Below are 71816 nucleotides of genomic sequence, written 5' to 3'. Positions count from 1 at the left end.
TGGATGAGAGTAGCTGTGAGAAGCTTCAAAATGAAAAACTGGTTTCTTTGGGGGTGTGGGGTTTTATTTATCACACTGATCATAATTACCTTTATTCTTGCCCTGGTGGCTCCATGAAAATGTAGACACGACTGATGCATTGATGAGTCCCCAGCTGACAGCCTTACATAAAGAAGATGTTCCATGAGTAGTTGTTAAGTAAATGGATGACTGGTTGGATGGATAGATGAATGGATGGATGGAGATGTAGGCAAGATCTCCTCAAACTCTGGCATCAGAAGGCTTCATAGAGGACCTGGAAACTGTCATTTTAAGGATGGGTAGGAATTGATGAAAAAGAAGGACATCTTTATCTTTCATCTTTCTCCTCACCCTCACTTTAAGTGTCCAGAAGTGAAGTGAAGTGAGTGAAAGTCACTTTTCTTCCAAGGAAAAGGAAAGTGAAAGTTGCTCGCTCAGTTGTGTCTTGACTCTTTGCAGCTGCAGGAACTGTACAGTCCATGGAATTCTCCAGGCCAGAATACTGGAGTGGGAAGCCTTTCCCTTCTCCAGGGGATCTTCCCAACCCAGGGATCGAGCCCAGGTCTCCCTCATTGCAGGAGGATTCTTTACCAACTGAGCTATCAGGGAAGCCCCTAAGTGTCCAGATATTCCCACTAAAAAGAAGACCAATTGGTGTCAGTTGACAATGGCAAGGCAGAGTCAAGATAATAGGTTCATCTTGGGTCTAGATCTGTTCTAAGTTCCGTCATCATACTGCACTACAGAGAAGAAAGTATAGGTTGAGAATTATGAAGTCTGAATTTCAGTCCCTGCTGTGCCACTAACTCACTGTGTGAACTTGTACAAGCCATATCTCTTCTCTGAGCATCCGATTGCTAATATGTAAGATGAAAGCATTGGGTTAGAAGGGCTTAAAGATACATTCCTACTCTAAACTTCTATGAAACATCAGACTTTAGCCAACTAGGCCCCTAGTCACAGAAGCATATCAAAGCATCGCTATTCACTCTAGGGATGGAAAAGGACCATCTAGTGCTCTAGTCCATTTTCCCACAAGAACTTGAAGTCCTGCAATAACCTCCAGAAGCAGCTCTTTCAATTCAGTTCTTACATATCTTTTTTCCTAACAGCCCCCAAAAGAAAAACTACCTGCTTGCTCATTCACAAATTCAATCAGAGCAGCATAGACCGCCAGACCTGAAAGTACTCATTATCTCCCTCATTTGGGGAAAATGAGGCCCAGAGAGTGACAAGGTCTTAACCCAAGTTCACTCAGCTAACTATAAGAACATAATAAATTCTCTAGTGATACTGTCAAAAGAGAGATTAATCCTGGTCAAATGGTTGAATTTCACAGACGAAGAAACAATTTCTTCTTCAAGAAGTAAAAGCAAGTTACCTATAAGGAGGAATAAAATCAGACTTGTCCACAGCAAAAGTTTGTCATTCTGAGGGAAAGTGTAACCCCATGAATATTTTACCCAACTATGTTGTCAGAGAAATAAAAAAATTACAGGTGCTTTAACAATTTAAAGTTGTTAAAACTATTATTAAAATTGAAAGAATTTAAAGAATCCAGCATCCTTCTTGAAAAAAAAAAAATAAAAACTTGATGCTGAAATCCAGCAAATCAAAACATGAATGTAAATTAAAGAAGTTATTATGAAACATTGGTGATGAAGATTGCATCTATTTAAATCTAGAACTTATCCTAAACAATTAGAGGAATTATAGTTGTAAATTAAAATGTGAATATTATAAATATTGGTAAAGTAAAAATTATTGCTCTTTAGTTGCTAAGCTATGTCCAACTCTTTTCAAAACATGTGGACTGTAGCCCGCCAGGCTCCTCTGTCCATGGGATTCTCCAGGCAAGAATACTGGAGTGGGTTGCCATTTCTTCCTCCAGAGGATTTTCCTGACCTAGGAACTGAACCTGCATCTCCTACATCGGCAGGCAGATTCTTTACCACTGAGTCACCAGAGAAGCCCATAGTAAAAATAATGAATAACAAAAATTAGGTGTAGGAGAAGAGATGGGAGAAGTATAGACTACTGATCATCTTTATGACAGACAATAGTCAATATTGTTTAACATTAAAATGTGTAGTTTTAAAAAATAACTGCAATTATTTTCATAATCTTTTATAACATATTCATAAATCCATTAGTCATTTTACTTGTTAAATTAACTTCCATAAGGCTTTTTAATTAAATATTTTATTTAAAACATCTTGCTCAGTATGAGCCCTTTAAAATGGTTTCTTTATGCCAATTATCCTGTATAAATACATATAGAGATGTTCAGAATGATTTTCACCATAAGTTAAAGATGTTATTTTGAGTGTTAGAATTAAGAGTGATCTGTTACTTTCTTCCTGGTGTTTTTTCTGTACTGCTTGAATTTTTTATAAGCATATATTACTATTTTTAAATCATGACAAAATTACTGTTCTAAAAAACTGGAGAGGGAGTTTGGTTCTGAGGAAATACTCCCTAACTCTTAAAAAACAGATTCTGTCAATAATATCAATATTAAGAGTTATTTTCATTGAGTGCCTACATCATGCCAAGGATTTTTCATACAGTGTCTTTATTGCTCACCACAACTCTAAAGGCTAGGTTACAGATGAAGCTCACAACGATAAAGCCTTTTGCCCAAAGTGACATACCCCCAAAAGATCAAAACCTCTCTTGATTCTTTCCATTGAGCGAACACTTTGTGCATAATAATCAGAGTTAATTCATTGTACTTCAACTTTCTCTTTGAATTTCCACAGCCTTAGATTATTCTCTGGATACTTGATGACAAACAATGAGGCATCCTCAAAAAGACAGAGAATAAAGTTGCCCCTGAAATAAAATCCACTCTCCATAAATGAAATTAAACATCTGTAGGAAACTAACAGCCTGTGTGTAAAACTGTCAGAGAAGCTTGGAAACACTCAAAGCTCTCAGACCAAGATGCCAAGGTGATCTGGAAGTGTTCCCTAGAAACTGGCTACAATTTAATGAGTGGAAATCATATCAACTGTAATATATCCTGTTTGGAGAACATCTATGTGAATAGAAAAACAAGAATGGTCAACTACGGAAACCTGAAAAGGTAAAGTCACAGGTGTCTCTCCAGGTACTACCCGGGGATAAGAAATTTTAGCTAAGCAATGTTAACAATATGATTTTCTTGACAAGACCTAGAAAACAGTCCTTTGCTGCATGTTAGACTTGCCTCAGCCACTTTTAAAGTAAGATTCCTATTTGGGCTTTGCCATAACCAACTGAAAGAGCTTCCCTGGTGGCTCAGTGGTAAAGAATCCATCTGCAACTGCAGGAGACATAGGAGACACAGGTTCGATTTCTCAGTCAGGAAGATCCCTCGGAAGAGGAAATTACAAGCCACTCCAGTATACTTTCCCGGGAAATCCCATGGACAGAGGAGCCTGGCGGGTTACAGTCCAGGGGGTTGCAAAGAGTTGAACACAACCAAGCACAGCACAGCGCACAACCAACTGAATCAGAATCTCAAAGAGAGGGCCCAGGCACGAGCGCTTAAGAAATCTCCCCAGATGCTTCTAAAGTGCAATCAGGGTTGAGAAACAGCTGAAATGAGTAGAGTGTCTAAGCTTACTGATGGAGAGCTCTCTCTTGAGATTGACTCACACCCTTTCCTCTGATTCCAGACCTACCACCAGGCTACCCTCTGATGCTTGGCTTCCCATTAGAAAATGCATGGATCTTCTGATGTGAGTATTCTGGTCTGTTTTGCGAATTAAATTGGCTTTGAAAATAGCACTTTCTTTTTGTGAATTAATAAATGGACTCCTGGTTTATGTATCAGTTATAGTGATCTTTGTTAATGTGGGTCTGAGATATGTCTCTAATCTGAAAGATGTAGCCCCTGTCAAGTGCCATAAACATCAAGGTTCTGAGCCTATCAGGATGCTGGACCCTGGTAATGTACCAGTCCATGAAAATGAATCCAGGTGACCAGCAGACCTTTCCTGGGACCAAATCGTTAGCTCCACTGCAGGCCTTTTTTTCTCCAGAGCCAGGTTATAAGCTTCTTAAGAACACAGACCCACTGGTCAGGATTCTGGTCTTTCACTGCTGTGGCCTGGGTTTTCACAGCAGAAAAAAAAAAAAAAAAGAGCACAGACATGGCTTCTCTTTTTTCATCTCCCACCTCTGCCTAGCACAGGACTGGGCAGTTTAAGAAACTTCCCAAAGAGATTGAGAATATCAATGAAGGAACGAATGAGTTCAGTGCATGTGGGGGTATGTCTCTCTATTGTGGAACCTTGTGTCCAATCTCTGTCCTTAGGTCAGGAGGCCATTTCTCACCTCTGATTCTCTTCTTTATATTGGGAGACTTCTTGAGTCTTGGTGGAAGGTAGAGCCTTATAGAGAGTCAGAAAACACAAGATGATTGTTTCCCCAGCCTCATTTGCAACTAAGTAAGGGCTTGTGTCCTCCAATCAGACATAGTCACCTCAAACTTTGAATCCGGGGCTGGTGACCCAGAGGAGGAGGGGCCACAGAAAATCTATTCTAGTGGCAAAGTGGGAGCAGCAGCGGGCATGCTGAGTTTCTGGGGGGTGGGGACCGTGGCAGCATACAGGATCCAGAGACAGCAGTTCCACTGGTCACGGCAGCAGTGCTCTCACCAGACTGGCTTGGTGATGTGGTTTGAGTTGTGGGCTACTTACTCACCACCTCACCTTTTATGCTGCTGTGTATTTTCCGTGCCTTTGCTGTGATTCTGTGAAATCCTCAATGCCCCTCCCACCTCCACCTTTTTAATGTGCTTTTAATAATTTTTTTTCCTGCTGAAATCAATGAGTCATTTTCTCTTGCTTACTGCTTGGAACCCTGTTATGGGCTGAATTCTGTCTGCTGTCAAACTTCCTATGTTGAAGTACCTCAGAATGTGACTATATTAGGATTCAGAGCCTTTAAAGAGGTGATTAAGTTAAAACGAGTCTGTTAAAATGGGCCTAATTCAATCTAACTGGTGTCCTTCTGTGGAGAAGGCAATGGCAACCCACTCCAGTACTCTTGCCTGGAAAACCCCATGGACGGAGGAGCCTGGTAGGCTGCAGTCCATGGGGTCGTGAAGAGTCGGACACGACTGAGCAACTTCACTTTCACTGAGCGACTTCACTTTCACTTTTCACTTTCAGGCTTTGGAGAAGGAAATGGCAACCCACTCCAGTGTTCTTGCCTGGAGAATCCCAGGGACGGCGGAGCCTGGTGGGCTGCCGTCTATGGGGTCGCACAGAGTCGGACACGACTGAAATGACTTAGCAGCAGCAGCAGCAGCAGTGTCCTTCTGAGAGAAGGAAATTTGGACACATGGTCACTGCGGGCATATGTGGACAGAGGGCCGACCGTGTGAGGATACAATGAGAAGGTGGCCACTTGTAAGCCAAGGAGAGAGGCCTCAGGAGAAACCATACCCTACAGATACCTTGATCTTGGACTTCTAGCTTCCAGAAGTGTGAGAAAACAAACTTCTGTTCTTTTTTTTTTTTTTGATGTGGACCATTTTTAAAGTCTTTATTGAGTTTGTTACAGTACCGCTTCTAGTTTTTTTTGTTTTTTTGTTTTTTGATGTGGACCATTTTTAAAGTCTTTATTGAGTTTGTTACAGTACTGCTTCTAGTTTTTTTTTTTTTTTAAATGTTTTGGTTTTTTGACCACAAGGCATGTGAGATCTTAGCTCCCTTACAAGGGATCAAACCTGTACCCTCCTGCATTGGAAAGCAAAGTCTTAACCACTGTACCACCAGGTAAGTCCCTAAATTTCTATTCATGAAGCCATCTAGTCTGTGGTGTTTTGTTAAGCAGCCCTAGCAAACTAATACAAACCCTAAATACATTTAGTGATTGATCAAATATTGTCTGGTCAGTTACAAACCAGACATTGGAACAAGAATACTACATGTAAACAGAGCAAGATGAGAAGGTAGAGTCAAGATGGGAAGCCAAGCAGGACCCCAGGAAAGAATAGACTAGGTGGTGCAAAGCAGAAGGTAGGAAAGGAGGCCTAGAGGAATACTCTAACTCCAGCTGAAGTATTTATATGGAACCCAACTGATCCTTTGGTGTCAAGGTATAGCACTAATAATAGTTATAATTTATTAGTGATTACTTTGTACCAGGATCTTTCACATGCCTGTTTCTCCACCTCATAGCAACTTTGTTATTTCAAAAGCGACTTTTATTTCTGAAAAAGAAATTGAATTTCGGAGATGTTTGGGCAACTTGTCCCAAACCATATTGTCAATAAATGGTGGGGTCAGGAGGATGACAAATTTCAAAGTATGCCTGCTGAAGAAAAGAGGTTTGATTGTTGGCAATGTGAAGAAATTTCTAAGAAAGAATTTTCTACTATTACAACAGATCTTTTAGAAGCACAAATATACCTCCTAGGATCTCAATACACAGCCCAGCTTCAAACCTTTGATACTTCTACCAGAAACTCACATAACAGAGGGCAGCCCTCTGGAATATTTTCCACAGGAAACATCTGCCCAAATATTTCGAAGACTGTGAAGTGTCCCAAGAGGGAAGAGGGAAAGCTGAGGCCAATCATAAGTGTGGTGATAAGTCCAGGTACCAGGTGGACTGAAGCAGAGAGAAAATGCAGGCTTCCTGCTTTCTACTCCCTCTGGAAGCATGCTCTAGTAAAGTAAACTCTTTCCAAGACTCAGGTTCCTAGGTTAGTGATCTGGTTTTCTTCTAATAGGAAGTGAGCCGTCTCTCAATCAGGGAGTGGGGGAGGGGGAAATTATTGCCAATTACACTCAACATGTAGGAGGGAAGGTTCAGACATTTTGTGTCTTTACAATTAAGAGACCTCCAGTTTATTCTTAGAGTCAATCACAGCCCAACCACAGAACACACATTCTTTCTTTGAGTGTTTACAAGAGAATCAATTAAAAAAGATTTTTAAAATCCCTTTTTGTTTAAAGCAACTGACATAATAGAAGGAAAGGATTGAGTCCCTGCCAAGAAAAGGCTTTCTGAACCTTCTTTGGCTCAAGTTGACAGCACTTTAAGGTCTTTCAATAAACCAAGTCACTGGCCCCAAATAGAAAATTGCTACCAGGAAAGAAGAATTTTTTAATGGGATGTCTTTGAGTTAAATTAGAGTCTGTAATCACCCTGAATGTATTATTCAGACTCATTGTTCTTCATATTTGCCCTTCACATGTGATTAAGGAGAAGCACTCCTCATGTACCAGGCATTGTACTAGGACACCAAGGAGCCAGGGTATTAATTCATCCTGATTCATGCTCTCCCAGGACTTCCAGTCTAGGGAGGAGATGGACAGGTACTCACAGATGGTACAAGGGAGTGAACAAAAGAAAGGGGAAAGTGGGAAGGTCTAAGGGAAACTAAGCATGTAACACTGAGCTAGTGAGTTCTAAGTTGTAATTTGGGGTCCCTGAGTGGAAGGGACAGCACTCCAGTCTTCTCTCAGTTTTGAGCAGAAAAAATATCTGCTTTCATTTGGTGATAAAAGGGGATAGTATCAGTATTTACTAGTTGTTGTCACAAAGCAGAATCAGACATAGTTTCCTGCCTTCAAGGAACTTATGGTCTTTAGGAGAAAAGACAAGTACACATAAAATATTACAATCCAGATAAATGACAATATAATGAATCCACTAAGAAGAGACATTGTAAGTCTTCAGGGAACAGGAGAGGATGCAAGTCTCCTTGGAATAATTGGGAACAGCTCCACAAGGAGAGAGGACATATTCGAAGAACATGTAAGAATCTGCTGTGAGACGCTTCTTCCAGTTATCCAAAGGCACCATGCTATCTTGCCTTTGAACTTTTACACATGTTGTTCCTCTATCTAAACCACTTCCCTGTTCCCTGTTCCTGACCCAGTTAACTCTACACATGTTTCTGGTAACAGTTCAGTTAACACTTCCTCCTGGAAGCCTTCCTTCACAAGCCCTTTCTCCATCCCTTACCTAGACTGACTTATTGCCACGGTTTCCCGTAGAACTGTGTATATATATTAAGGTTGGTTGAGCATAGAGCTTTTGTTTATTGTGTTAGGAGCAGTGAGAAGTTCAGTATGATTAAAGCATAGGGAACATGGCTCAACCAAGAAATATTTGTGGAATGGATGAATGAATGAATGCTTGCAAGAACTTTATTTATTTTTGACCACACAGCTTGTGGGATCTTAATTCTCTAACCAGGGATTGAACCCCAGGCCATCAGCAGTCAAAGTGCAGAGTCCTAACCACTGGACAGCCAGGGAATTCCCTTTGTCCCAGAATCCTTCCCCGGCAGCTCTCCCCCGTCCTTCCAGTCTGGGTCAAGTACTTACCACTCTGTTGTGCCTTTCTGGCATCAGGGAGTTTAGGCAGAGAGTTCTGGGGTTCTGATGTTGCTGCTCTCTGGATCAAAGTCCACCAACTGGGACCCCAGATACCAAGTTGGAGGGAACCATCAAGGTCATCTCTCTCCCACATGGAACTGATCTCCCAGCCTTCCAGTTCTTGCTTATTGCTGAAGCACTTACCCCATTGAAACCTTCATGAGGAGGGCATCAGTATGACCCACAAACTCTTGAATCACTCCTCCTGAGGATCTGTGGACACTCCAGATCCAACTTGTCCAAAATCAAAATACTGGAGACGGTTTGGGCTTTAAAATCAGACAAACCTGGGTTTAGCTCTGCACTTTACTTGTTCGGTGGACATTGGGCAAGTTACTTCAAATCTCAGAACCTTAGTTCCCTCAACTGAGACCCCAAAGCTCTTGGATTAGAGGAGTGCTGTGTCCATGCCCATTTTAGAAAGATCTCTCCTGCAGCTGTGTGGGGGATGGGCTGGAGGGGCGAAACCAGAGACAGTTCAGAGGCTGCTGAATAGAAATGTTTCCAATTACTTGGCCTCAGCCTCCTCCGCAGCACACTCTCCACTGTGACCCCGGGGCCAACCTCATGCTGTTGCCTAGCAACTCACCTGCATCACCCAGGGATCTGAAGCTGGGGCCCCACAGAGGATGTGGAAATGACCAGTTTAATTACAAATTCTCAGGGGAATCATGCATCAGTTCATTCCTTAAATATTCACTGAGCTCCCACCAAGTGCCAGGCCCTGTGCTAGGTACTGGGGACTTAGAAATAAATAAAACCTAGTCTCTTTCCTCAAGTAATTCATAATGTAGCAGAATGGACAGATTTCTTCATTTATTCATGAAATATTTATTGAGTGACCATCAACAGCAACAGTAGAATGGATAAAGTTGTAGCATATTCGTACAACTTAATAGTATGCACACAGTAAGAGGATGAACAATCTACAACTATACACAAAGATATGAAATACTGATGACTGAGTAAAACATGACGAGTGAAAAAGCTAGATAGAAAAGAGTACATTCTGTATGATTACACTTAAAGTAGAAAAACAGGAAGAAGTAATCTATACTGCCAAAAGTCAAGATTGAGCACTTGGGAGGTAGTGACTAGAAGGGGGCATGAGCAGGGCTTCCGGAGTGACTGAAGCATGACTTCCTGGAGAAGGGGATTTCTAATCAAGTGGGAGTCTACCACGCAAGGGAGAGGAGGCAAGGCCTTACAGACATCAGAAACCAGAAGGAAGAGGCAGGAAATGAGACCAAGGGGTTACATGGGGCCCAAACTGTCAAGGGCCTGAGAATAACAATCATGATAGCTCAATGTTTGTCGTGTGATAGACGTTGTTTGGCATACTTTACATGTTTACATTTATTTAATCCACCAACCACACAATGAGTAGGTGCTTTTATTTCTATTCTATAGATGAGAAAATTGAGGCACAGTGAGGTTAATTAACTTGCTTAAAATCCCACAGAATGTGACAGAACACACCAACGAAGATAATTCTGGCATGTTTGATCATTTGGTCACAGACTAAGCCACTGAAGGTATTTAAACAGTGGTGAACCAGGATCATTTTGTTGTTGTTGCTTTGGCTGACATGGGTCTTTGTTGTTGCACATGGGCTTTCTGAAGTTGTGATGTGCAGGTTTCTTATTATGGTGACTTCTCTTGCTGCAGACCGTGGTCTCTAGAGCTTGTGGGCTTCAGTAGTTGTGGGTTCACCTGGGTTCAGTTGCTCCAAGCCATGTGGAATCCTCCCAGACCAGGAATTGAACTTGTGTCCCCTACATTGGGAGGTGGACTCCCAATACCTGGACCAACAGGAAAATCCCAGGATTCGATATTTGTGTGACAAGGATTATCCTGGTTGCTCTACAGATTGGCTTGAGTTGGGTTGAATGGGGCAAGAGTGGAGGCAGAGAGACCAAGGAGAAAGCTGCTCCAGAAGTCCCGGTGAGAGAAGCTGAGGCCCACATGAGGGTAGAGGACAGGGAGAGGAGGACAATTTTTAGAAATCAATGACAAAGTCTGAGTTTTACACATACTGCTAGAAATAAAATCCAAGAGAAAGCAGAAGTTATTTTATTTTATGACTGCAAAAGCAGAGGGTTGAGTTAAATATACCACTCGGTTGTCTTTGGTCTTTGTCTTATTTACTTATTTATTCCCTTTTACCCTCTTTCTTCTCCCAAACTCTACAGGTAAACTCTTTCATGTATTTATTGTGTAACTTTATATTGCAAATATGTGTTTTCATATTGTGTTGAACGTATTTTACATTCAGCCAAATGGTGCTGAGTTATGTATCTCATTCTGTAACTTACTTTTTAAAAAAATATTTATTTATTTATTTGGCTGTGGTGGGTCCTCGCTGTGGCACACAGGACCCTTACCGTGTCATGTAGGATATTTCATTGAGGAACATGGATTGTCTAGTTGTGGCACTTGGGCCTAGTTGCTTAGAGGCATGTGGGATCTTATTTCCCTGACAAGGGATGGGACCCACATCTCCCATACGGCAAGGTGAGCTCTCAACCACTGGACCACCAGGGAAGTCCCTGTAACTTACTTCCGTATACCACGTTATATTTTTCAAGATCTATTCCTGTTACATGTTTATTTTTAGTCTGTTGTCCTCCTAGAATTAAAGAATTAGATTGACAATACAATGCCATAGAAAGTGCTTTATCACTGAGTGGAGAGACTACAGCTATAGCGCCTGCCCCTCTGCTAACATGTGGTGTGAACTTGGGCACGTCCTTTTTCCTAGTTGAATCTTAGCTTCCTCACTTATAAAGTCAGAGTTGCCTTCTACATCTAACCTCCTAGGCAACCTTCCTTACCTTATACAGAAAACTCCAGTCCAGAGTGGGAATGACTTGATCAAGGTCACACAATAGTTATCAATAGTTCAGTTCAATTTAGCTCACATTTATTGAGTGCCAGACATGATGCTAAGTGCTTTGGATATTTAAATAAATAAGCCCTGCTGAGTACCTCCTCTCAGGGCCTCTAAACAGAGCTGTGTTAATTTTCCAACAGCAGGTGCAGAGATAGCCTGTGGGAACTGGTCAGATGCAGTAGAGATATTAATAGGACGGAGCCTCAGATAGAATCTAAGGCAGTAATTCCACCACCCCAGTCAGGCCCCACAACATTCCTGGCCTCAAGAAAAGGAAAGAGGTTGGGTACACAGCTTCCTATTTGTAAAAGGTTATTTATTGCTTTAGCATGTACCAACAATAACTGATCTAAAATAGACAGAATGCCCTTATCTATCTCTGTACCTGATTACACAGCAGTAATCGTAGGATAAACAATTTTATATTCTACTTTTTAAAAATGTTTTTGTTGTTGAACAATAAAACAGCTGCTGTTGATTATTTACTCTATCCTAGACACCAAGTACTTTACATATGTTAGTTTATTTAATCTTCATTACAATCCCATGAAGCAGGAGGTACTATTATTATCCCTATATTAAAGATAACAAAACAGAAACCCAGGGAGTTATATTACTTGCCCTAGGTCAGTGGATTTCTAGTATTATGAGTGCAACCCATAGCAGAAAGATAGTTTACATTATATTTTAGATCACACATACCTATTTCACAATATTATACTAATCCTTACTGTGGGGGACACACTCAATATTTTCAATTCTTTTTGTTTGTTTTCATGCTGCTCTGAGCCACTGAATTGATTCTATGACCTACTAATGATTTGAAACACATAGTTTGAAAAACAAGGCACTAGGCAACATATATACCACAACCCTAACAAAACTGCACAAAATGTGAAGTTGTCATACTCTTTAATGCCCTATATCAGGCTCCATGCTGCAGGTTAAAGACAGGTTTGAATCAGACATAGTCCTGTACTCAAAAGCATTCACAGCCTCTTCAAGGAAACAGGTGGGTAGGCAAGGACAGCCAGCAGTGGTTCTCAATCCTGGTTGCATCTTAGAATCACCCAGAAGATTTGTTTTTAAAGCACTAATTAATGTTGAGTCTCTATTCCCAGACTTTCTGATTCAGTTGGTCTGTGATGGGGCCTGGATATTGATAATTTTATTTATTTAGTTTTGCTATTTAGACATGCACATATATTGATAACAGGGAACATTATGAGGGAAAAACACATTGGACACTCTTTTACTTCTTGGGTTCCAGGGTTGAAACAGGAGGGAGGGAGGCAGGGCACAGCCATAGGATATGATGTAAACTAATGAGAATCAACTAGGTAAATCCATGATGGTGGAATAATTGACTTTCAGTGGACCCTGAGGCTCATTATACACTCATTGTTTAATTTTGTTTTGCTTTTAGCTAGTTTGTATTGAAATATAGTTACTTTACAATGTTGTGTTAGGTTCTACTGTATAGCAAAATGAATCAGCCATACATATACATACATCCCCTTCTTTTTGGACTTCCTGTTCAGGTCACACAGCCCATTAAATAACATTCTTTGTGCTATACAGTATGTTCCCATTAGTTATCTATCTTACATGTAATATCAATAGCGTATATGTATCAGTCCCAATCTCCCAATTCCTCCCATTTCCCTGGATCTTGGTATTTCTTAAAAGCTCCACAGGTGATTCTAAGGTGCAACTGGTCTGAGGATCAGTGCAATAAAGTATAAGCACTACATTAAAGGGAAGCATAATATAGAAGCATCTAACTATCTAAAGGTATTGAGAAAAGCCTCAAAGAGAAGTTGTTTTTTGAGTTGAATTTGTGTGCTGAATACCCTCTGTTTGGTCCTTTAAATCCACTGTCTGCCCAACACACTGAAACTGTGCAGAATAAGTCAGTGGGTTCCTCTGCTCACCGGCTTCAGCTTAAGTATGGGCCAACATCCTTGCAGGAGATTGGTGAGAGGGCAGGCACGTGGTAATTCCCTGGCTACCTCCTGGTAAGTTTGCCTTGGGCTGGCTATGACCCTCCTTTGAAGGTAATTCCCCTCTCAGGACGGCTTGATGAATAGGACTCTTCAGATTCCATAATCTCTCCTCTTTTTCCCCACCATTTCAGGTCAAGGGGTATTAACAGCCCAGATAGGTTCCTGAACTATCCCTTGTCTTCCTCTATACCCCACCTACATGTTTGAAATTAGTCCCCTTGTGAATAAACCTTTGTCTAATTATCCTAATCTGAGTGTGTCATCTGTTTCCTTTTGAGACTGTCTGATAGAGCCTAGAAGCAGGATGGGAGCTTGCTCTAAGGATAAGGAAGGGGGAAAAAAATAAACCCAAGCAGAGGGAGCAGCATGAGCAATGAAAAAGAGGCATGAAAATATTGTAATTTTGTTTAATTCCCTTTATTGGTGAAGGACATATTGCTAAATCCAATGTTCTGTTCTCAGTCCTATTCTTACTAGATTTATCAGCAGCATTTAAGCAATTTATTGCTCTCTCTTTCTTGGGACAAATATGTCACTTGGCCTCCATGATATTGAGCTCTTTTGGTTCTTGTTCTTCCACTGGCTAGGGCTTCCTAGGTGGTGCAGCGGTAAAGAATCTGTGTGTAATGCAGGAAGTGCGGGTTCATGTGGGTTTGACCCCTGGGTGGGGAAGATCCCCTGGAGAAGGAAATGGCACCCCACTCCAGTATTCTTGCCTGGAAAATCCTATGGACAGAGAAACCTGGAGGGCTACAATCCAGGGGGTCTCAAAAGGGTTGGACACTACTGAGCAACTAAACAATAACTTCCTCTGGCTACTCTTTTTCAGTCTTCTCTTCTGCTTCTCTCTTATTTTCCTGATGTCTTCATCTCCCTGAAGGTGAATCTTGGAGTCCCAAGGACTATCTTTGGTTCTTTTGTCAACACTAACTCTCCATCATCATCCAGTAAATTTCTATCTTTGACCTAGATCTCTCCTCCAAGTTCAGACTCATATATCCAACCTAACTAGAGATAGGAGTGGTGTCTGGAGCTGACCCCTCATACCAACTGTTACATTTTCAGTAATTTTTTCAGCCTCTTGTCAAACCCTCTTGAAAAGGGTGAAAGAGTCATACGATCTGAACAGGTATCAGATTATTGAGTATTAAACATAGTCATTACTAAAAATTAAAATTATGTACATTTTAAAAATAAATTATATTAAAAATAAAAAATTAATCACTTTCTAATTATTTCAGTATATTTTATTATTTTTTAATACTCTTGGGGTTATTTCCATCTATTCTCTTTGTATTATGGAAATACTATATAATGGTGTGCTGCTCTTGCATCCCTTCCTAACTCCATGTTCAGTGACATCAAGTTGGTAGCTTGAAATCAACCATGGTGAGAATAATATACAACAGAAATTGACAAATGCTACCAATGAGAGTTTGGTTTATTGTTTTGTTGACTGCCTAGACTTAAGAAAGTGATGGGAAGGGCTCCCCTGGTGGCTCAGTGGGAAAGAATCTGCCTGCCAATGTAGAAGACACAGATTCGATCCATGGTCCAGGAAGATCCAACATGCTGTGTAGCAACTAAGCCCTGCACCCCAACTATTGAGCCTGTGCTCTAGAGCCCAGAAGCTGCAACTACTGAGACCATGTGCTGCAGCTACTGAAGCCCACACAATCTAGAGCCCATGCTCCACAACAAGAGATGCTACAGCAATGAGAAGCCCTTGCACCGCGACTAGAGAGCAGCCCCACTCTCTGCAACTAGAGGAAAGCCCGCACAGCAATGAAAACCCAGCACAGCTAAAAATAAAAAAATAATTTTTTAAGTGATAGGAAAAAATAATGCAAAATAAATTTACAGTGTATTGTGTCTAGCTATTGCATTGTAAATAACTTTAAAACTTGAGGAAATATTCTAGTATTGGAAAACTATTAACCCATTCAGCATAGAAGCCACTTATGTCTCTGTAGTGAATTCCAACATGTCTTTATTGTTTCACTTTCATCTCAACATTAATGCAAATGAAAATATCAGCAAACATTCATCCTAGAACCATACTCATTCAGCAGTTCAGCCATTAGTTGGCTACTAATACAAGTTTGGCAAAAATTGAATAAAACATTCTATAAGTATAAATTGGCCATGTGGAATTTATAATAAGGAGTATTGTATATTTATTATTATTTGTGAATTATTTGCTATGCATCATTTATACCAGAAAACTTTATAACAAACTGATATGGGATACACACACACACACACACACACACACACACACACACACACACACACTTACACAGCTTTTTTCCCCAGAGAGTCAGTTGTTAAACATTTACCAGCATACCACTAATAATAGGCAACTCAAACTTAACGTGTCCAAAACTGAACTTTTGATTTCCCATTCCAAACCAGTTATCCCTGCAGAATGATGATGTCTTCATTTCAATTAATAGCAACTTCACCCTTCCAGTGCCTCTGACCAAAAACTTTTTTTTGACCAAAAACTTTAAAATCATCTGTGATTATTTTGTTTCTCTCAAACCTTACATCCAACCTGTCAAGAAATCCTTTTGCCTATACTTTCAAAATACATTCAGAATCTGGACTACATCCCACTGCTTCCACTGCCATCACTTTGGCCTAAGACTCTATGTTGTCCCCCTCCCCGCAGGGATGACTGCAGCAGCCTTCTGACTAGTCTCCTTATTTCAATACTGCAGTCAGACTGATTCTGTTAAAATAGAAATGTCATTCGTGTGCTTAAAACTCTTCAAGGGCTTCCCACCTCACTCAGATTCCAAGCCTCTTTCTTTATAGTGGCTATTAAGTCTCTGCCCCCACTCCTATCCCATTACCTCTCTAACCTCATGCCCTGTTATTCCTCCCCTCCCTCACTCCACTGCAGCTACACTAGCCTCCTTGCTGTTCTCCAAACACATCATTTCCTGCCTCTAGGCCTTTTACTTGTTTTCTCTACCTGGAATGTTACTTTTCTTAAAGTTCTCTCTCTTGTTTGCTCTCTTTTTTCCAATCTTTGCCCAAACCACTTTTCCAGTGACAATTCCTGATCTTTGAAATAACATTGCAATCCCTACCCACCACCACCACATTCTGTATCCCTCTCTCTTGTTTGTCACCATCTAATGTACTGTATGTTCCATATTATAATTTTTAATTATTATCCTTTCCTGCCCCGATTAGAATGTAAGTTCAAGAATTTTTTTTGTCTATTTTGTTAACTACTATATTCCTGGCCATGAAATTAATGTCTTGTACATAGTAGGTATTCAACAATTTGTTGAACAAACGAAACATTAATAAGTATTCTGGGATGTGCTATGCTGAATCGCTTAGTCATGTCTGACTCTTTGCAACCCCATGGACGGGGCCCACCAGGCTCCTCTGTCCATGGGGATTCTCCAGGTAAGAATATTGGAGTGGGTTTCCATGCCCTCCTCCAGGGGAATCTTCCCAACCCAGGGATCAAACCCAGGACTCCTGCATTGCAGGTAGATTCTTAACCAGCCTGAGCTACCAGAGAAGCCCAGTAAATATTCTAAATATCCATAAAAAGCTTCTTTGAGTTTATTATAGGAAAGAGGAGTATGAGGGATCCAGGATGAGTCCTCTACTCCTCCAGATGCTTAGCTGAGACCATGGGTGCATTTGTCTGAGCCTGGAGGTCTCATGTTTGTGTCAATGGACTACCTAGAAACATCTGTGCTCTTTCAGAAACACCAAAAATGTATACAGTGGACTGAAAGTAAAATGATAAAATATATGCGTGTGTGCTAAGCTGCTTCAGTTGTGTCCGACTCTTTGCAACTCTATGAATTGTAGCCTGCCAGGCTCCTGTCCATGGAATTCTCCAGGCAAGAATACTGGAGTGGGTTGCCTTGCCTTCCTCCAGGGGACCTTCCCAACCCAGGGTGCCATGCCCTCCTCCAGGGGATCTTCCCAACCCAGGGATCAAACCCTCATCTCTTATGTCTCCTGCATGGGCAGGCAGATTCTTTACCACTAGCACCATCTGGGAAACCTGATAAAATATATACTGTTGGCTAAAATCAACATTTCATATTAGATTCCAGTATAGACAAGTAGTAAAAGTCACCAGAACATTTAAGAAAAATGAGTATTTACTGAATAGCTAGCTTGTGCCAGGGGGCACAAAGATGATTTGGGTATGATGGGGTGATAGACCATGGAAACAGACAACTACACAATATTATCATCAGCTCACTAACAGGAAAATGTCCTAAGTATAAAGGCAACAGAGAGGAGAGGATGATTAAGTGCCGGCACAGAGAAGGATGTTATCTGAGCTGGGTTCTGAAGCATGAACAGGAAGGAGGGAAATGCCCTGTGAGAAACTTACAAGCAAAATTTACAAATTCACCACAATCCACCCCCCACCCCCTCCACCCCCCTCCTCCCCGCCGGCCTGCTTACTAGAAATGCCTAGGTATCTGGATTGTAACAGGAAATAGGTTGGCCAAGCTTGCAAAACTCCCAGGTTTTGTGGGGCAGAATTTGAGAACTCCTGGTGATTGGGACTTGCAAGGAAAGGCTGAGTGAAAGGGACAGATGGCAGGAAATGAGACCGAAAGGTTCACAAGGGCAGGGCAGAGAAGAGGGGACCATTTTATTCCACAGGATCCATCACAGCCTCAAGACTCCCATAAGACATGGGAAAGGAGGAGTATGAAGGCAGGATTACTTTATTTTTGCCTTGGCCCTTGCCTAGAGCAGCCGTTTTCCTATTCTCCACACCTCATTAAAATGTTGTCTGCTTCTGAAGAGAGAAGTTGCCCTGGTGTACAGAAAGAGCTCATGTTCTTAATCTGAAGGCCCGGGTTTGAGTCCTGTCACCTGTATAACCTTATGCCCAGCTTCAAAACCTTTGCCTACCATACTCTAGAGCATGAAGTCCAAGCTCCTTGGCTTGGCTCTCCAGACCCTTCTTCTTCTGGCCCCTGATGACCCCTCCAGCCTCATCTATCGTTTACCCCTTCTCACCTAACAGCCAAGTACTTCTTCTGGGTTCTGTGTCTTCGCAGGCAGTTACCTTGGTTGACATCTTTCCCCTCCTCCTTCCCAAGCTGGAGAATTCCCATTCCTCTTTGAAGACATGATCCTGGTGTTAACCACCTCCAGGAGGCTTTCCCTGGTGGCTAGGTTAGCAATGGTCTCAAACCCCCAGAATTTCCTCTATCACAGAGTGTGGAGCACATCTGCTCCTGCCTCTTCCTATCCAGAGGACTCTTTCTGCAACACAGGACTCACTGTCTCTCCCCTGCTTAAAAAAAAGCAGCAGCAGCTTCAGGGAATTCCCTAGCGGTTCAGTTAGGGAACTGAACCGCTAGGTTAGGGCTCTTCAGCTTTCCCAGCTGAGCGCCCAGGTTCAGTCCCTGATCAGGGAACAAAACATACCAAAACCCACAGGGCCTGAAAAAAAGCAGCTTTATTTCTTGGCTTAAGGATCATAATCTTCACACTGTGGCCTGTCAGGACTGTGTGACCTCACACCTACCTGCCTCCCTGTCTTCTCTTCTTATCCTTTTTTTTTTTTTTTTTTTTTGCATGAAAGGCACCTAGAGCACCCAGAGCAGGACCTGGTATAGAACTGGAAGAAGCGTTTGTTGAGTGACTGTAGAAGTGCTTAGTCCATACTGCATTACAAGAAAGCTCTAGTTTTCTCACACCAGCTTCTGAGCCCCTGGAGAGTGTCAGCATTCAGGACCATGCTTGGCACTTAGTGGGGCACCCTAAGGGTTTTCCAAGTTTGGGAGACACTGTGACATGCTTCCCGGAAGAGACATCAGGGAAGACTTGGAACACCAGCTGTTGGGAATGCTGTCAGTGAAGAGCCTTTTACTGTCAGCCACGCACCACAGACACCTTGGTTCCTGTCATACCTCTTCCCAGATGGCCCCACAACCCATGAGAGATGAAGGCAGGGATATAAAGGCCTGGTCTGGTCATCTTAGCTCACCTGGGGACAACTCTAATGGGCCATTCTAGCTCCAGAGCCCCTGCAGGGTCAGCCACGACTGATTGTCGTTGAGCCTGCATGGAGCTCTGGGCTTCTGCCCACTCCACTTCCTTCCCTCCCTCCACAGGTGTTCATTCCAAGGGCACTCCCCCACAAACATCCTGCACTGCAAATCTCCATCTCAGAATCTGCTTCCCAGGAATCCAACTTGAAATTCGCCCTGTCTTGTCTTCTTTGTCCCGTCACTTTCAGGGAATGTTCATTCATTCACCCAAAGTTCATAGGCACCATTCAAAACGTTTCACATCCCTTTTTCTATTGCGATCATTCTGTCCTGTCTAGGTGCGTCAGGAAGGGAACGGATGAGAAACTGGGGCCCAGAAAGGGGAAGCGACCAGCCAAAGGGCACTAATCAGAAGGGGAGCTCCCACATGCAGTTTTTCCACTCCCTTTCCCTGCCTCCTGGAACAAGAGGAAACCTCATTGAAACGAATTCGGGTCTCAGTGGTCAGAATCCTGCAACCATGGCTCTGGGGTCGGGGAAGGGGCGCGAAGCCCAGCACTCCTGCTGTACAGATGGGGAGACCGAGGTCCAGAGGCCGGCGCTCCACCGCCCGCAGGGAAGAAGGGGGCGCGTCCTGCCTGGAGGGCCGCGTGGCGCCGGGGCCGCCCCCTCCTGCCTCCCGCCCCCGCGGCGCCCGTGCCCCCTGCTCTGCCTCTGCCCTCGCCACGCCGCCTGCTCCGGAGCGAGTCATGGTGGCGGCACGGGCGGCGGCGTGGCTGCTCCTGGCTGCGGCGGCCTGCGCGCCGCGGGAGCAGGACTTCTACGACTTCAAGGCCGTCAACATCCGGGGCAAGTTGGTGTCGCTGGAGAAGTACCGAGGCTCGGTGAGTGTCCGCCCGCCGGGCCTCGGCGCCGCCCCGCCGGACCCTGGCCGGGGAGCCGGGCGCCCAGGACCCTGCCGGATGGGGCTCCGTGGGGTTCGGGGGGTTCGATCACCCAGCCCTGGCGCCCCGCCCCCACCCAGGCATCCCCCCCCCGCCGGGCGTGGCGCCCCCAGATCCTCGGCCGGGTCTGTCCCATGACTACGTGGCACAGCCCGGCGTGTGCGGTGAAACCCGAAACTCTCGCTGCTCGCGCCGATTTCCCTCCCAGCGCTTTTGGGCAGCGGGGCGCAGCCTGTCACGCTCCGGTTTAAAAATTAACAGTAGCAGCCTTTGTCTCTCCCATCCCCAGTTTCGGCGACCGGAACAGAGGCAGTTAGCGATATTAAGTGCAGTGAGAACACTATGGAAATGAAAGCTCGGTGCGGAGGAAGTTATCATTTCAGAGGCACCGGCACCTTACACATCGTCTTTTAGAGCAGCGGTCCCCAACCTTTTTAGCACCAGGGACTGGTTTCATTAACGACATTTTTCAGAGGGTGGGGAGGGTGGGGGTAGCTTCAGGATCATTCAAATGCCTTACATTCATTGTGAACTTTATTTCTATTATTATTACATCAGCTCCACCTCAGGTCATCAGGCAATAGAGCCCAGAGGCTGGGGAGCCCAGTTTTAGAGAGTACATTAAGGCCCAGAGATGGAGGGTCACACAGCGCTAGAAAGCAGGAAGCCTGGCGGAGAACTGCCCATCCATCTGTGGTCCCCTCTAGGCAAACTTTTAAGATGGCAGCTCAGGTTGAGATGGAAGAGTCATCCAGCCTAATTGCTACCTCCTTACAGAAGGGGCATCTCAGCTCAGAGAGGCCTTGAGAGAGGAAGTGTGCCTGGGTGAATCTTTGAAATAAGAATGAGTTTTAGCAAAACCAAGAAGAGCATTTCAGGCAAAGAGAACTGTCAGTGCCAAGTGGAACCGACTCTTTGCCACCCCATGGACTGTAGCCTGCTAGGTTTCTTTGCCCATGGAGTTCTCTAGGCCAGAATACTGGCGTGGGTAGCCATTGCCTATTCCAGGGGATCGTCCCAAGCCAGGGATTGAACCCAGGTCTCCTGCATTGCAGGCGGATTCTTTACCATCTAAGCCACCAGGGAAGCAAGGCTCAGAAATGAACAGCAAGAAGGGTGATGAGGGGTAGTGAGGTCCTCAAGCAGTTGTGCTTGAAGGAGTGTAAAGCATGACACTGAAAGATGAGGCCGAAGAGGGTAGGGAGTGATCAAAAGGGGCCTTAAACACTTTATTCAGAGACCTAAATGTTTCACTGTGTGAAACGAAGAGCCCTCCAAGTTCACTTCTCAAGGCAGACCTGGGTCTGTGTGTGGAAAGGGTATGGAGTTGGTCTCTAATGGACAGGTAGGCCCAGCCTCCAGGTTGGGATGAACCACACACGAAAATGTTAGCAATCTTCCAGGAGCAAGGCCATCTTCAATGAAGAAAGTACTCTCTACCCCTTGAAATTCTCAATTATGCTGGGAGTCCTGGGGACAGTGGCCCTTGTCCAGGTTGCCCCCCTCCCCAAGGTATTGTGAGGTTCAAATGACGTGCAGTGTGGAAACCCCTGGTAGAGTGCTCTGTGCTTGTGTTTCTTGGGCCCCAGCAGAAATCTCATCCAGGACTCAGGGAAACAGCCAGTCAGAGCAGGACCCCTTCCCATTCCGGCCTTCCCTTCCCTCTAGTGCAGCTCTTCAGAGAGCCCCAGCTTTAACACTTGACCAGCTCTACTACTCGTTAACTCATTTATCATTGAGCACCTACTATATACTAAGTACCATGCCAGCCCTGAGGGTACAGGGGATGCAACGGTGAACAAAGTGGCTAAGTTTCAATTTTAATAGAGCTTATATGAGGTCGAGGGGAGACATACAGGAAACAAAGAGCAGAGACACGAACAATGTAGTTTCTAAGTAATAGGTAGTAAGGCATAAACAGACAAAGACTGTTTTTAGAAGTAATAAGGCATCCAGGATATGAGGAACAGAAATCCTGGAATAAAATTATCCAGAAAGTGGTCCCAGAATTCTGAATGTTTTCATCCTCTAGGTCATTGGTAAATCCTAAAAAGCACTGGAGTGAGAGGCCTAGAATTCAATCAGAAAGAAATTTAAAAACAAAAACAATCCACAAAGTCACCCAGCTGCTAAGAGGTAGAGTTAGAATTTGAGGCCAGGCAGTCCAGTTCCAGAGCCCATGTCTTAATCTCCAGCTTTAGAGGGAAACCAGGAACAGTCAGGCCAGGAAGCTGTAAATGATACTATGAATTAACCCAAGCTTCGTCTGCCCCTTTGGCAGTATGGTCATTCATTCACCTGCAAACAGCTACTGGCTCATTGTGTGTATTTTACTATCGGTTTTTTTGTTTTTTAATTAGAAGAAAAAAAAACACTGGCTACCTTACAAATACTACGTGCCTGCCACAGGGAGACATGGCCATATGTGCCCTGGAAACATAGCCATGGGCAAAGTTGTATGACTTGTGTCCTCAGGCACAAACTGGGAGACAGTCCTTCAGACCAGTGTGGAGTGTAGATGAATGCGTGACACTCAGGAATTCCTTTGCCTGTGCTGTGAGGTTATGTATATGTAGGTCTGAGTGTAGTGTATGTGTGCTGCTTAGCCGCTCAGTCATGTCTGACTCTTTGCAACCCCATGGACTGTAGCCTGCCAGGCTGTTCTGTCCAGGGGGATTTTCCAGGCAAGAATATACTGGAGTGGGTTGCCATGCCCTCCTCCCGGGTATCTTCCCAATTCAGGGATCACACCCAGGTTTCCCACATTGCAGGTGGATTCTTTACCATCTGAGCCACCAGGGAAATGCCCTCAGTGTCAATGGTTTATTTATTTTGCATATACATGTTGAGCTTGCATCTGTACTTACATATGTATATATATAAATTAACTGTGTGTATTTGGGTGTATCTATATTTTTGAAATTCCCAGGTGGTTCAGTAGTCAAGAACCTGCCTGCCAGTGCTGGAGACAGGTTCAGTCCCTGAGTTGGAAAGATCCCCTGGAAGAGGAAATGGCAACTCACTCCAGTATTCTTGCCTGGGAAAATCCCATGGACAGAGGATACTGGTGGGCTATAGTTTCTGGGGCCACAAAGAGTTAGACGTGACTGAGCACATACACACATCTGTGTTTTAGTCACTTTAAAGATAAGCTTTTTGGATTCAGGCATCGAAATAGAAGTAGGATTTCCCTCTTTCCAAAAATATGAGCAGACACACAAGATGTAGGTTAGAAATAAACAACCTTTAATGCTCTCAGCGCCCAGGGATCCAGCAGAAAAGAAAGAGGAAGACCTCCAACTAGTGAAGGGAGCTAAACGGGTCTCACAATATGGCATATGATGACAAACCAGCCACAGGCTGGGGCCCCAAGAAATGGGTGAGGGAGCTACAGCTCAATGGTTCTCATCATCCAGCCCAGTGGTTCTCAGCTAGTGGTGATCTTTCTCCCCAGGGGACTTTCAGGAATGTCTAGAGGAGACATTTTTGATTAGTAAGACTAGACTTCTAGTGGGTAGAGGCCAAGGATGTGGCTAAACATTCTACAGTGAACAGGGAAGCCACCTCACAACACAGATTTTCTACCCCCAAATGTCAACAGTGCTGAGGTTGAGAAACCCTGCCCAGCCTGAGCATGTCCAGTGCCCTGAGCTGCCCCTGGCTCTCTATGGAGCCAACTGGTATAATCCTGCCACTCGTATTATTAAAAGGTGGCCAGATTGATAGGACTTGGCTGCCCAGATATAGGGTAAGATTTAAATCCTGCAATAATATGTAACCAGAAGCTGAAAAATATATAGCATTGGTGCCAAGATTGTAATTGCAGTCATATAATCGAGTTCCATCAGCCAGCTTTATATTTATTACCTAAAGGCAATGAATAAATGTGTTATAAGGCAATTATAAATTTAAAGGTTAGTCTAGTGAGAGAAGGAAGTGGTATTTGTTTGCTGGAGGGAGAAGGGCAGAAAAGGATTGCCCCGAGGTTCTTGAGATCCTTTTATCAAGAAAACCATGTCTATGTCCCCATTACATAGGTGGTCATTTGTGTGTGCACACTTACTCATTCACTCAGCACATACATTCTAAGACTTTTCCATGTGTCAGCCCCACTGAAGTGAACATAGCTCCTGCTCTCAGCAGGTTCACATTCTAGAAGGGAGACCAACAAGTATATAGGCAACTCCAGTATAGAATGATGACTACTAGTTGACTGAGCCAGAAATTAAACCCAAGTCTGCCTTTTCTGTCTCCTGTATCACCTCCTGATGGGAGTTCACCAGTATGTATGCGTCTCTCTGTAATGGTGTTCTGTGTTTGTGGGCATGTGTGATGTGTGCTAAAGTATCTTTGCGTCCTGGGCCGCAGGCGGACCCATTGATGTCCATTGTGTGCTTATTCTGAGTGTTTATGTGTGTGTGTGCACACGTATCTGTAAGCCCCTGCATGTCTGATTTCATTTGTGCCTGTGTATATGTGTTTGTGTATATGTGAGAGCACTGTTTACATGTGCATACATTGTGTTCTTGCATATATGAGAGAAAGCTTTTACTGTTGAGGGGTCACACTTGTGGGTATGTCAGGACATGTGCCTCTTCTCTGGGTTGTGTACGTGTTTGGGTTTTGTTTTTGCTGCCCAGGTGTCCCTGGTGGTAAATGTGGCTAGCGAGTGCGGCTTCACAGACCAGCACTATCGGGCCCTGCAGCAGCTGCAGCGGGACCTGGGGCCCCACCACTTCAATGTGCTTGCCTTCCCCTGCAACCAGTTTGGCCAGCAGGAGCCCGACAGCAACAAGGAGATCGAGAATTTTGCCCGCCGCACATACAGCGTCTCTTTCCCCATGTTTAGCAAGATTGCAGTCACCGGCACTGGTGCCCACCCTGCCTTCAAGTTCCTGACTGGTGAGTCCTGCCTTTCCTTCAGCACCCCTCAGCTGGCTGGGCAGCAGAAGCTACTGGCTGGCTGGGTGACCTGGGGCCCCTTCTAGATGCCCGCAGCTGGGTTGATGGTCTATTCTAGCACAAATCTTTGAGGATGAACTGAAGAATATTCCTGCCGAAGAATATCTCCACCCTTATTGCCTTGCAGTTTCCCCCAGAGTCACTCTGCAGGCTTCTCTGCGCTCCTGTTACCATCCACAGGGCCTCCTAGAAGGAAACTGGACTCTCAGATTTTAGCTTCAAACAGGGGACACCACATTCCTGGAGAAGGCTGGCAGGTATCTCCTGTCCTGAGTCAGAGGCAGTCAGTCTGTAGACCACGGGAGGGAAACCTTCTAAGCTAAAATACCAGCTCTTGGGAATTCCCTGGCAGTCCAGTGGTTAGGACTCAACACTTCCACTGCCTTCCAGGGCTTGGGTTCAATGCCTTTTCAGGGAACTGAGATTTCTCAAGCTGTCGGGCACAGCAAAAAAAGCCCCAAAATACCAAAAAAAAAAAAAAAAAAAGGAAAAGATCTTAGTATTTGAGAAACAGATCTCTTCCCAGAAGCCTGAGAACCACAAAATGGGGTCATTAGCCAAGCTTGTCATTAAGTCCTGTTTCCTTTCTCAGGCCTTTCCCTTGCTTTGGGGGCTCCATTTTTGCCTCCTCCCACCTCCCACTCCATATCCCTTTTGTGCTTTCATATCCCTCACTGCCCCCCCCCCCCCCCAGCCCATTCACCTGAAGAGTACATGACAAACAGCAGTGTTGCAAACCAAAGGTCCCTTACTCAGGCAATTTGAATTTTGCTCTGTGGGTCAGTCCTAATATTCTTTTCCCCCTGTGTGTTTTTATTAGTTCCTTCCCAGTTCCCATAGTTATAGATCAAACCTGGCCGTGTTTTAGAAGCACCTGGGGAGCTCTTTAAAATACATTAGCCTGAGACCTACTGAAGCAGGACCCAAGAATCTGTTTAATTATAAGCACCCGCTCCACCACCACCACCATGATTCAGATGCAACCAGTCCAAGGACTAACATATGGGAACCATTAAGATTAAATCAGGGACTTCCCTGGTGGTCCAGTGGTTAAGACTTCCCTTTCCAATGCAGGGAGCGCTAGTTCGATCCCTGGTGGGGAGAAGCTAAAAGTCCACATGCCTCATGGCCAAAAAACCAAAACATGAAACAGTGTTATAATAAATTAAATAAATACTCCTTAAAAAAGAATTAAATCAGAGAATAGGTTATAGATTATGCAGTAGTTTGAGGTCATTAAAACTTTTTGTTTTTTGCGGCCACACCATGCAGCATGCAGAATCCAAGTTCCCCAACCAGGGATTGAACCAGTGTCCTCTGTAGTGAAAGCAGAATCTTAACCACTAGACTGCCAGGGAAGTCTCTGAGATCATTAATAAAGGAAGATCAGATATTGTCTTATCAGGCACTTCACAGAATTCTAAAGCAATGGTTCTCAACCTAGGCACCACATTGGAATTTCCTGGAAAACTTTTAGAAAATATTGATGCCTGAGTCTTACCCCCAGAGATTCTTCCTTAAGTGGTCTGTGGGTATGGACTGGACATCGGGATCTTTAAAAGTTCTGCAGTTCATTCTAACTAGTAGAACCAGGGCTTCAGGGGAGGGATGGATACCGCTAATGGAGTTCCAGGAGACGGGACACAGAGAAGAACACTTTGCTCTCCTTCCTTTTCTCTAGAGACTTCTGGAAAGGAGCCTACCTGGAACTTCTGGAAGTACCTAGTGGCCCCAGATGGAAAGGTGGTAGGAGCTTGGGACCCAACTGTGTCGGTGGAGGAAATCAGGCCCCAGGTTACAGCGCTTGTGAGGAAGCTCATCCTGAAGAAGCGAGAAGACTTATAACCACTTTCCCTCCTCTCCCCCATCCCCTCCCCCACCGTGCATGAGTGACCAAAGCAGACTCAAATGGTGCTACAAAGGGAGAGACCACTGACTCTCCTCCACTCTTCTCCCCCCACCCCATCACTCCTATTGGGGAAAAATTCTAGTAGCTTGATTATTTGAATCTTAGGGCAACCTCTAGGAACTCCTGACCAGTGAGAGTTCTTGACCAGTGACTCACCAGCCGATAAGAACCTCTAGCCCATGAAAATAGGCAAATAGAAGCATTTCAAACAATAATCTCCTACCTATAAAGCAGAGCCAATTCCTACCTCACAGGGCTGTTGTGAGGATGAGGATGAAAAACCTGTGAAAGTGCCAAGGGCAGTGCCAGCTAACCAGGAGGCATTCAATAAATGGTTTCTGCATATGTACCAAAAAATCAGTTATGATTAATAAAAACTTGAACTCAACATGAATTTATAGCCATGAGAATCCAAGCCAAACATTTGTAGCTGTTACTGTTTTCCTATGTATTTTTTTAAATTACAAAAGTAATACAATTCATTGTAAAATAATACAAGATGATACAAAATAAAAAATGAAAGTATCTCCCTCATTTTCTGTACTGTTGGTCCCTGGAGGTAAACTTTCAGCAATTTGGTACAAAGTCTTCTCAGACTTATTTTAATCAAACTAATCATTATTGCCCAATAAGAATTTACTGACCAAAATACACTTCAATTACAGGCAAAGGATATGAATAGGTAATTCACTGAAAAATAGAGATGGATAATGAAGATATGAAAAGATTTTCAGCCTCATTTAAGTTGGAAAGATTTTGTTAAATGATAATACCTGTTGTTGGTAAGAATGTGGGGAAATGGGCATTCACATAAGCTTTTGGTGGGATAACAAACTGGTACAGGTTTTTAGAGGATGGCTTGTCAGTATCTTTTAAAACAAAATGTCTACATGCTTTGCTCCATCATTTCTCCTTTTAAAAGACTCCCAAACTGTGCAGATATGTGTGTACAATAATATATATGTACATTGTTCATTATAGTGAAAATTTTATGCAACCTCGTGTCCATCAGTATGGTTTGGTAGCAAATTATGACACAAAACCAAATGATACACTAGTACAGTTATTCAGATGAATTAATTTCTGTGCTGAAAGTTGTCCCAAAGTGAAAAAAGTCCAGTTATAATGAACACGTGCACACACACAAAACAACATCCAGCATAAACAAGAATAATATTTTTATTAAAAATTTCAGTGTTAAGTGAGAGAGAGAGGGAGAGAGGGATGTAGACAAAACTTAATTGTTGCTGTCTGTGAGGGCATGGGGTGGAATAACAGGAGTCATTTGCTTTCTTTGTTAGGTATTTTTGTAATGTTTACATTTTGTATGTAAAATATGTATTTCACTTTTATATAAATCTAAAAAAGAGTTACCTAAAAACTGAGGTGATGATTTATTGGCCAGTGAGGATTTCATGTCCACTTCTCCCAGTCACTCTTCTAGAAGCAGGAGACTCAGATTCAAGTTCTGGTTGTGTCCTTGACTCACAGACTGAGCAAATGGTTCCCTCTCTGCTGTCTTCCGTTTTCCCATTGGACAGTGAAAGGGTTGAACTATGCTCACAGTCCTCAAAGCCTACTTTAATATTCCTTCCCCAAAGCTGCTAGAGTAAATGAAGGCTTTCTGTGGGCTGACCACAAACCACCCTGTGGTGGCCTCCAGCCTGTCCTTGCACATGGTTCAGCATGCCCTGGCTTGGCGCGTGATCATTTCTGTATATACACGGGCACCAACACACACATACACAGGGAAACCCAGCTATCACAGAAATTTTTGTGATGAACGTCTCAGAACCACATTCTCAAGGGACATCTCCCTGACCTCACCCTGCGTGACCTGTCAGCCGCATCTGACATTGCTGACTGTACTGCCCCTCTCCCTGACACGTTCTCTTCCCTCAGCTTTCCCGCCCCTGCCTTCTCTTGGTTCCCCCGTCTCTCCCGGTGCTCCTTCCTTCTGGGTGTTTGTTGGTGACTCTTCCTCCGCTGCCCACTCCTTCCTGTTGGTCTTCCTCGGGCTTCTAGGCCAGTCCCTTTTCTACTTCATATGTTCTGCCACAGCCATCTCTTTTTTCTCAAGATCTTGACAATCATCCACACCCTGATGATACCTAAATCTCTACTTTGTATCTACGCTGGACTCATATCCACTTGCCTGTTGGGCATGACCAGAGACACCTCAATTCAGCGTCTCCAGAACTAAGCTCGTCACCTCTCCCTGACACACCTGCTCTCCCTTCTCCACAGCCTTCACAAACCCCTTAAGCCCTTCCTTTCACACATCACTCACTTGCTCATTTACCACAGTCTCATTCTTTGTGCAACTGCCTTCCCTTCTCTCCTCAGCAGAGTGCTTGGCCCTTAGCAGGTTAAACTTAATTGTATGGGAAGCATTTTGGGCGCTGGCTCCATGCCGTCTCTGCCTGGACCCTACCTGGAAAACCACAGACAAGCCAACAGTTTCCTGCAGAAGTTTAAAGTCCAGCTGAGGATTTTGCAGTCCCGATTAGACCTTCATTCCTAGGTTTTGTCAGTTTTCTGCTGTTCCCAAGCCCCCTCTAATGGGCAAGTGTTCCCCTAGGAAAAATCTCACTTTAAGTTATCAACTGTTACCTCAGTCATTGGTTAAGCAATATCTGCTAACAGCTTAGTTTTAAATTAATTCCTTGGTTATCAGCTAACACTTAAATAGTTAATATTTGACTTTCTACTAATGCCTTCATTATCTTCTAACAGTTTACTTGTAAGCCAAATACTGTATGTATTAGGTTATATCTTAGCACTTCACAGTTTAGTTGGAGAAGGATTCATTTCTGACTGTGGATACAGTAAGGGCCTCTGTCTTTTGCTGAACTCTCTTTTCACCTTCAGATGATTCTCATTCACTATCAACTGGTCCAGGTTTCAGAGAAAGAGTGGGCCCATCCTGACTGCTTTTTACCTCTCCAAGCTGGACTAGAGTGTGGAGGGAGGAAAGCATGTGTCGGGAATTTCTGTAAAGTTACGGTTGGAAGGGACATTTGTTCATCAACAAATACTTCTTGGGTGTTGCCTATGTGTCAAGTTCTGCATTAGGTTTTAGGGGTACATCAGTGAACAAAACACCCATGTCCCAGCTGTCATGGTGCTAAGAGAATAAAAGAAAATCCAAACATTAAACAAATAATTACACGAATTATTATACGATTATAATTATGATAAGCACCAGGAAGAAGTACAAGAAACTGTGACCTTGTATAATACTGGAATGGGTGGTCATTCCCTTCCACAGGGGATCTTCCCAACCCAGGGATAGAATCCAGGTCTCCTGCATTACGGGCAGATTCTTTACCATCTGAGGCAACCCTACCTCTGCAGCTGGGCCTGTAGTAGGTGTTCAAAAGGCATATATTGACTGATTAGACTTCATTGTCATCATCTACATCTTTTTCTGGATGTCCTAGAGACTGTCTCAACCCCTGCCTCAGCTGGGTTCCCCCTAAAATCTCAAATCCTCCCATGAGAGAGGTGACCAATCTCAGTTAGATGGGAAAGCCTGGTCAGAAGGCCTTTCCTCTAATATCTTAGAATACAAGTGCTCCCTCTGAGCACATGACCAATTGCACCCTGCTGTTCATTCTCCAGAGGGGGTCCCAGGGCCACTGTCATCCCTGGTATTAGTAACAGTTGCATGGGACATACTTATATTTTTAAAATTACTAATTTTTCATATGATATTTAAATTTAACTAGTCATCTTGCATTTTATCTGGCAATGCTAATCCAGGATTGAATACCACACAATAGGAAGTTGAACTATATAGCCTTCTGATCTGCCTTGTAACTCCCAATGAAAGCAGACTCAGGATTAAAGTCCAAGAATTGAGAATACAGTTAACTGGCTAGTCAATATAACAAATGACAATATCCCCTTACTAGCTGTGTAACATTGGGACAGTCACTTAATCTCCCTGAACCTCCATTGTTTCATCTAGCCAATAAAAGAAAACCAAGATTTTACCTAATAAGTGCTGGACGCAGTGTTAGACACTTCTGTGTGTGTGCTGTCTCCCCTGGAATATTCAGACAAACTAGTGTGTGAAAAAGCACTTTGTAAGTGGAAGTGGGCTGTAAAATATGAAATAGTATTAGCATTAGTGTAGTAGCTGTCTGCAGCTGATTTTCTTTACTGGAAACTTGAAGGGAAAGAAGTTTCCCTGGCTTGCTCTTATTGTAGAGAAAAAACACTGTCTGGGATCTAATGTCTAGGGCAATGATTCTTAACTAAGGGTGATTTTGCTCACCAGGCGACTTCTGGCAATGTTTGTAGACAGTTTTGGTTGTCAGACTGGGTGATGGGTACTGCTGGCATCTGGTGAGTAGAACCAAGGATGCTGCTAAACATCCTATAGTACACAGGACTGTCCCCTACAGCAAAGAATTACCTGGCTTAAAATGTCATCTGGTTGAGAAATCATGGTCTTGAGTACTGCAAAACAGAATTTATATCCCAGCTTTGCCACTTAGCAGCTGACTGACTCATGGACTTTACTTCTCTGGGCCTCAGCGTCCTCTTCTGAGACCTTGGGGATATTAATAGCCCTGGCCTCATAGGCCTATTATGATGACTAAATGAAAATACACCCATAAAGCACTGGAGTACCTGATACCGAGTAAACATTCAGTAAATCATAGTTCTTCTTACAGTTATTTGGGTACTGCTGTTCCCATTTAAGGGCATCCAAGGTGGCATTAGAGGTAAAGAACCTGCCTGCCAATGCAGGAGATATAAGAGATGCCAGTTCAATCTCTGGGTTGGGAAGATCTCCTGGAGGAGAACATGGCAACTCACTCTAGTATTCTTGCCGGGAGAATCCAGAGAGAGGAGCCTGCGGGCTATGGTCCATAGGGTCACAAAGAGTTGGACACAACTGAAACACCTTAGCATGCATGCACACATATCCCCATTTAAAAGATAAGAAAGTGAGACTCAGAAAGAGGAACAGAGTTGCCTAAGATCAAGAGAAAAAGCAGTTCTACTCATGGGGTTGACAAACATCACCAAGAATCTTCTGTTGACAAAGGCTGTAGTTTTCTTGTGTGTGGACCTAACATGAGACCCCAACCTTGCTCTCAGGAAAGTGGAAGGAAAAGGAGAACCTTTACTGAGTGCTCACATACCTATATCTAATATCTTAAGATAGGTATTATTATTTCCATTTTTACAGATGAGACTATGTAAGAAGTCTAAAGTCTCCCTGCAAGTCAGTTGCCAAGTAGCAATTGAAATCCAGGCTTGGACTTCTCTGGCGGTCCAGCAGTTGACTTTGCCTTTCAATATAGGGGATGTAGGTTTGATCCCTGGTTGGGAAGCTAAGATCCCACATGTCTTGTAGCCAAAAAAAAAAAAAAAAAAACCAACCAGAAGAAATATTGTAGCAAATTCAATAAAGACTTAAAATTGTTTAAAAAACTAAACTCACTGTCCTTATTAATGACCAACTTAAAAAAAAAGAAATTCAGGCTGACATGGTACCAAAGTCCTTGCCCTCTCCCTCTATTCTCTGCTTTCTAGGCTGTGGTAACACTCCAGCAGGGATGGGGAGGGTCTAGGATCGGAGACTTTGATTCTGGGAGAAAGCCAATCACTCCAGGGTACAGCAGTCTTGAAGTAAATTACAGAAGTGGCTAATCTCAGGCTGAAAAATAACTGTGAATATGAAAAATGCTTGAAAACAAATAGAGTGCTGGACTCGTGTCAGAACCAAAGAAGGACATAGACAAAGGCAGGGTTTGTTTCCTTGAACTTTGGGGACTGGAAGGCCCAAGACAAATCCTCAGTCAGTCAGTCAGTTCAGTTGCTCAGTTGTGTCCAACTCTTTGCAACCGCATGGACTGCAGCATGCCAGGCTCCCTGTCCATCACCAACTCCCGGAGTTTACTCAAACTCATGTCCATCGAGTCAGTGATGCCATGCAACCATCTCAACCTCTGTCATCCCTTTCTCCTCCTGCCTTCGATCTTTCCCAGCATCAGGGTCTTTTCCAATGAGTCAGCTCTTCGCATGAGGTCGCCAAAGTATTGGAGTTTCAGCTTCAGCATCAGTCCTTCCAATGAACACCCAGGACTGATCTCCTTTAGGATGGGCTGGTTGGATCTCCTGGCAGTCTAAGGGACTCTCAAGAGTCTCCTCCAACACCACAGTTCAAAAGCATCAATTCTTTGGCACTCAGCTTTCTTTACAGTCCAACTTGACTCACATCCGTACATGACTACTGGAAAAACCATAGCCTTGACTAGACGGACTTTGCTGGCAAAGTAATGTCTCTGCTTTTTCATATGCTGTCTAGGTTGGTCATAACTTTCTTTCCAAAAGAACAAGCATCTTTTAATTTCATGACTGCAATCACTATCTGCAGTGATTTCAGAGCCCAAGAAAATAAAGTCTGCCACTGTTTCCACTGTTTCCCCATCTATTTGCCATGAAGTGATGAGACTGGATGCCATGATCTTAGTTTTCTGAATGTTGAGCTTTAAGCCAACTTTTTCACTCTCCTCTTTCACTCTCAACAAGAGGCTTTTTAGTTCTTCACTTTCTGCCATAAGTGTTGTGTCATCTGCATATCTGAGGTTATTGATATTCCTCCCAGCAATCTTGATTCCAGCTTGTGTTGTATCCAGCCCAGCGTTTCTCATGATGTACTCTGCATATAAGTTAAATAAACAGGGGGAAAATATACAGCCAAATCCTAGTTTCTACCATTCCTGGCTGGGTCCTTGGGTGAGATAAACCTTGCTGAGACTCAATATCTTTATGTATAAAATACCCGTACATAGAATCATTCGTTCACTTATTAAGGGGAATTTATTAATTCTTCCTCTCCCTTTAACCCACATGGCTATGCAGATTTTGAAGGTGGCCAGCAGAAGGAACAAGAAGGAGTTGAAATCTGGCCTGAATTCTTACTTACCTAGCTTTGCCTTTGGCATAGAGCTATATCAGGCCCGAGGAAGGGGTACTTTTTTTTCATTTGCACAAAAGCACATAAAAAACCAGGTGGCACAAAATAGCACCCCTGCCATTGAGAACCAGGCCTTAGACTGAGTGTGGTGAAACCAGACCTGAAGCAGGTACAGTTTCTATCCTAGAGGAGCCTATAGTCTGAAGCTGTGGTTCCTAAGTGATATGATGGCACATGGAAGTGCTCAATGAATGGCAGACAGAACAGCAGATACTGCAAGAAAAAAAAGAATGGTACTCAGAGTGTTGGTCACAGAAGGGCTTTCTGTGGGACAGGGTGGGGGTGATCTTCAAGATGGACCTTGGAGAGTATAGAGGAATAAGATAAGCAGAAGAAGGGAATAACATAGACAAAACGAGAAAGGAGCTTCCTTTCCCAGATCAGATTGGCTAAACACAGGCTTCCTGTAGGCAAGAAGAGGCAGGTATATTTGGAAAGGTATGGACAGTTTCATATTTTAGAGGTCAGACTAGAACCACTGGGGCTGCTTAAACGGCTCAGGTCAAGTCTTCAGAGGATCTCTCTGTTAAAAAGTGTGTGATGGGAGAGAATCAAAATGCAGCAAAAAAAGAATCATATAATTCCGCCTCAAAAGTCAAATGAATTCTCTTTTACATTATTCTCTCCTGCTGGAAATCCTAGAGCGTGTAACAAAACAAGGGGGAAAGAAAAAGCACCAACTGTAAAGGAAAAGTAAAACTGCCTTTAAAATATATTGCTTGTGAGGAAATTTTTTCATGTTAACATAAAAAAATCATAAGCAGCCTATAAAAATCCTGGAACTAACAGGTGAATTTAACAAAATCCCAGAATACAAGGTGAATATATGAAAATAAGTTGTGTTTCTATAAATTAGCAACAAGCAATTGGAAAATCACATTTTCAAAAAATATCATTTACAATAGCATCAAAAATAAGAAAAAGGGAAAAGTATTACAAAATGTGTACAAGACCTGTACATAGAATAGTATAAAACACTGCTGAGAGAAATTAAGAACAAAATAAATGAAGAGATATATACCATGTCCATGGATTGGGAAACTCGATATTAAGATGTTAATTCTCTTCAAATTGATCTATTGATTCAATGTAATCCTAAGCAAAATCCAAGCAGGATTTTGGGGGGTAGAAATCAATGAGTTGATTCTAAAATTGATATGGAAATGCAAAGGACTCTGAAGCACTAAAACAATTTTGAAAAATAAGGACAAAGTTAGAGGACTTATGCTACCTGATTTCAAGACCCACTTAGAAAGCTACAGTAATTAAGACAGAGTGGAACTGGCATAAGGATAGATTCAGATAAGGTCAATGAAATAGAATATAGAATCCAGAAATAAATCTACACATACATGATTAATTGAGTTTTACCAAAGGTGTTAATTCAATAGAGAAAAGATAAGGAAGTTCCCAGGTGGTCTCATGGTTAGGATTTGGTGCTTACAGTGCGGATGCCTGAGTTCTTTTTTTTTTTTTTTTAAATATTATTTTATTAGTTGGAGGCCAATCACTTTACAACATTTCAGTGGGTTTTGTCATACATTGACATGAATCAGCCATATAGTTACATGTATTCCCCATCCCGATCCCCCCTCCCACCTCCCTCCCCACCCGACTCCTCAGGGTCCTCCCAGTGCACCAGGCCCGAGCACCTGACTCATGTATCCCACCTGGGCTGGTGGTCCGTTTCACCATAGATAATATACATGCTGTTCTTTCAAAACATCCCACCCTCACGTTCTCCCCCAGAGTTCAAAAGTCTGTTCTGTACTTCTGTGTCTCTTTTTCTGTTTTGCATATAGGGTTATCGCCACCATCTATCTAAATTCCGTATATATGTGTTAGTATACTGTAATGTTCTTTATCTTTCTGGCTTACTTCACTCTGTATAATGGGCTCCAGTTTCATCCATCTCATTAGAACTGATTCAAATGAATTCTTTTTAACGGCTGAGTAATATTCCATGGTGTATATGTACCACAGCTTCCTTATCCATTCATCTGCTGATGGGATGCCTGAGTTCTGATCAGAGAACTGTAATGTGCCAAGGATGCATGCATGCTAAGTCGCTCCAGTCATGTCCAACTCTTTGCGACGCTATGGACTGTAGCCCGCCAGGCTCCTCTGTCCAAGGGATTCTCCAGGCAAGAATACTGGAGTGGTTGCCATTCCCTTCTCCAGGGTACCATGTCCATGGATTGGGAAACTCAGAGATCTTCCCAACCCAGGGATCAAACCCCTGTCTCCTGCATCTCCTGCATTGGCAGGCAAGTTCTTTAACACTAGCACCACTGGGAAGCCCAAAGTTAAACATACATCTATTCTATTACCTCAAAATTCCACTTTTAGGATTCACCCAAGGTATATGAAAGCATAGGCACCTCAAAAAACCATACATGCAAAAATTTTATAGCAACTTTATTCACAATAGTCCCAAACTGGAAACAACTCAAATGCCTATGAACTGTTGAATGAACAAATTGCAGTTTTTAATATAAAGAGTATATTTCCATGTACTTGGCAATAAAAAGGAAGGAACTACTATTACATGCAACAATTTCTATTTATCACAAAGGCGTTGTGGTGAGCAAAAGAGATCAGACACAAAAGAGAGCATACTATCTGATTTCATTAAGACAAAAATTCAAAAACAGATAGAACTAATCTATAGGGAGGGCAAGCAGATTGTCTCAGGCAAGGCTAGGGTTGGGGAGGTGGGTTGATTGCACCCCAAGGGATAGTGACAGGTGACAGAAATACTCTGTATCGTGACTGCAGTGGTGGCTCCATGAGTATAAACTCAGTAAGCTGCACATTTGAAATGTGTGTATTTTATTGTTTGTAAAATATACCTCAGTAAAATTGATTTTTTTAAAAAATCTCAAGATAAACAGCATTGTATAGTAATAAAAGAAATTGGAAGGACTCTAAATGTTAAAGAAAATGGATAATAAGCTATCATATATTCAGTAACTGGGAAACCATATAGCAGCAAAAATGAATGAACCAGATTGAGCATACACACAAGTATGGACAAAGCTCAAAAACATAAGATTGAGTGAAAAAAAAAGCAGACTCCAGAAGAAAAAATTAATGTGATGTTATTTATTTGAGATATAGTCACATGTAAAGCAATTCTATACATTGTTCAAAGACCCACATGTACATGATAAATGCTTGAATAAGAACATAGAAATGATAAACACCAAATTCAGGAGAATAGTTGTGAGTGGAAGCAATTTCTTACCAGTAGAGAGTGCATGGGTGGTTCTTGTATTATTTTTTATGTTGTTTGTGTGCTTTAAAGATTTCACAGGAAAACAAACAACAAACTAACAAAAACCTAAACCCAAAGACCACCTCCAGTTGGGAGACGGTCTAGCTGGTATCAGGAGATCTGAGCTTTGGTCCAATTTGTCCTTGGACTTCATGTTCCAACCTGGCAAAGTCACTTCTTTCAGGATGAGAGGCAGGAGCCCCACGCTGGCAAAAAAAGGGTAAGAATCCATCGTGGGCATCAGAAGAGTGGTCATGCCTAGAACCAGCACTCAAAGGGAATTAATGCATGTCAGCATCCTTTCTTTGCCTCTCCAATGCAGTGACCTGCAAGCTGAAGGGGAGCCGGGTAGGGGATGGGGGGTCCCTGGGGGAGGGGTGTCGGGCGGGCACAGCTGGAGGCAGTAGGGCTAGAGGAGAGGGGCTGCTCCGCGGCGTCCAGAGACCAGGGACTCTGGGTGGACCACCCAGGGAGCAGAATCGAACTCTCACCGAGGGTTGTGCCCGGGTCTTCAGCCTCCTTGTGGACTTCGGTCACTGAGCTGCGTGACCCTTAACAGCAAGGGCGTGTCTTTCCAGACCCCCGAGGACCCGGCTCCGGAGCAAGGCTGCCAGGTCTAGAGCGCATTGTTTAGAGAAGCACAAGAGACTTCCAGTTACTGCGCGGCTGGCCTGATGCCAGGCTTCGAGCTCTCTCATCAACTACTGCCCTAACGCAGAGAGGGAAAGTGACCAGTCGAAGGTCACACCGCAGGTGATTAAAACTTGATACTTGTATATCCTTGGGCAAGTTACTTCACCTCTCTGGGTCCAGTTTTCCTATGGGTAGAGTGGGTAAAAAGTTGTGTGTCTATGTGTATGTGCCTGGAAGACTCCATACCAAAGCATCAGGGGATATTTCTATGTGGTGAAGTTATGGGTGACTGTTATTTTTAATTTGGTTTATTCTTATTTTCTAATTTGTTGTTTCATAATGAATATGCATTTAGTTATTTTTATTTTTATTAAGAGAGTAACAGCACAGAATTGTAAGAACTGAAGGAGACTGTGAAAAGCACTGAGCACAATTTCTAGTTCACAGTCTGTTCTCCATAAATGCGAATTCTCCCTGCTCACTCTTCCCTCTTACACTTACCTGCCCTTCTGGTTGGAGACTCTGGCCCCCAGACCTCAGGTTGGGAAGAAGGTGTGGTGGTACAGAATTCTATTTACTAGCTGTGTAGCTTTGGATAAATCACTTGACCTCTCTGAGTCTCAGTTACCTTGCCTGCAGAATGGAAGAAAAAACAAAGGAAGTTTTCAAGGACTATATGACATACAAGATGGGAAACTGCCTGGCATACAGTAGGTCTGCAGTAAGTGTCTGTAGGAAGGAACATGATGCACACGATAAAGGAACAAGCATTACAGTAGGTTCTAGACCAGAAGAGGTCAAAGATTCTAGCATAGATTCCAAAGAGCTCAAGGGGTCCACAGGTAGAGCTCAGCATGGGAGAGGTCCATGACCTTGGATTGAAAAAAGTAACATCCTTGTTTTCACTACCGCTAAGTCACATTTAGCATTTCCTTCTATCATGCACATAAGCAACGTCACATCATATTAGCAGAACTTGTGACTTTGTCACCAGTGATGTGTGGGTGCTCAGTCACTTCAGTCGTGTTCAACTCTTTGTAACCCTATGAACTCTAGCCTGCCAGGCTCCACTGTCTATGAAATTCTCCAGGCAAGAATACTGGAGTGGGTTGCCATGTCCTCCTCCAGGAGATCTTCCTGACCTAGGGATTGAACCCACATCTCTCGAGCATCTCCTGCTTTGCAGACAGATTCTTTATCATCTGAGCCACCCGGGAAGCCCTGTCACCAATAGAAATCATAGTTATTTTTGTATTGCATTACAGTAGCAATATCTTGAAATCTTGTTTTTATACTCATTTACCACCTCAAAATTAACAATAGTTAATAGATAAATCTCTATATCTTATTATTTAATATGTTAAAAAAGAATTCACAAAATAACTATTTTGATAATGATTCTATATAATTGGTATACTTTGTAATTCTGATTTACTTTTTGTAGTTAAAAACATTCTTCTGAATAGGGGACCATAGTCTTCATCAGTGCCAAAAAGGACTGTTGGCTAGACAGACATGGTACTAGTCCCTCCTGGGTCACTGGCTGCTTTGTGACATTGGGCTTGTTATCTCTCTAAGGGGCATAATCATCCCTTCCTGGCTCACTCCACAGGGTTGCTGGAGAAACTAACTCTTGGCAGGAAAGGGCTTTGGAAACTGTTGGCAGCTTCCCAATTTGTCAAAAGCCAGAGCAGAGTGCTTTGTATCTCAGCTGAATCCCATGTCTTCAGGAGACCTTGCTCCTTTCCACAGGATTCCAAATCCTTCCTCTTTAATCTCTACCTGATAAAGAGGCCAAAGTGCACCTCCCTTAGCGTATGTCATCCAGTTCCCAGTTTGCAGAGATTCACAGGAGGAATTTTCTGGAGGATAAAACAATTCCTTCCAGTTTCATTCAATACTACCCTCTCAAAACTCCTTCCTTTTCCTTCCGATGGTGATCCCTTCCTGGCCATGGTCCCTGCATTTCCCCTTTCCCTGCCCTGTCCTAGATCATCTGTCTGGCTCCCATTCTATACTGTGTTTCTGGGCAGACCCAGATCTGATCTCTCTTAGGGGGCCCAGTGCCAAGGGCATGGCACACATCAGCATCTGAGGAGCTAGCCTGGATGAAGAAAAGGAACCTAAAGCACAGAGAGGAAAAAAGCAGAGCAGGGGTAGAGCTAGGGCTTGAGATCCCCTGATGCTCATTATTTATCCCATTCACATTGAAAGCAAGAGATAGAGGAACCGGGGACTCCCAAGGCATCACATCAGCTATTTCCTACTCTCCCCACTGCTGTAAGAAATCAGGAGAGCTAAAGATTTTGTAATCGTGTGCGAGTTCCTGCTCATCAGAACAATGGGAGGTGTCAGATTCAGTGGCTTTCAAAACTTTTTGACCTGACTCAAAAGGAGAAATCCTTTTTACATTGTGATCTGGACCACAATGCATACAGACATATGTAACTGAAACATTTTATGAAAGAATACTTAGCTTTACTTTTTGCAGTATAGTTTTTCTATTCCATTAATTTTTTTTCTTAATGCTAGCTGTAACTCATCCACTGATTACATGATTCACAGGTCCTTTTCAGCCTGAGCACTCTGTGATTGAATAGGAATTACTGACAACTAAAGTCCAACAGCCCCTAGTCCTGGCTCAGTGTAACTGGGCCAAACTGTGCATCTTAACTTAGAGCCTGGGTCTCCCCAGTGTGCCCTGACTGGACAGATATAATCTGCAAAGGTTTCCTATAGCTCCTTCAGACTGTAGGAAGGAACGTCTTCTGATCCTAATAACACTAACTTTGTGATCTGGAAGGGTTATGTGAGAATGGTCAGGCCTATTGGCTTTGCTCCTGGGTGGGTGGAGTTTCCATCTGAACATCCACCAGCCCCTTTATCCTAGGCCAGTGTGGGAGAGAGTGTGAACACGGGAGTGTGAACTCGTCAGTGCACGAGCTAGCTGCTCAGGGAAAGGAAGTTGCAGGCAAGGAAGCCAAAGGATGACAAAATGTAAAAGTTACTGAAAAAGAGGCGCTGTGGGAACCCCAGAAAAATCAAGGGCTTGGGAACAAGAAAGACCCAGGTTAAAATCCCATGGGCTTAAGAGCTCAGGAAAATGACTTTCATCTGACCCTTAGCTCTCATTTATAAAATAAGTTTGAAAATCCCTGGTCCTCTGGGTTGTTGTGACGGTTAAGTGAGATCGTGTATTAATCATAGCTGCAGTGACCCTACTGTGGGTCGATGGCAGGTCCCTCGTCTGTGTCCAACACTAGCCTGGAACTGCCCGGGGATTCCCAGTGACCCGCGCAGTGCGTACCTAGCTCAGTGGCCAGTGCTCAGCACAGGTGTGGAATCCAAGCCGGTGACTTCGATTCCCGCTTTGCCACCCTGGACAAGGGCTGTCTCTCTGAGCACCCAGCGCCTAAGTGCGTTCACCGGAACGGAGTGGGGCCGGTGGGAGCCGCGGGCAGAGACCAGCGGCGGCTCTCTCGTCCCGGCTCCGCGAGTCGCCCCCGGCCCCGCGCTTGGGCGCGATCCCCCGCCCGCCTTCCCGCCCCGCTCCACTCCCACCGCTCCTCGGCCCTCCTCCTTCCTTCCTGTCTCTCCCTCCTCGGCCCCCGCTCTAGGCAAGACCTCTCCGCGCACCCGATTGCCTCTCTGGATCCTCTCCAGACCCTCGGGGACTCTAGGTCTCTCACCGCTCCGTCTGCGCCCATCTGTGGGCCTCGCCGTCTCTGTGTCAGTCTCTGTCTCTCTGTTTATCTCTGCTCTCTGTGTGTCTCTTTCTCGGGCTCACTGCTGTCTCCGTCCGTCAGTCCGTCAGGCCGTCTGGGGGCTCGGGGTGGCGGCTGGCCGCGCGTGGGTCGCGATGAGCGGCGCCTGCACGAGCTACGTGAGCGCGGAGCAGGAGGTGGTGCGTGGCGTCAGCTGCCCGCGACCGGGGGGCGACGCGGCCGCCGTCTTCTGCTGCGGCTTCCGCGACCACAAGTACTGCTGCGACGACCCGCACAGCTTCTTCCCCTACGAGCACAGCTACATGTGGCTCAGGTACCGGCCCTGGCCCTCATCCCACCTAGAACCCCGCTCCCGGCCTAGCCCCCTTGCTCCATCTTCGGCCCAACCGCGTGCTAAACCCGCAATCCTCATCCAAGTGCGCACCCCAATGTCAGCACCGACCCCCACCCCGCCTTTACCCACTCAGGCTCTCACCAACCCAGATCTCCCCTGCAGCCGCTTCTCTGCTCCATCCCCCCATTTTAACTCAACCGTTATTCAGCCATCCTTGAACCTTACCCCAACTCCACCCTGCAAAAGCTTCATTTCATCCCCACTCCAAATGTCATCATCCACCACCCTCAACCCAAATTACATAACAACCCCCACCCTAAGAGCAAACTCCCATCCTGCAGCATTCACAGGCTAACTCCTCCTTTAACTGTGTGCCCAGCAGGGTCCCCTTCCAGATATCATCACCAGCCTCATCCCTGACCTTACCCACTCCCCAGTACTGATCCAAGCCCTTACTCTATCAGGAGCCCTCATCTCCACCTTCATCCTCCCTGAAACTCCACCTTAGCTCTCCTTCCCCACCCTGACGCCAAACATTATCTTGACCTCACTTACAAGCCTTAATACTTCATCAGATGCTATTCCCCAACTCAACCCAAGTCTCAGCCCAACCTCAGTCTTTTAGTTCCCGCTCATATTTAGTCATTCTTTCAGCCACCCTTTCCTGTGAACTTAGCATGCCAGGTCCTGTGGTGAGTTCTGAGTGAAGGCAGATGACCAGAGAATCAGAGTAGCCTTCAAGTTCATCATTAAACAATGACATAATGCCACAGCAGAAGCCAGATCAGTGTATTTGCAGTGAACTCCCACCCACAGGACCCCAGTCTCCTCACTTGTTCAGAGAAGGAGATGATAAAGCCAGTGCTGACATTCCTGGAACCTAATGGTGGAGCTGAGAGGGCAATAGATCAATAGGTCTCCGTCTCTCTGGGTCTCCAAAGGCCTCACCCAGAAAACAGGACCTGGTCCTAAGTCTGCTTGGGAAAACAGGCATCAGCAAAAATGGGGTGGGCCATCTCTGTAGACATTGATCTTCCTGTCCCTGGAGGTATGTGACTGGAGGTTGCATACCCTCTGGGTGGGAAAGGACAGCCTGCCTCAAACCCTCTCTGAGTCACTGTCTTTTCATTTATCAGATGGGGATGATGATGCTGACTAGGGCAAGGGCCAAATGCGATCAAGATAAAGGTAAAATCAGCTTGGCATATGCCACTAACAATTACAGATATCATTGCTTTTTCTAGACAGCTCAGTTTCAAAGGATTTTCAGATGGCCAGGTTTTCAAATTCTGCACATTTGGCTGCTGTCGCCTGCAGAATTATATTCATATATTCTCCATTCATCCATATTTTCGTTCGTTCATTATAGCTTTTTCTTTGTGCCACGTTCTATGCTAGGCACAGTTCAATTGCGAAGTCATGTCCAACTCTTTGCAACCTAATGGACTACAACATGCCAGGCTTTCTTGTCCTTCCCTATCTCCCTGAGTGTGTCCTTCACTGTCTCCCTCAGGTTCACTGAGTTGAGGATGCCATCCAACCATCTCATCCTCTGTCACCCCCTTCTGTCACCAGGAGGAGGGCACCACCTCCTGCCCTCAGTCTTTCCCAGCATCAGTGTCTTTTCCAATGAGCTGGCTCTTCACATCAGGTGGCCAAAGTATTGGAGCTTCAACTTCAGCATCAGTCCTTCCAATGAATATTCAGGGTTGATTTCCTCTAGGATTGACAGGTTTGATTTCCTTGCTGTCCAAGAACTCTCAAGTGTCTTCTCCAACACCACAGTTCAAAAGCATCAATTCTTTGGCACTCAGCCTTCTTTATAGTTCAACTCTCACATCCATACATGACTACTGGAAAAACCATAGCTTTGACTATATGGACCTTAGCAAAGTGATGTCTCTTTTTTAATATGCTGTCTAGGTTTGTCATAGCTTTCCTTCCAAAGAACAAGTGTCTTTTAATTTCATGGCTACAGTCACCATCTGGAGTGATTTTGGAGCCTAAGAAAATAAAATCTGTCACTGTTTCCACTTTTTCCCCAACTGGTTGCCATTAAGTGAAGGGACCAGATGCCATGATCTTAGATTTTTCAATGTTGAGTTTTAAGTCAGATTTTTCACTCCCCTCTTTTACCCTCATCAGAAGGCTCTTTAGTTTCTCTCACTTTCTGCCATTAGGGTGGTGTCATATCTCAGATTATTGATATTTCGTCTAGCGATCTTGATTCCAGCTTGTGATTCATCCAGCCTGGCATTTCGCATGATGTACTCTGCATATAAGTTAAATAAGCAGGGTGATGATATACAGTCTTGAGGTACTCCTTTCCCAATTTGGAACCAGTCTGTTGTCCCATATCCAGTTCTGTTGCTTCTTGACCCACATACAGTTTTCTCAAAAGACAGTGGTCTGTTACTCCCACCTCTTTAAGAATTTTCCACAGTTTGTTTTGATCCACACAGTCAAAGGCTTCAGTGGCATCAATGAAGCAGATGTTTTTCTGGAATTCTCTTGCTTTCTCTATGATCCAGTGAATGTTGGCAATTTGATTTCTGGTTCCTTTTCTAAATCCAGCTTTTACATCTGGAAGTTCTCGGGTCATGTACTGCTAAAGCCTAGCTTGAAAGATTTTGAGCATTACCTTGCTAGCAAGTGAAATGAGTACAATTGTATGGTAGTTTGAACATTTTTTGGCATTGCCCTTCTTTGAGATTGGATTCCAGTCCTGTGGCCACTGTTGAGTTTTCCAAATTTGCTGACATATTGAGTGCAGCACTTTCACAGCATCATCTTTTAGGATTTGAAATATCTTGAATTCCATCACCTCCACTAGCTTTGTTCGTAGTGATGCTTCCTAAGGCCCACTTGACTTCACATTCCAGGATGTCTGGCTCTAGGTGAGTGATCACACCATTGTGGTTATCCTGATCATTAAGACCTTTTCTATATACTTCTTCTGTGTATTCTTGCCACCTCTTCTTAATCTCTTCTGCTTCTGTTAAGTCCATACCATTTCTGTGCTCTACTGTGCCCATCTTTGCATGAAACGTTCCCTTTCTCCTGTTTTCTTGAAGAAAAAAACTAGTCTTTCCCATTCTATTGTTTTCCTCTCTTTCTTTTCATTATTCACATAAGAAGGCTTTCTTATCTCTCCTTGCTATTCTCTGGAACTCTGCGTTCAGTTGGTTATATCTTTACCTTTCTCCTTTGCCTTTTGCTTCTCTTCTTTTCTCAGCTATGTTAAGTCTCTTCAGTCGTTTCTGACTCTTTGTGACTCTATGAACTGTAGCCCGCCAGGCTCCTCTGTCCATGGGATTCTCCAGGTAAGAATACCGGAGTGGGTTGCCATGCCTTTCTCTAGGGGATCTTCCCAACTCAGGGATCGAACCCATGTTTCCTCGGCTCCTACACTGCAGGTGGATTCTTTTACCTTTACTTACAAGGGAAGCCCCCTAGGCTTGGATAGAACTTGGTTCATAAACATCACAGACAGTTTCAATGTGGAGAAGAGAAACTGCAGTCCTCAGGACATTTGGGTGACTCCAGACCCTGAAATAACGCTTCTGGCATGTTCCTGTCCAGCCCCACCATTGCAGGGTGGAGACCTTGTTTTGCTCTGGACTCCCTTTGGCCCTTTTCATGAAAACTGGCCTTTAAAAAATTTGCAGGTAAACACTGTTTCCTTGGATAGTGCTAGAGGAGAATTGCTGTCTTTAAAAGCATGTCTCAGGAAATGAAGACTTCCCCGTGGAGAAGCAGCTGGTGTTATCACATGTCTGGTCTTTCCAAACACCCGTTATCAGTAGTTTCTGTTTTTGATCAAGATGTGAGCCCAAGGGCTGCAGCCGTGCTGAAGGGCAGAACTGGCGGTCAGGCACTGTAGGTACATTATCTCATTTAATCTGTATGGCACCTGGTGAGATAGTGACTTTTATGAATGAAGGAAAATGAAGATCAAAAGGTGAAGGAGTTTTCAACTTATATGTGAGAGAGCCAGGATTCAAACTTAAAACTGTCTGACTCAAAAACCTTAACAAATGTTAACTCACCCCTTCAGTTCTTTCCCAGAAGTCACAGTGGGTTACCTATCTTTCAGAGTCATAGGTCTGTGAAATTCTGGAAGGCTAGTGGCTCTTCAGTCCAGTTACCCACTATCAGCAAGAATCTTTAACTTCATTGAAAAGTGGATTCATCCAGGTCTTGTGCAAACCTGTCTGATAATAAAAAACTCACCACCTCTTGAGTCAGTACATTCACCACAGGACAACTCTGATCATTTGAAGTTCATTTTTTGAATTTTTTTTTGGTCACATCATATGGTATGTGAGATCTCCTTTCCCTGACCAGGTATTGAACCCAGGCAATGGCAGCAAAAGCCCAGAATCCTCACCATTAGACCACCAGGGAGCTTCCTGGAGTTCATCCTTTACTAAGGACAGATTTTGCCCCCTTGGACCCTCCCTTGTTGTTCCCAGCTCTGTCCTTGAAGCTGGTTCCCCTGTCCCCAGGAAGATGTTCAGTGCAGTGCCTACTGTCTGCTAATCTGGAATGCATCCCCCCAACTCTCTCGCCCACTCCTCAAAGGATCCTACTTTTAGAGACTTTTTTCCAGCCAGGTACCCAAAGATGTCCCTTGTAAAGGGTGTGGTCCCAACTTGAGCACAAATCTTCCAGATCAGTCAGTCAGTCAGTCAGTTTAGTCGTTCAGTCAAGTCTGATTCTTTGTGACCCCAGGGACTGCAGCACACCAGGCCTCCCTGTGTCTATCACCAGCTCCCAGAGTTTACTCACACTCATGTCCATTGAGTCAGTGATGCCATCCAACCATCTCCTCCTCTGTTATCCCCTTCTCCCACCTTCAATCTTTCCCAGCATCAGGGTCTTTTCAAATGGGTCAGTTCTTCATATCCGGTGGCCAAAGTATTGGAGCTTCAGCATCAGTCCTTGCAATGAATATTCAGGACTGATTTCCTTTAGGATGGACTGGTTGGATCCCCTTGCAGTCCAAGGGACCCTCAAGAGTCTTCTCCAACACCACAGTTCAAAAACATCAATTTTTTGGTGCTCAGCTTTCTTTATAGTCCAACTCTTACATCCATACATGACTACTGGAAAAACCATAGCTTTGACTATATGGACCTTTGTTGGCAAAGTGATGTCTCTGCTTTTTAATAAGCTGTCTAGGTTTGTCATAGCTTTTCTTCCAAGGAACAAGCGTCTTTTAATTTCATGCTGCAGTCACGATCTGCAATGATTTTGGAGCCCCAAAAAATAAAGTCTGTCACTGTTTCCATTGTTTCCCCATCTATTTGCCATGAAGGATGGGACCAGATGCCATGATCTTAGTTTTCTGAATGTTGAATTTTAAGCCAACTTTTTCAGTCTCCTCTTTCACTTCCATCAAGAGGCTCTTTAGTTCTTCACTTTCTGCCATAAGGGTGGTGTCATCTGCATATCTGAGGTTATTAATAGTTCTCTCGGGAATCTTGATTCCAGCTTGTGCTTCATCCAGTCCAGCATTTCTCATGATGTACTCTGCATAGTGGTTAAATAAGCAGGGTGACAATATACAGCCTTGACGTACTCCTTTTCCTATTTGGAACCAGTCTGTTGTTCCATGTCCAGTTCTAACTGTTGCTTCTTGACCTGTATACAGATTTCTCAGGAAGCAGGTAAGGTTGTCTGGTATTCCCATCTCTTTCAGAATTTTCCACAGTTTGTTGTCATCCACACAGTCAAAAGGTTTGGCATAGTCAATAAAGCAGAAATAGATGTTTTTCTGGAACTCTTTTGCTTATTTGATGATCCAACAGATGTTGGCAGTTTGATCTCTGGTTTCTCTGCCCTTTCTAAATCCAGCTTGAACGTCCGGAAGTTCACAGTTCATATACTGTTGAAGCCTGGCTTGGAGAATTTTGAGCATTACTTTGCTAGCGTGTGAAATGAGTGCAATTGTGTGGTAGTTTGAGCATTCTTTGGCATTGTCTTTCTTTGGGATTGGAATGAAAACTGACCTTTTCCAGTCCTGTGGCCACTGCTGAGTTTTCCAAATTTGCTGACATATTGAGTGCAGCACTTTCACAGCATCATCTTTTAGGATTTGAAATAGCTAAACTGGAATTCCATCACCTTCACTAGCTTTGTTTGCAGTGACGCTTCCTAAGGCCCACTTGACTTCACATTCCAGGATGTCTGGCTTTAGGTGAGTGATCACAACATCGTGATTATCTGAGTCGTGAAGATCTTTTTTGTACAGTTCTGTGTATTCTTGCCACCTCTTCTTAATCTCTTCTGCTTCTGTTATGTCCATACCATTTCTGTCCTTTATTGAGCCCATCTTTGCATGAAATGTTCCCTTGGTGTCTAATTTTCTAAGATTTCCAGTCTTTCCATTCTATTGTTTTCCTCTATTTCTTTGCATTGATGACTGAGGAAGGCTTTCTTATCTCTCCTTGCTATTCTTTGGAACTCTGCATTCAAATGGGTATATCTTTCCTTTTCTCCTTTGCCTTTCGCTTCTCTTCTTTTCATAGCTGTTTGTAAGGCCTCCTCAGACAGCCATTTTGCCTTTTTACATTCTTTTTCTTGAGAATGGTCTTTTTTTTTTTGGCGGGGCGGGAGGGGGGGATAGTCTTAATCACTGCCCCCTGTACAATGTCATGAACCTCCATCCATAGTTCTTCAGGCATTCTGTCTATCAGATCTAATCCCTTGAATCTGTTTGTCACTTCCACTGTATAGTTGTAAGAGATTTGATTTAGGTCATACATGAATGGTTTAGTGGTTTTCTCTACTTTCTTCAACTGAAGTTGGAATTTGGCAATAAGGAGTTCATGATCTGAGCCACAGATAACAGCCTTATAAACAGTGAGTAGATCTAAAAAAAGGAAATAATAATTAATTAAAATATTAAACTAAAAAGTATTAAACTAATACTAAAGAACTAGAAAGTACTACATGCTCAGTGTGGGAAAAAAATAGAAAGGACAGGAGAAACAGAAAAAAAAGCAATCATGGGAGATCCCCAGTGTCTTAGCTTGGGTTCCCTAGAAGACTGGGAAACAAAGGATTTTAAGGCAAGCAATTTACATGACCTATGAGCCTAGAAAATACTGGTACAGGGTGGGGAAGTGAGATGAGAAAGGGAAGGAGCTAATGATGGTGTGCTACCAAGCAAGTCACCACCAAGGTCCGCCAGCGTTTAAACTGCTATCCTGTGCCAGCCACTGTAGTTAGAACATGCATCTCGGAGTCATCCCACCTGAGGGCCAGGAAGCTGGGTATTTACGTATCAGTTTCTTTTAGTCATTGGTTATATGCTGGAGGGAGAGGGGAGGCATCCATTTTTCCTATACTTTTGACCTATTCAGTGTGCAGAGATTCTTCTGGGCCCAAGAAAACTTTCAGGCAAAGAGATACATATGCTGGCATTGAAACCCTGGCCAGAATATTCCAGAATTGTAAGATCCAGCGGGACACGGACAGGACATCCACAGTCTGTGCTATACCCAGAGACAGCCCATTAGCATTTAGTGTATTTCCATCCAGCCTCACCTTGTTATGTTATATGTGTACATGTTATATTCATGTGTTTAAGTTAGGGCTACACTATATATTTAGTAGTGGGTCCTGCCTTTTTCACTTCACCTTAACTCATCAGAATTTATCCTTGATCTTAAATTTTATTTGAAAACATGTTTTTAACGGTTCTGTACTATTCCAATGTAGAGATAGCTAATAATTTATTTAGCCCTGGGGAAGCAGACTCTCCAAAGCTCTAAGGTGTTTCTGTTTAGTGGAAGATAGCCATCAGCTAGCTGGGAGTGAAATCCAGCAGAAATGGCAAAGGCAGGAATCTGAGGCTGGGGTCAGGGTTGGGCTAGGGAAGGCAGAAAAGCTGCAGAAGGAGTTGTAGGCAGAAGGGGCACACAGCCAAGCCTGGTCCTACCACTGGGAGAACATCCCACAATGTCTGACACAAGTTAGGCACTCAGTACTCATTGCTAAGTGCGTACTATGTGCTAGGGCTTGTATAAGGGGAGAACAGAGCCAGTTAAACATGGTCTCAGTATGCCTACAAAGAACACATGAGGAATATGTTGAACTACTATGTGCCAAGAATATTATAGATATTCACTCTCACTACCACCTGAGAGGTGCTATGTTTTGATCATTCTCACTTTTCAGGCAAAGAAGCTGAGACTCAACAGACTTAATAATTTCATCAAGATGTCATATCAAGTTAGTTACAGATCTGGGTCCTAAATTTACCAGGTGGGTCTGTGAGAGTTTCAAAGCTCTTTGCTCTTTCCCTACCACACTGGACTCCCTGACCCAGTGGAAAGTGCTAATGACCCCGAGTAAGGTATCCTGGCTGGGTAGACCTGGCCTGGGAGAAGAAAAGAAAGAGAAAGGGGACCAAGGAAAGCATTGAGGAGGAGACATTGAGATGGGCCTCCAAGGAAGGGTAAAATTCTGATGTGGGGAGATGATGAGAGGGACCATGTGAAACAGAAAGACAGTGGCTCCCTGAACAAGCCAGAAGGTAGTAGTCTGGAGACCAGTTGACCAGGGCCTGACTTGGGGGAGAGGCAACGAGGTTGAGGGGTGAGGGACCAGAAGCAGAAAAGGGGTTCTAGATGTGGAGTCCACACTGACGTGATGACCCACCTGAGACTGGTTCAGAAATTACCTTGAGGGTGGAAGAACAGTTGATATTAAATTGAGGCTTGCTATGTGTCTTGATTTGTAAGAAATGGGGAGGGCTCTTTAAGGTCATCTTCAGGGACTTCTCTGGTGGTCCAGTGGCTAAGACTCTGCTCTCCCAATGCAGGGGGCCCAGGTTTGCTCCTTGGTTGGGGAACCAGATCCTTCATGCCACAGTTAAGTGTTCACATGCCATAACTAAGACCTGGAGCAGCCAAATGAACTATACACAAATAAAAATAATTATTGAAAAAGATCATCTCTAGCTTCTTGGGGTGGCAGCAGGTTGAGGAAAGGAGAGGAGAAAAAAGGGAACACAAATTCTCAACTACATGGTGGCACTGAGCCATGTCAAGTTATGTATGTGGTGAGGACTTGCCACATAGCTGGTGCTCTTTCCCAGGCTTAGGCCCAGAAAGTCTGTTTAAGGGAAGTAGAGCCAGAACGAAAGTTAAGGCTGGCTGATTCTTATAACACCTACAATATTTCTCCTGTAACAGGCTGCCTTCCAAGTCCTTTCCTGACACTCTGCTCCCTTGTGGTTTTCTGTCCCCAGTATTGGTGCTCTTGTGGGCCTGTCCATAGCAGCATTGGTCCTCCTGGCCTTCATTGTCACTGCCTCTGTGCTTTGTTACCTGTTCATCAGCTCAAAACCCCACACAAAGTTGGACCCAGACTTAAACTTACAGACTACAGGTAAGAAAGGGGCCGCGTGATTTCCTTGTATTCAGCAAGCTAGCACCTTTTCAGAGGGGAGATATTTGGAAATGATGTTGGAATATTTGCCTCACGTGTGTTTCTGGAATTTTAAGAAGCACCAGCACATTTTGCAGGAGGTTCATGATATGAATATTTCCATCACAAACTCTTCATGTGCTCATTGATAATCAAAATAATTCTATATTTGTTACAGGAAGATATTACTAAACATCCTACAATATAGAGGACTGCTGCTGCTGCTGAGTCGCTTCAGTCATATCTGACTCTGTGTGACCCCATAGACGGTAGCCCACCAGGCTCCTCTGTCCCTGGGATTCTCCAGGCAAGAACACTGGAGTGGGTTGCCATTTCCTTCTCCAATGCATGAAAGTGAGAAGTGAAAGTGAAGTCGCTCAGTCATGCCTGACTCTTAGCGACCCCATGGACTGCAGCCTACCAGGCTCCTCCATCCATGGGATTTTCCAGGCAATAGTACTGGAGTGGGGTGCCATTGCCTTCTCCGATATAGAGGACAGTACCCTATGATAGAGTTATCTGACCCAGAACTTCCCTGGTGGTTCAGCAGTTAAGACTGTGCTTTCAGGACAGGGGGCACAGATTCTGTCTCTGGTTAAGGAAGGTCCCACAGGCTGCATAACAAGGTCAAAACAAAACAAAAAAAGGGTTATCTGACCTACAATGTCAATAGTATTGATGTTGAGAAACCTTAGAATAGAAAAAGACTCCAGAAAGAGACTAATTAAAATATAGTAACATGAATAAAATATTTAATTTTTAAAATAAGAGAAATATTAGCAAATTTGCCTCCAACTAATGCAAATAACACAAAAGAGACTATATATAAAGCTAAAAAAACAAGTGGTGGACTGCAAAGATATTGTCAATACAGACGCACCGTCAACCCTCATTATTTGCAGATTCGATATTGGTGAATTTGCCTACTTGCTAGAATTAATTTGTAACCACAAAAATCAATACTTTCAGTTTTCTGAGGTCATCTGCAGACGTGGATGTGCACAGAGCAGCAAAAACTTTGAGTTGCCCTGTCACACTGAGGTTGCCCAGCTGAGGCTGCACAAAGCCAAGCTTGCCTTTTTATTTCAGCTCTCATACTATCAACAAGTGTTCTTTTCATGGTATATTTAGTGTCACATTTTTGCATTTTTGTGCTTTTATTGGCAATTTCGCTGTTGAAAATGGCACCCAAATATAACATTGAAGTGCTATGTAGTATTCCTCAACATAAAAAGGCTGTCATGTGTCTTATGGAAAAATACATGTGTTCAATACACTTTGTTCAGACAGGAGTTATAGTGCTGTGGGCCATGAGTTAAATGTTATCAATTAGTAATATACATTAAATAAGGTATCTTTAAGCAGAAACATACACAAAGCAAAGTTAATATATTGATTAGTTGACAAAAATGTGACCAGAGGCTCACAGGAACCTAAATTTGTATTTCCCTAAACCACCTTTATGGCAGAAAGTGTAGAGGAACTAAAAAGTCTCTTGATGAAAGTGAAAGAGGAGAGTGAAAAAGTTGGCTTAAAGCTCAACATTCAGAAAACTAAGATCATGGCATCTGGTCCCATCACTTCATGGCAAATAGATGGGGAAACAGTGGAAGCAGTGACAGATTTTATTTTTGGGGGCTCCAAAATCACTGCAGATGGTGGTTGCAGTCATGAAATTAAAAGACGCTTACTCCTTGAAAGGAAAGTTATGACCAACCTAGACAGCATATTAAAAAGCAGAGAGATTACTTCGACAACAAAGGTCCATTTAGTCAAGGCTATGGTTTTTCCAGTGGTCATGTATGGATGTGAGAGTTGGACTGTGAAGAAAGCTGAGCACCGAAAAATTGATGCTTTTGAACTGTGGTGTTGGAGGAGACTCTTGAGAGTCCCCTGAACTGCAAGGAGATCCCACCAGTCCATCCTAAAGGAGATCAGTCCTGGGTGTTCATTGGAAGGACTGATGCTGAAGCTGAAACTCCAGTACTTTGGCCCCCTGATGTGAAGAGTTGACTCATTGGAAAAGACCCTGATGCTGGAAGGAATTGGGGGCAGGAGGAGAAAGGGACGACAGAGGATGAGATGGCTGGATGGCATCACCGACTCAATGGACATGAGTTTGAGTAAATTCTGCGAGTTGGTGATGGACAGGGAGGCCTGGCATGCTGTGATTCATGGGGTCGCAAAAAGTCGGACACGACTGAGTGACTGAACTGAACTGAAGGAGCAATGATTCAGTATTTGCTAATTCAGTGTTAATGGTAACTTAATAGAACAAAATAACAGCAAATAATGGGCTTCCCTGGTGACTCAACAGGTAGAGAATCCGCCTGCAATGCCTGGGATTCAAAGACCTGGGTTTCCAGGTCTTTTGGAAACCCTGGGATTCCAAAGACCTGGGTTCAATTCATGGGTTGGGAAGATCCCTTGGAGAAGGGAACGGCCACCCACTCCAGAAGTCTGGCCTGGAGAATTCCATGGATTGTATAGTCCATGGGGTCGCAAAGAGTTGGACACGACTGAGCAACTTTCACTTTCCCTTTCCTCGTGGCTCAGTGGTAAAGAATCTGCTTGCCAAGCAGGAAATGCAGGTTTGATCCCTGGGTTGGGAACATCCCCTGGAGAAGGAAGTGGCAACCCTCTATAGTATTCTTGCCTGGGAAATCCATGGACAGAGGAGCCTCACAGGCTATAGTCCATGGGGTCACAAACACTTGGACACGACTTACTGGCTGAGCATACATGCACAGTAAATAATGGGAATCAACTGTATATAAAATAGAGACAAGATTGACATCCAGGATATATAAGTGCACCTTTAAACACATGAGAAAAACATAATCCACCAAAAAAAAACATATGCCCAACACACATGAAAAGATGCTCTACCTTACTAATAATCAGGAGAATGCAATTTAAGAATGATACGCCTTTTCAAAAAATGATTTAAAAATCAATTACATTGGCAAAAATAAAAAATGGATCGTACTGGTAGTGAGACGGTTACACGGGGGAATGGGTAATCTCGTATACCACTGATAAAGATAAATTGGCAAAACCACTTGTAGAGGATTTTGGCACTATCCATTTAAACTGAAAATGTATATAGCCTAGTAGTGATTCCACTTCTAATTATCTGCCTTAGAGACACTAGGAGAGGACTTGTAAAGATGGGTACCATGACAATTTGTCACACTGGAAATAAACTAAATGTCCATCAACATAGGAGGAATGAAAAATAATACTGTCGTTAAAAGGAATGCATTAATTCTAAATAGACAATTTCATTTGCTACTCATAATAACCAGGTGGTGTATAGATCTTATGAAAATCTATTTTACAGATGTGAAGACTAGGGCCCACATACCTAGTGAGTGAATGGTAGAGCCAACTCCATCTCCACCTTCCTTCTTCTCCTTATCCCTGTGCCGAGGAAGGGAAGTCCCTACTTGATGCCAGACACTGTTTGAAACTTTACATGCACTATCTTGTCTAATTTTCCAAACTACCCCAGTGAGGTGGGTATTATTATCGCCCATCTTACGGATGTGAAAACCATGTTTCAAAGAGGTCAGATGACTTGCCCACGGGGTCACAGTTTGTAAATTGCAGAGTTGTCATTCAAATATGTGTGTTTTTTTGCCTCCAAAGTCCTATTCTTTCTACCTCACCAGGCCGGGTTTGTAGGGTGCTTATGCCCTGCTCCCCTCATGTCTCCCCACCCTATCGCCTGCAGCCTTTCTAAATCAATGGAACACAGTTCACCTGGCGGTCCTGTGAATGAAGACCACCCTCCAGCTTTTCACTGCTCAACCACCGGCTGGATATTTTGATTATTCAATCACCAGGGTTTGATACAGCTGTGTTCTTGCTTTTTGCTTCTTATTTTTAAAATGGAAAATGCACTTCCTGTTTATTAAATAACAGCGCTCAGCTCTCTCCTTCTTTTGCCCAAACTCAGCTCTTAGTTCCTTCCTTTCTTCTTCATGAAGTGCTGTCCTCTCCTTCCTCTGAACCCACAGCATCAGCCCAACATTTGGGTTGATTAAACCCAGCATCAACATTTACAGGCCACTACCTTACACTCATCAGAGCTTTCCCCCGTACACAGACTTTCATCTGTTTTTGTCTCCTTCTACAGTAGGACCTGTAGAGAGATTGTGTGTGCATGCGAGTGTGCTAAGTTGCTTCAATCATGTCCAACTCTGTGCGACCCTATGAGCTGTAGCCCGCTAGGCTCCTCTGTCCGACATGGGATTCTCCAGGCAAGAATACTGGAGTGGCTTGCCATGCCCTCCTCCAGGGGATCTTCCCAGCCCCGAGACTGAATCCAGTCTCTTCTGTCTCTTGCATTTGCAGGCAGGTTCTTTACCACTAGCACCACCTGGGAAGCCCATAGAGCGATCATTAGCCCCATTTTACAGGAGAGGAAATCAAGGTTCAGCCAAGGGAAGGGAATTGGCCCAAGTCTACGCAGCTAGTGGGCTTGTGATGCTGGGATGTCAACTCCAATTTCCCTCCTCTAAAACCCACAATCATTACACACTGTACCTTGGGTCCTGATCTCTGAGCCTGGGGGCAAGGGTGGGGTGGGGAGTTCCTTGACAAGAGCAGAGTAAAAATAGAACAGTTTCTGAAAATAGGCTCCTTTTGCTGCACAGGTATTCTCTACTGTCCCATCAACCCCATCCCACCCATCCCTCAAACTTGGGATACAGTGAAGACCGTAGCTTTCTCATTCTTGTACTTTGTGAGGAACTATCTTGATCAGAGACTGACCAGGCACCTACTTCTGTGCTAGGCACTATGCCAAGGACTTTAAACACATTATCCATTTAACCTGTTCAACTACTTTAGGTTATTATCAACTCTATCTTACAGATGGGGTGAGTGAGGTAAGTATTCTAACCTAGGTACCTTTAATAAGAGATTAAAAATGGGAGGTGGGGAGACATCCTCCTCTGAAAAAGGTTGGTGGGGATATCATTAACCAGTCTGTTTCATAAACTCATCTCTCACCTCTCTCATTCATTGCTGGTGTGAATACAGTTAACAACCACCTCAGAGAATTATTTGGCATTAACTGGCTTGTGGCTCTGATGCTCAGTTGTGTCTGATTCTTTGCCGCCCTATGGACTGTAGCCCGACAGGCTCCTCTGTCCATGGAATTCCCCAGGCAAGAATACTGGAGTGGGTTGCATGTCCTACTCGAGAGGATGTTCTCGACCCAGGTATTGAACCCATACCCGGGTCTCCTGGGTCTCTCGCATTGGCAAATGAAGTCTTTACCACTAGCACCAACCACCTGGGAAGCCCCTCTAACTCTTAGGGCTCCTGGGAATCGAGCCAGATGTTCTCAGTTTATCAATGGGTTGCTGAGGCCCAGAATGTGGCAGTGATACGCCCAAGGTCACCCAGACAATTGGCCAAGACTTTGCCTCCAGGGCCAAAGATCTTTTCCTATAGCAGGCCCTCTGACCTTCCAGGAAGTGTTCCACTTCCTCAGAGCCCACTGCTTTTTACTTAACCACACTTGAGGAGGTGATACATATGACCCAAACAAGCCTCAGAGATGGGTCAGTCTTGACTCATCTCCAATCAGGGAGAAAATCTGAGAACTCCTTTCCTGCTGGTCACCATAGGCTAAGACTCCAGGCAATGGGCGGACTGGCCAAAATGTCCCTGAAAAAAGATGGGAAGGCACAACCCCGCTGGGATGTCAGAGAACCTGGCACTGATTCTGTGGCTTTGTTACTCTCACTGTGTGGCCTTAGGCAAGTCACTTCTCCCTGGACCTTAATTTACTCTGTAAAATGTGTAAAATAATACCCACTAAGAAAGCAATAAAACTAGAGATGATGCTTTCATTGGAACTCAGTTTCTGATACATGGTGGCTTTTAAAAATGAGTAACCCTCATTTTTATTATTGTTAGGCATTTAGATTTTTACTTGTTAGTCGCCTCAGACTGTTGATATGTCAAAGATAGGAATCGTGTCTTAAATGCCTTTGTGTCCCCAGCACCTAGCAGAGTTCCTAACCTATACTAAGGGTAGACTTGTTCTGTGGAAAGAGCCCAAGCTTTGGAATCAAGTAGAACTGAAAGTGTATCCTGGATCCAGTACTAATAGCTGTGTCAATGGTAACCTTTTCTGTCTGTATTTGTCTATAACATGAAATAATAACACTCACCTCAGAGAATTGTTAGAAGAATAGAATAAGATTATTGTGCCAGCGTGTTTTAGCCAAACATGAATCTTCTCACTGTAACTTGAAAATTGAATCTTTTATATGTGCCTTTAGGCATCCTCTCCTCTTGGCTAGCACCTTTATAAGATGGAACTTCCTGCCTCAGGCTTCAGGCACCACTGAGGGACTTTAATAACTTTCATTATATATCGGCCAGAGGAAGAGGCAGAAATAGTGTACTCAAGAGTTGGCCCACTGCCTATTTTGCTGGTTTCCCTGGAAGGGGATTGAAGAGTTGTGGATTTGAAGACCCTGGGATACTCATGTGAGGGAATCCATGGCATCTGGGAAAGAGAATCATGTGAAAAAAAGGCATATTGGGCCCACAAATTCATTGTGAACCTGCATTTTGATGTATCTGCCAAAAAAAAATGCATGAAATCTCAGGTCATGTTAACGGAATTATAGAGTCTGGAAGCAAGAGAATGATGATCCTTCTTTACCCCCAGTTGATAGAACACATCGGCCATCACATCTCAGAGGTAACATGTTAGCATCCACTCCACAGGTTCACAACTTTGGGTTCCAAATATATTACTCAAGGGTCCCCAAATATAGCAATGAGGATTCTTGAACAATTTCCAATATTTCAAAGCTTTTACTGGGACCAAGTTTCTTTGTTTTGAGCTAGAATTGTATTAGGCTAAGGAGGGTACGACTGAAGTGACTTAGCAGTAGCAGTAGCAAGGAGGATAATTAGCATGGGCTCTTTCCTGCTAATCAGAACTCTTTGATTAACAGAAAATGGTCTTGGGGAGTGGGAGGCTAGTACCTAATAAAGGCAATCCATTAAAGAGACAGAATTCTTTACAATTTGGAATTCAAGGGAAAAGAAATAGAAAAATGAGGTCAGCCCTACTTTCTACCCCATTTGATAGAATAGTAACTGAGATCCATAGAGGAGAAGGGGTTAGCCCAAGGTAGTGTAATAATTTAATATCCGGATGAGGATTTAAGCCAAGGTTTTATAACTCCTAAAAGCCCAAGGATTCCTCCCAACTCCTGACTGCCTGCGGCTCAGAGCCCCACAGTTTAAGAGGAACCTTGACCAGTCAATCAGAAGATGATCAGAGGTGAGTGACCAGCTTGGTCTGAGAACCAGATTATGTGCCTCTGGGCTGAAGAGCTGGGAACATTTGGCCCTGAGCAAAGTAGGCTCAGGGCTCACACACAGCCCAGGACCCCAGGCCTCTGCAAGGCTGTCCTGGGGCATGAGGAAGAGACATTTTGTGAGATGTCAGAGAACAGAGTTGAATCAATGGCAGAAGCCATAGGGAGGCAGATGTTGATTGAAAAAAGCTAGGTCTTTCTTAGACTAAGACCTGAAATTCTTTCATAAAGTGCACCCTCAAAGTTACATGAGGGCTATATTTGGTTCATCAATTTGTAACTCTCCATTTAAAAAAAAGAGCACCCCCAAGCCTGGAAGGTAACCAGGAAAAGGCTAAATGTGGGATTCACTGAAGGAGACTCTTGCATTGAATAGAAAATTGAACTAAATCCTTGTGCCAAATGGAATGCCTTAAAATGCAAGCTTAAATACCAAAAAATCCCAAAGAATCTACAAAACACACACAGAGAGACACTATAAACAACCTCCTAAACGTAATAAGTGCACTTAACAAGGTCATAGTATGTAAGGTCAGAACCAAATATCAATTGTATTTATATATGTATCAGTGACAAACAACTAAAGATTAAAATTTTAAATATAGGGACTTCCTTGGAGGTCCACTGGTTAAGAATCTGCCTGCCAATGCAGGGGACAACAGGAGTTCAATCACTGCTCTGGGAAGTTTCCACATGCCTCGAGGCAACTGAGCTCTAATGCCGCAGCTACTGAGCCTGTTTCCCAAAGCCTGTGCTCCACAACAGGAGGAGCCACAGTGATGAGAACCCTGCCCACTGCAACTAGAGAGGCGCTCTCACTTGCCACAGCTAGAGAAAGGCTGCCTGCAGCAACAGGGACCCAGTGCAGCCAAATAAATAAATATTTTCTAAAAAGACAGACCTTTAAAAAATAAAGTATCATCTATAATCACTCTACAAAATGAAATAATGAGGTATAAAGCTAACAAACATGTATAGGATCAATACAATAAAAGCTACAAAATGCTAGTGAAGAGAATCAAAGAAGACCTAAATAAATGGAGAGATACACTATGTCATGGGCTTCCCTGGTGGCTCCCTGGTAAAGAATCTGCCTGCCAATGCAGGAGACACAGGTTTGATACCTGGGTCAGGAAGACCCTCTGAAGGAGGAAATGGCAACTCACTGCAGTATTCTTGCCTGGAGAATTCCACGGACAGAGGAACCTGGCGGGCTACAGTCCACAGCGTCGCAAAGAGTCAGACATGACTGAGCAACTCACACACACACACACACACACACACACACACACACACACACTATGTCATGAATTGGAAGACTCAACATAATAAAGATACAAACCATAGCAGCTCTTTGGTATATATAGACAAACTGATTCTAAAATTTATATGGAAAGACAAAGGAAATAGAGTAGCTAAAATAATATTGAAAGAGATAAAGTTGGAAGAAATCACCCTACTTGATTTTAAGACATTATAGAGTAACAATAATGAGGACAGTTTGGTATTGGAGGAGGGACAGACACCTAGATCAAGGTAAAACTGATTGAGTGTCATTTCAGGGGCTCTGAAGAGCCCAGGTACCATAGTCTTTTATACCTCAGTGCAGAAAAGAATTCAGCAAGAGGCAAAATGATAGATAAGAAGGGATTTACTAGACTAGGAAGCTTGTGAGGTTTACAAGCCAGCAGGTGAGAAATGCCTCGCCCCAAGAACCTACTGGGCTACAGTTTTATAATCAAAGGAAAAGTGGGGAGGGGGAGAAGAACTTTGTCTTTCTTGAGTAGATGTCATGCTTCCATCATCATCTTCTCCTCCTTTGGGCAGGGGAGTTTTTTGTCCGCACATGGTCAAGCTTAGGTTTACAAATGACTGTTTTTTATGTGTGCAGAGAGCATGTCCTGGGGATCATTAACTTACTGAGCTCACTGAGCAGGGTGTGGGTCTCATGCCACCACTGTTTTATTGTTTTGGGGCATGTCTCGTCCTTCTGTTACATGGTTTTGTTGCTAAGCAAGACTGCTTGGTTTCAGGGTTAAGCCACGAAACCCACTTTCTTGAGTAATCATTAACTTATAGGGGTCTCTCATATTTTTTTAAATCCACCGTGTAATTTTTATGGTTAAGCAAACCTGCTTTCTTGAGTGATCATTAACTTATAGGTGTCTCTCATATATTTTCTACTTACAATCCCCTAGTGAGATTAACTATTTAATCATCTACTTTGTTCCTATCAAAGATATAGACCCACATCATATGTATGTCCAAAAGATTTTTGACAAAGGTATAAAAGCAATTCAGTGGGGTAAGAATAGTCTTTTCAATATATAATGTTGAAACAAATAGACATCCATAGGTTAAAAAAACACCTTTTACATAACCTCATACTTTATATCGGAAGAAGGCAATGGCACCCCACTCCAGTACTCTTGCCTAGAAAATCCCATGGATGGAGGAACCTGGTAGGCTGCAGTCCATGGGGTCACTACGAGTCGGACACAACTGGGCGACTTCACTTTCACTTCTCACTTTCATGCATTGGAGAAGGAAATGGCAACCCACTCCAGTGTTCTTGCCTGGAGAATCCCAGGGACAGGGGAGCCTGGTGGGCTGCCGTTTATGGGGTCACACAGAGCCGGACACGACTGAAGCAACTTAGCAGGAGCAGCATACTTTATATAAAAATTAACCCAAAATAAATTATGGACCAAAATGTAACCTATACAACTATAAAACTTTTAGAAGAAAACAGGAGAAGATCTTCATGACCCGGGGCTAGGCAAAGAATTTTTAGACAAGCCATCAAAAGCACAAAAACATATGTTAGTCATTGATCTAGATCAAAATTCAAAATGTTTGTGCTGATAAAGACTCTATTAAGAAGATGAAAAGAAGAGCCTTTAACTGGGAAATAATATTCACATATCTGACAAAGGACTTTTACCCAGAACATATAAAGAATCCCCTGAACTCAGCATTAAGAAAACAAACAGGGCTTCTCTGGTGGCTCAGTGGTAACGAATCTATCTGTCTGCCAATTCAGGAGACCTGTTTGATCCCAGATCCAGGAAGATCCCACAAGCAGCAGAGCAACTAGGTGTGCACACGAGCGTGCACATCACAACTACTGAGCCTGCGCTCTAAAGCCTGGGAAACACAACTGCTGAGCCCACACGCCACAGCCACTGAAACCTGTGTGCTCCAGAGCCTGTGCTCCAAAAGAAGCACCACCGCAATGAGAAGCCCATGTACCATAACTAGAAAGTAGCCTCTGCTCGTCACAGATAGAGAAAAACCCACACAGCAACAAAGATCCAGCACAGCCAAAAATAAATTAATTAAAATTAGAAACAAAAAAAATAAGAAAACAAACAATGTTGTTAGAAAATGAGCGGGGTAAGAATTGAACTGATACTTTACTGAAGAGGAGATGCAGATAGCAAATAAGTACATGAGAATATGTTTCATCTTCATTAGCCATTAAGGAAACACATTGTAAAGCCACAATGAGATACCACTTCTCGCCTATCAGGATATTAAAGTAAAAACACTGACAATTCCAAGGGAGGTTAGAGCAACTGGATCTCTTACACATTTTTGGTGGGAATTAAAATGATATATAGCCACTTTGGAAGAGAGTGTTTTCATAAAGTTAATCATCCTCACTATATGTATTAGTTTCCTGTGACCACTGTATCAGATTACCACAAACTTGGTGGCTTAATATAGCAGATGTGTATTCTCTCACAGGTCTCAGGGCTGGAAATTCAAAATCAGTTTTACTGAGCAGAAATCAATGACTCCACACGAGAGTCTGTACCTTGACTGTTCCAGTTTCTGGTGACTGCCAGCATTCCTTTGCTTGTAGTTCACTCTAGTCTCTACCTCTGTCTTTACATCACTATCTGCGAGTGTCTATCTCCCTCTGCCTTTCTTCTATAAGGGCACTTGTGATGGCGTTTAGGGCCCATCCAGATAATTGAGGATAATCTCACCTCACAATCCTTAATTTCATCACATCTGCAAAAACCATAGAAGTTAACAGTTACAGGTTCCAGAAATTGGGACCTGATATATTTGGGGGTCACCATTCAGTCCACTATACCATTCAAAACAATACTATTATTATTATCCTAGAGAAATGAAAATGTATGTCTGTACAAAAACCTATACACAACTGCTCGTAACAGCTTTATTTTTAACAGACAAAAACTAGAAACAACCCAAAGGTTCTTTAATGGGCAAATGGTCCAACCATATAATGGAATATATGCAGCCATAAAAACAAATGAACTATCAATACACATAACTACTTGAATGGATTGCAAGGGTATTAAACAGAGTAAAAAAAGCCCATCTCAAAAGGTTGTACACTGTATAATTCATCTGCATAACATTTCTTAAATGACAAAGTTATGAATGGAGAAGGGGTTAGTGGTTACTAGAGTTAGGTTTAGGAGGAAGTTCTGACTTAAAGGGGTAGCATGAGGAAATTTTTCTTTGTGGTGATGGGACAGTTCTTTGTCTTGATTGTGGCAGTGATTATATAAAACTGTACATATGATAGGGCTTCCCAGGTGGCACTAGTGATGAAGAACAGCCTGCCAACGCAGGAGACAAAAGATGCGGGTTTGATGGTTGAGTCAGTAATATCTCCTGGAGGAGGGCATGGCAACCAACCCACTCCAGTAATCTTGCCTGGAGAGTCCCATGGACAGAGAAGCCTGGCAGGCTACAGTCCACAGGGTCACAAAGAGTTGGACATGACTGAAGCAATTTAGCATGCATGCACACGTGCATACACGTGATAAACTTTCACAGTACTAAACACCCAAAAAAAAGTCCATATGAAAAAAATGGGTAAAATTGAATAGGATTTGTAGTTTAGTCAGTTGTACTATATTAATGTCAGTCTCCTAGTTTTGAAATTACTCCATGGTTAATATAAGATACTATCATTGGGGAAAGCTAGGTGAAGGGTACAATGGAATTCTCTACTATTTTGTAACTTTTTGCGAGTCTTAAATTATCAAAAATAAAGAGTTCAAAACAAACAAGAAAATGTATTTGCTCTGTAAATGAGAAGTCCAAAAGCAGGGTGAACTTTAGGAATGGTTTAAGTGGAAGTTCAGTATCCTCAGGCTTGTGGCTCCATCCTCTGAGATTCTCACAACTCTGCCCTCTTGTGTTAGCTTTCTCCTCAGACTGATTTTTCCCATGGTAGTAAGTTGGTTTCCAGAAGTCCTTGGGACTGTGTTCTTTTTGTTCCCATCTAGTCAGGGGAAGAAAGAAGGAGCACTCTCTTCCTTCATTCCTCCCCTGGGGGAGGAGGAGGCCTGACTCTGACTGGACCACCTCAGGTCATGTGCCCAATCACTATATCCAGGGAAATGCTATGCACAGATTGCCCACCACTGTAGCAAAAGAACAGGATTACTTGGTAGACTCCTATCAGTCAGGGCCCTCTGCTGGAGCTGAGATGGGGTCAATCCCAAGCAAAGAGAATTGCTGGGTGGAAAGAGGGTGGAATGGGTGGAACGGATGTTGTGTAGCCAACTCCAGTGTCCCATACAGCCTCCTTCTTGAAATTCCCTCTTTCCTTGTTTTCAGAGGAACCATTCATCCTTGGTCTCTTCCATCAATAGGTTTTAAAGTATAGGAATTTTCTAGATAAAAAAGGTATAAAATGCAATTCCAGACAGAAGAAACAGTAAAAGCAGAGACTCAGAGATATGAAGGAATGGACCCATTTAGGGAACAATAAAATTGTGGTGTAGTAAAGCACTGAGTTCTTCAGAGCAGAGTAGTAGTGAAAAAGCTAGAGAAGGGTTGGGCCCATGCCTAAAGAACCTTGAATGCCACCTCAAGTATCACAGGTCATGGGAAGACATTGAATGCTTTTGAGAAAGAGTAGTACATGGACTCCTTAACCTTAGAAAGATCTCTCTGGAAGATGGCCCATCCAAAGGCTGTCTTTTGGTCTGGGCAGAAGAAAATGAAAACCTGATTAGTGTGGTGCCTTGAGGATGGAGAAAATGGGTGGATACAGCAGATAGTGATATGGTGGAATTAACAGGACCGACCTTGGAAAGGGGTAGGGAGAGAAGGTGTGAGAGTTAACACTTGATACACTTGATTTCTAGCTTGAACACTTGATACATCTTTTATTCAGAAAAGGCAAGAGTGCTTAATTGTGTCAAATGCAAGTCAAAGGAGATGATGATTTGTAAGTAACTATGGGATTTAGTGACAAAAAGTTTTAAGTTGTGTTGCAGGCAGAAACCAAGTAGGTTGCAGCAGAATGTCATGAATGGGAAGTGGGAAATAATATGGCCAAATGAGCTTCCTATCAAGTCCAGGTATAAAAGGAGGAGAGGATCAAGCAGTAGGTGAAGAGAGTCATGAAATCTATCCTTAAAGCAAAGAACAATATATATTTTTTAAATTACTGCACTTTCCTGCAGTCTAGCTGTGTAGTCAGCCTGAATCTTCATCTAACAAGTGAGTTTTTAATAGTAACTATCCTATGAGTTTATGTTGAAGGTGAAGTCTTCATATCTGCTAGCAATTGTTTATTGTCTGTCCCCTCCATTACACTTTAAGTTCAAGAGAAACACTGACAGCTTGTAGTTCACAGTGTGGTATACTATTAATGAGTATTTGTTTAAATGAATGATGCATTTAAGGCTCTGAGCCCACCCCTGTCCAAGGTAAGCACGCAGGGAACCTAGCCAACATGTATAATATGACCCTGATGGAAAGGAAGGGCTTACAGAAGGAAGCCCCATGCCCTTGGCTTGCTGTTTTCCAGACCCTGATGAGGTACCCCCTGATTGCCAAGGTGGAAACATGGGCAACTTGGTGGAGGTGCCAGGAGTGAGCCCTCTCAGGCAGAGTCACCCTTCCTGAACTCATGGCTGGACTGCAATGAGGAGCAGGCTAAGGATCCCAAACTCCCCCTCCAGCACTGCTTCATGGCTACAGTGACCGCCGGTGACCTTCCCGGGAGCCCTGAGGAGGTTCCTGTCCCCAATCCATTATACCCAGCCCCATAAACATCCAATAAATGTCTATACACCACCGTCTTCTGGAGTCTCTTTTTGGTGTTTAAAAAAAAAAAAAGGGTGGGAGTGGGGATAATCAAAGGGACTTTGGAACCTAACAGGATAAATGAGTGCTTTTCCTAGCAAACCCACTCAGGTTCCACTGTGAACCCAGCTACAGTGCTCTGCCTGGCCCACTGTGGGCCGAAGGGAGTTTAGACATGGGTCCCCAGTAAAATGATCATGACAACTCCATGTGATCAGGGAGAAGTCTGGGGCCTGTGGAGATTCAGAGGAGCCCCTCACCTAAACCGGGGAGTCAGAATTCTGACTTAGTCTTCCTGCCACAAAGCAGATGTACTTAGGAAATCCAGGGAAGATGACTGGGACCCAGAAGCAATGACTTCTGCCTCTCCAACAGCTCAGCATTGCTCCTTAAGTGAGTCCCTTGCCAAGGAACAGAATGAGAAGGAATAGAGCATACTCACTGGACTTCCCAGGCGGTGCAGTGGTGAAAAATCCACCTGCCGGTGCAGGAGACACAAGAGACGTGGGTTTGACCCCTGAGTCGGGAAGATCCTCTGGAGAAGGACATGGCAACCCACTCCAGTATTCTCGCATGGAAAATTCCATGGACAGAGGAGTCTGACGGGCTATAGCCCATGGGATCAAGAAGAGTCGGACATGACTGAGCACAGCATTAATATTACTAGAGAGTACATACGCAGGACCCAGCCATGTTTAATATCATTCAGCTCCTCAGGTGAATGAAAGAGTGAATAATCAAGTGAGTGAGGGAATGAATGGTGAATAGGCTCCACAGCATGGCTTTGGTAAAGTCCCTTAGTCTCTCTGAGTCTCAGTTCCCTTGCAGGGTTATGGTGAGTGTTGAGATGATGAATATGAACTCTCTTCCTAAACTTGAAAGTGCTACAAAGACTTAAAAAATTATAGGTGAGTATTTTTCAATGTAGCATAGTGATTAAGAGCAGGGACTTCTGAGCCAAATGCCTGGTTCAAATCCCATCCCTGCCCTTACTTGCTAAGTAACATTTGTACCTAATCATCTGTACAAGCAGGGATAACAGTAATATTTACCTCATAACATTTGGGGGAGGATTAAATCACTTCATCCATGTGATTAGAACAAGGTTGGCAAATGGAAAGCATTGTATTATTTCCTTTTATTAGGTTTTAAAATACTATTAGTCTGACAGCAAAGGAATCTTAGGGTAGGATGCTACTGCCGCCCCTCTCTCCCAGCTGGTCTCCTTATCTTCATTTTGTCAGTGGCTTTAGGCTTTTCCTTGAGGGTATAAGGCAAGGATGGGAAGACTCAGTAGCCACGGAAAGCAGTTCTTGACATTTTTGACATTGACATGATCTGCTGCTGGATTTGGCAACAGTGAAATGGTCACTCTTAGACATGTGTGTGTGGGGCCTGAACCAGCCAAGGACACATGGCAGGTGGGAAGGTTGGGTGAGTCACCCTCAGAAGTGCCCTGGGCTACAAATCAAGAGACCTCAGTTCTGGTCTTGCTTTATTTGCTGTCTTGTGTGGTATGTGTGTGTGTTATTTTCACCACTCTAAACCCAGCACCTTTGTCCCCTTATTGTACATTCCGTGGTGTTTATCCTGTTCAGGTTACCAGAAACAACAGGGAATTATCCACAGCTCCTCCCGTCAAGGAGTCCATATGATGGGTGAGGCGGGCACACAAAAAAAGCAGTGGACCCACTGTGACCCTTCATGCCGCTTGAGGGAGGAACAAGCGATGTCTGAGCTGAATCATCAGAGATGAGTCAGTTTCCAGGTAAGACAGAATCATTAGAAATTATGGCCAGAGTACAATCTGTTCGAAAACAGTAGGAAAAAGCCTAGCACAGCCTAAGAATTGCAAGTCATTTGTTGTGGAGAGAGCTTAGGGGGTGTGTGTGCACGCATCTGTGGCGGGAATGGGTGACAGGGGGTGTAGTCACTGATGGACTTTGTGACCTTCCACAGGACAGATCCTGTTTGTCTCCTTGGTATCCACATCAGGAAAATCCTCAGAGATTTTTCCTCAGAGCACCTTCTGGCAGGTTAAAGGAAGAATCCTATAAGGACCTTACTTTTAGACTGCTTTTGGTCTGTTGCGGGGGGGGGGTGGGGGGGATCTGTAAATTCCAAAAATTCAAATGGTCATCAGTGGCCTAAGCGGTGGTCCTCAAACTTCAGCCAGCGTCAGAATCAGCTGGAGGGCTAGTTTAAAACATAGATCCTTGCTTCCCCTTTCCCCACCCCCCTCTGCCCTCAGAATGTCTGATTGGGTAGGTCTGGAATAAGTCCTCAGAATTTGCATTCCTAATGAGTTCCAGGCAGCACTGATGCTGCTGGTCTGGGACCACCCTTTGAGAATGACTGGCCAGGAAGAACAAAGAGAATTCAGAGCTGGGGAGGCTAGAAGGAGACCTCACACTGAGCAGGGCCCCAAGGTCTAGTGGAATCTCCCCAGCAGAGCCTGTGTGGATGGGGTGGGGATAGGTGGAAAACAGATTTGTGTGCTGCCTTTGCTGACCTACACATCCCAGGCACCCCCCCCCCCTCCCGTAAAGCTCCTCCCCATTGCCCTTGTTCGGCATCTCTCATTTGAATTCAATCAACCCCCAGAGCTAGCTCACACTGGTGTTGGCCTGCCTCAGTCCTGAGTTGGAAACAAACTGCCCAACATGAGCAGCAGGAACCCCCTCCCTCAGGGCAGCCAAAGAGGAAGGAAGCAGGGTGGGCTGACGCACAGACAGAAATAGTCTGAGGTCACCGCTGCTCTCAAGCACACATCGACCCGCTGGCAATTATTTCTCGTAAATTGCCTTCCTGGTTATGTTCAGAACATGTGTGTGTGCCTGCCTGAGAACAAACACTCACAGGGCACGGGGTGGGGGTGGCTTGCTGGGGAGGGGCCTCCAGATGGAGTGGAGCCCAAGTCTGAATCTTTGACCAAGAATTAGGAGCTACTGAATCTTACAACGTGGAAATATTAGAACCTTCCACTCGGTTTTATAGCACTCCTGCCAGGTGGTTTTCCAGCCTCCCCTCAAACATGTACATTTGTTTGTTCCTTCAGCATTATTGACAATGATTCTCTGCCAGAATCTGGACTAAAGGAAGTCCCAGTTTCCATCCTCAAGGAGTTCATGGCTATGGTATCTACAGGAGATCCCTAACCCAGCCAACGGCTTCAGGGAAGGCTTCTTGGAGGAAGTGATGTGTAAATTAAGTCTTGAAGGAAAGGGAGTTGGTGGTGCAAGATGGAGAACAGCATTCAAGGCAGAGGGAACTGAAACGCAGGGCTAAGAGAGAGCAAATAATGATTTCAAGGAAACAATCAGTAGTTGAGTTTGATGGACACACAATGTGAGAGATGGTAAGGGATGAAGCTAAAGGGGTATATGGGCCAAGTCCTGATGCCTTTGCCACATCAAGGGGCTTGGGTTTCATCCTGTGGGCAAGGGGGAGCCTTGGGAAAGAATTTAAAGCATTGGAAGAAACTTGGTAGCTTATGTGATAGCTTGTGACACGGAAGTGAAATTTGCCACCCAGGAGCTCTGCTTTTGGGACCTAGTCAATAACTGCCCCTTTGATTCCTGAAATGTCAGAAGTCTGACAGACAATGCTGGTTCTTTTGCCCATAAGAAATGGCTCAAACCTTGGACATCTCTCCTCTTGTCAGGAGGAGGTCATTTTACTGCCAACTGGGACATTGTTCCTCTTGGTCTAGGTCCAGTTAGCCCAGGGGCCAGAGTGCGGGCAAACAAGGCCCAGGCCACAGGTCAGAGCCTAAGGGAAACGCGCCTTGCTCTATCCCAGAGATCTGGGAACACTTGCAAGGGTGTGAATGACTCCCTACATGCCTTCTACATGCCTCACAAGGTCTAGGCTGCCCAGAGTGTATGATCCACGCAGGGAGTGTTGACTGAGGATGTACTGTGGCTCCAGTGCTTTGGACAAGTAGACCATTCACCAGACCCACCCCCAGCCATAGTCATTCAACAAACTACATTTAATATGTTTGGGGTGCCTTGCCCTGAGCTCTAGGAACAAAGAAATCAATCAGTCATAATTCACAACCCTGGGGAGCTCTTAGGCTATTGGAGGAAGACTGATAGGTTAATACACAATTAGAATATTTTGGAAAGTGCTATGATTTTGTTATTTCTCCAATGGTTGAAAGATGGCTTACCACTAAGATAGGTTATACAAACTTACATGGTGTTACATTAGTGCAATGTAACTTTGACACCCCTCCCATCAAGTAGTGGAATGTATTTTCCCATCCTTTGTTTCTGTGCTGACTTTGCAACCTGCTTTGACAAACAGCAAGTGGCAGAGGTTACACTGTGCTATTTTGAGTCTAGGCCTCAAAAGACCTTGCAGCTTCCTCTCTCACCCTCTTGGAATGCAGTGTTACCATGTAAGGAAGCCTGGGCTGGTAGAACATATGTGAGCTCTCCACTGAGGCCCTCGGGCCAACCAGCACCCAGCTGAACTACCAGTTAACTGCAGCTACTGAGTGATCCCAGGTGAGATCATCAGAAGAACCACCAGCTAAGCACAGCCCAAAGCCAATTCATAGACTTATTAGCAAATATTAATAAATGGTTATTATTTTAAGCCATATGTCTTGGTGCAGTTTATTATACAAGGATAGATAATTGATATAGTTCTTTTCACATATTTCATTACAGTTGTGAATATACCTGTCTTCTCCATTATTTGGTGAGCTCCTCTTTAGAGTTAAAAAAAGGTCTTTATCTTCTGTTTGCTACTCTAGACCCCCTCTCTTCCTTTCTTGACCTTGATCCATATTTTAAGAGGAGGATTTGTATGTTTTACCTTAAGGTGCTACTGTGCCCTTGGATTCTAGTAGGGTTTGGCCAACTAAAGTCCCAGCAGAGTATAAATCCCTCTAGCTTCCTCCCTGAGGTTACATCATGGATTGGCTGTATCTCTATACCAAGAACATAGCTCCTGTCAGACTGCCCTTACCACAGCTCTCTTTGACTCCAACTTCTTGCAATTGCTCCCTCCTTGCTCCTTTAAGCCTAAGGGTAGTAACTAGTGCCTCAACATTACTTGCCCTGCAGTATTGCCCTATTCATCTTCCCTGCATTACATAATCCCTTTATTAAAACCTTTCTCAAAGTATCCAGTTTGAGAAATGCCATATGTTTCCTCTCAACATCCTGATTGATAGTGTATTATTAATCTACCCCAGCTGCCACCTAGCTCATGGTTCAGTTCAGTTCAGTCACTCAGTTGTGTCCGACTCTGTGCAACCCCACAAATCGCTGCACACCAGGCCTCCCTGTCCATAACCAATTCCCGGAGTTTACTCAAACCCATGTCCATCAAGTCGGTGGTGCCATCCAACCATCTCATCCTCTGTTGTCCCCTTCTCCTCCTGCCCTCAATCCCTCCCAGCATCAGGGTCTTTTCCAATGAGTCAACTCTTCACATCAGGGGGCCAAAGTACTGGAGTTTCAGCTTCAGCATCAGTCCTTCCAATGAACACCCAGGACTGATCTCCTTTAGGATGGACTGGTTGGATCTCCTTGCAGTCCAAGGGACTCTCAAGAGTCTTCTCCAACACCATAGTTCAAACGCATCAATTTTTCGGCACTCGGCTTTCTTCACACTCCAACTCTCACATCCATACATGACCGCTGGAAAAACCATAGCCTTGACTAGACAGATCTTTGTTGTCAAAGCAATGTCTCTGCTTTTTAATATGATATCTAGGCTGGTCATAACTTTCTTTCCAAGGAGAAAGCGTCTTTTAATTTCATGGCTGCAATCACCATCTGCAGTGATTTTGGAGCCCCCCAAAATAAAGTCTGACAG

At 43.8% G+C, this 71816-nt stretch overlaps 2 protein-coding genes and 1 long non-coding RNA gene across 4 annotated transcripts; 2 read left to right on the top strand and 1 right to left on the bottom strand.

Moving 5' to 3' along the window:
• Positions 1 to 19975: 19975 nt before the first annotated feature.
• On the top strand, positions 19976 to 27658 carry GPX7 (glutathione peroxidase 7). Of its 2 annotated transcripts, XM_065913084.1 has the most exons (4): positions 19976 to 20193; positions 24894 to 25155; positions 25343 to 25472; positions 26897 to 27033. In XM_065913084.1, the coding sequence occupies exons 1-3, from the start codon at positions 20059 to 20061 to the stop codon at positions 25429 to 25431; spliced, it is 486 nt and encodes a 161-aa protein (XP_065769156.1). In that variant the 5' UTR covers positions 19976 to 20058; the 3' UTR covers positions 25432 to 25472; positions 26897 to 27033. The 2 variants fall into 2 exon arrangements, with proteins under 2 accessions (XP_065769156.1, XP_065769147.1); XM_065913075.1 differs by lacking the exon at positions 25343 to 25472 and having other exon boundaries at positions 19980 to 20193; positions 26897 to 27658.
• Positions 27659 to 37249: 9591 nt separating this feature from the next.
• Positions 37250 to 41513, bottom strand: LOC136164266 (uncharacterized). The gene is made up of 4 exons (XR_010662325.1): positions 41342 to 41513; positions 38536 to 38667; positions 37893 to 38017; positions 37250 to 37727 (listed from the first exon to the last, which is right to left on the bottom strand). It is a non-coding gene; the product is annotated as an uncharacterized lncRNA (long non-coding RNA).
• Positions 41514 to 41892: 379 nt separating this feature from the next.
• Positions 41893 to 65957, top strand: SHISAL2A (shisa like 2A). The gene is given in 4 exon segments (XM_065929010.1): positions 41893 to 42072; positions 51356 to 51495; positions 65704 to 65793; positions 65796 to 65957. Coding segments are annotated over 4 exon segments (561 nt in total). The 5' UTR covers position 41893; the 3' UTR covers positions 65948 to 65957.
• The last annotated feature ends 5859 nt before the right edge of the window (positions 65958 to 71816 follow it).

Source organism: Muntiacus reevesi, chromosome 1, assembly GCF_963930625.1.
Source record: "Muntiacus reevesi chromosome 1, mMunRee1.1, whole genome shotgun sequence".
Taxonomy (NCBI): domain Eukaryota; kingdom Metazoa; phylum Chordata; class Mammalia; order Artiodactyla; family Cervidae; genus Muntiacus; species Muntiacus reevesi.
The sequence above is the reverse complement of the archived record's forward strand: the minus strand, read 5'-3'. Positions and strand labels throughout refer to the sequence as shown.

What these genes read in the sequence shown, in the direction of transcription:
- GPX7 (XM_065913075.1), top strand. Translation starts at nt 20,059, where the DNA reads ATGGTGGCGGCACGGGCGGCGGCGTGGCTGCTCCTGGCTGCGGCGGCC. An exon ending in TGGAGAAGTACCGAGGCTCG is followed by an intron (nt 20,194 to 24,893) that starts GTGAGTGTCCGC and finishes TTTGCTGCCCAG; the next exon opens with GTGTCCCTGGTGGTAAATGT. An exon ending in TGCCTTCAAGTTCCTGACTG is followed by an intron (nt 25,156 to 26,896) that starts GTGAGTCCTGCC and finishes CCTTTTCTCTAG; the next exon opens with AGACTTCTGGAAAGGAGCCT.